Source organism: Apodemus sylvaticus, chromosome 6 (assembly GCF_947179515.1).
Source record: "Apodemus sylvaticus chromosome 6, mApoSyl1.1, whole genome shotgun sequence".
NCBI classification, from domain to species: Eukaryota; Metazoa; Chordata; class Mammalia; order Rodentia; family Muridae; genus Apodemus; species Apodemus sylvaticus.
The window spans coordinates 101749019-101821107 of record NC_067477.1 but is presented as its reverse complement, the minus strand read 5'-3'; the positions used below and the strand labels follow the sequence as shown (position 1 = coordinate 101821107).

The following is a 72089-nucleotide window of genomic DNA, read 5'->3' as shown; positions in this document are numbered from 1 at the left end:
TCAAAGATTAACTCCAGGGGCATCTAACAGATCCAGCATGGCGACATCCAGCAGCAAAACTTGCAACTACAGAGTGATCAGGGAAGAAAGTGATGCTTAGGAAAGGCAGCATGGACCAGACTCAATAGGACTTCTGTTGGATTCAAGTACTATGCTTTTTCTTTTTTTATAACCTACTCTCATATTAGAGCTGCCCAAATAAGTATGGATGTAGGGCCATCCACTGGAGCATTGGTAACCTACCGAAAGTCACATTTTTTTTTAAGTAATGAGAAAATGCCATTAAAATAATAGGCAGTGATGCCCCATGGGGATAAATGGATCGTACTTGATAAAGACAAAGCAAGGATGCCAGATAGGAATACAAGAACAGTGACAAGGGCTTGAATTTTATATATGGTGGTGGTAACCTTAAGGTGAAAACCAACCTCCCAAAATAATGGCAGAACTGATGATTGAACCAAATTCCAAACTCAGCACACCATCTCCACTATTTTATAGATAGGCTATTTAAAAACATTTCTGGATGGGCTGCTCAGATGTATGAGAAGATGGTAGTAGACTATGGAATGGAAATTCTAGCACAGCTCACTGGGATAAGGCATGTTGACAATGATCTGCCTATATCTCAAAACCCTCCTAGAAAAAGGCTTGCTCTTGACAGTCAGAAGAAGCAAGTATGGTGTTCTCCTGCCTTTCTTCTCCCTCTCTGAAAAAATGATACTACCACTGATAGCAACTCAAAATGTCTTCTTACTCTAAGATGTGCTGCCATGAATACATTTGAAGACCCAAGTGCAAGAGAATTCATCTGTGGTGGTAGAGGTATGGGGGTCCAAGAGGCATTGGGGCATCTGGGGGCCATGCTAGGGAGCCTTGATCTGGTGATATCCTTCTTGTTTGTTCAATACATTCTGTAAGGCAATAGATGGGCTTCTTTCCAACACAGGTGTCCTTTACTCTTATGTGCATAGTTCTCTTGATTTCCAGGCTTTGATCCTTTTACTGTGATGGAAATTCTCATGTTAAGCACAACATGCCTTGATACACTGTCACTGAGCCATTATCTAAAGTTTTATGAAAGAACAGTGCTTTTTAAGCTAGCTTGTACAATATTGTAGATTTAATCCACACATCAAATGAGGTACAAGAAGAACGGAGGAGTGGCCCCTTGTTCTGGAAAGACACAGTGAAGCAGTATAGGGCAAAACCAAAACAGGGAAGTGGGAAGGGTTGGGTGGGAAAATAGGGGAAGGGAAAGGGGCTCATGGGACTTTCGGGGAGTGGGGGTCTAGAAAAGGGGAAATCATTTGAAATGTAAATAAAAAATATATTGAATAAAAAAAATTTAAAGAAAAAGAAAAACAGTGATTAAAAAAAAGGAAACAGAAGGCAAATAGGCTTCAATGATAGACAGAGTCCAGAGACAAAACAAACAAAGGGTTTGTCAGTCAAGTTTCCAAGCACAGTTGAGACAGCACTATTTGGGAAGAAATCTACTATCTTACATACATATACACATATATGAACATTGTTATGGGTTTGAATGTGAAATGGCCCCTGCAGAGTTGTATGTTTGAATACTTGTCTGAGATTGGAGCAGGTACTAGAAGTGGTTCACTGGGTGCAAGCCTTGAGGTTTCTTAGTCTGGTACTACTTCATGCCCTCAGACAGCTTCCTAAACATAGATGTATCTTGAATAGCTGCTATACATTCCTGCTAACATGCTGTCCCTGTTGTGATAAACTGTATGGACTGTCTACCATTGAAGTGTGAGCCAAAACAAAGCTTTTTATCTTATGCTCTTCTTGTCAGGTATTTGATTATTATGGTATGGAAAATAACTAATGCACATGTTACACACACACACACACACACACACACACACACACACCACTAATTAAACAAAAAAAGACCTGAAACTTTCCCACACTAAACACTGATATGTCCTCATAACTTTGTATCATAAAGAACATTAGCCTGGGACAACATTTTTTCCATGAGGACTTAAATTCTTGCTCTAAGGCATGCCTCAGAGGCTGCTCACAATGCCCAGATGAGCAATGATTTCTGTCTCCTTAGTTCTCTCCTTCTCACCATCTGAGGACTTGCCTCGTATTTCCTCACATGATCTCATGATCACAGCTCTTCGGTTCAACTGTCCTTCCTCCCCATCTTCCAGAACATGTTTCCATATTATGCTATCTTCTTTATAGCACAATTAAATAAAAATAGTCTCCAGAAATTGGATCTTAAGAGAGCTGGATCTTAACAGAGTTCCAGCTATGCACAATCTGAAACTTAGAACAATTTCTTTCCCACTTTCTGAGCTTTGTGTCTTTGTGCTGTAAACTGGAATCCACAGTTTGAGTACACAACAAGTGTTCAACACTCACTTCCATTTCTTCCCTTTGCACTTCATCCTCAAGAAGGCAGAGGCCTTCATAGTGCTGCTCTGTTGTGATACCCAAGACTGTGGCTGCCCTTTAGCTGCTTACTTTCAAAGCTATTTGCCCAAACCACATGAAGCCACAATTTCTCTGGGATTACATTTCTGTGGATGTCCTGTTCATGCTCCTTTCTAGAAGAAGATACAGTAATAGAATATGTGACTCTTAAATGTTAATCATCAACCAGACAGGAACTAGAACCAGAATGCAAACTTCTTGGCACACCCATGAAGAGTTATCTCACCTAGCTTGGCCTCTGACCCTGCCTGTGAGGGATTATCTTGATCAGGTTGATGGAGGTACAAAGACCTACCCTAAAAACTATAGGATTATTATTATCTGGGCTTATTTGGGGCTCCACAAAAAAGGGATGATATCTAAGTACTAGCTATCATTATTCCCCAGTTTCTGACAGAAGATGCAACATGACCAGATAACTCATACTCCTTCCGCCATGACCTCTTCACCAGGGTGACAGCAGCCCTTCCAACAATAAGCTGACACCAAACTCTTCTCCTCCAACTTTGCTTATTTTGTCACAGCTACAGAGGAAGTGGCTAATATAGAATTCTATCCATGAGCAATTTCACATTAAAATATAACACTTTATGGGAGGCAAGAGTTTAATGAGTTTTGTTATATTGTTGGGTTTTTTTTCATTATTTAATCTCAGTATTTCCACATGCCTGTAATTTCTCTGGACTCACTAAAGCAAAGCTATAGTTCCCTGGCACTCATTTTGAACCATGTAGACGAAAGATGAGTTTATTAATTTAATAGGTTAAAATAGTCACAGTAGGGAGGGCAGAACTGGTTTTCTCTTTCTGCATTTTGAAGCAGTGGCCTGGAATGCTAATGCTTTGGGAAGGGCACTTATCAACAAGGCAGCATGAAAGGGAATTAGCTGAAGAGCTCCCTTCTTGGCTCTCAGCCCTGTGCACCCTACAAATGCAGAGCAGTGTGCTTTCATCTTAAAGGGAACTCAGTCCAGACTCACTAACAATAAGACGAAATTGTTGGCACACTGCTAATTGGAAAATGTGTATAGCTGGAGAGATGACTCTGAGGTTAAGAGATGATGTGTATATTTCTTCTTTCCTTGGCTATATCTTTATATTCCTCCAAGCCTACTTCACCATAAACCCTTGTGGTAGTATTTCCCTGATGTCTGCAGCTAGGTTACATGCTGCTGCCATCACCCAGAAGACCCTGAGCTGGGCACTACACAAGGGTGTATTGAACATAGCTGTCCACCACTTCCTATGTGTCCCTGTCACTGAGACTCATGAGTATAAAGGCCACCAATTTTATCCCTGAGATCTCAGAATGTCGCATGCATCTAGTTATGTGCACAATCACCAAATACCTGTTAGACAAATCAGTAAATAGATGAGTCAGCAGACAGATCCAGAAACTGAAAGGTTTACTTAATGAAGCATTTGGGGGGAAGACTCCAGGCAGCCTTTAGAGAACCAGTGAAAGCAAATGAGTCACTGGCTAAGTGACTGAGTGTGTATTCTACAGGGAGAGAGAAATCATTAGGGTCATTTTAAGAATTGTAAGCTAATCATGTTTCCACCAGCACCTTGTAGAGCGTGCAACCTGACATTTCAAATGAGCTAATCCCCACACCATATAGTCCCATGATAATCCCCATACCATTCAGTTCCATGAGAACCACATACCATGTAGTCTAGTGAGAATCCCACACAATGCAGCAGGGCCATGAGAATCCTACAATGCAGGAGTCCAGTGAGAATCCTACACCTTATGGTCCTGTGAAAATTCCACGTCTTACAGTCCCATGATAAGCCCACACTGTACAGTCCTGTGAGGATCCCACATTGTGCAGTTCTGTACGAAGGCCACATGGTTTAGTCCTGTCACATTCCCATGCCATGCAGCCCTGTGATAGTTTTTCACAAGATAAAGCTTCTACTCTGAAAGACTTTGTCAAGAAATAGGGTGGGAAGACAAAGAGATGGGTGAATTGTTGGAAACACTATGCAGATGGCAGCCATCTTGGCTGCTGACTAACCTCACCAAGATGGAGATGGCCCACATGGCTGTTCTCAACCGTCCATAACTCCAGGTCCAGGAGATCTGAACCTCTTCTGGCTTCTGTAGGCATTGAACACATGTGGTTCATATACATGTACTCAGACTAAACACTAACAAACACAAAACAGAAAACAAATGAGTCTTTTTAAAAAACATAAAAAAAAAATGGAGGAACGTCCTTTTTCTCTCTGTAACACTTAATACTGTCAGCTTGACAGTCTAAAATCTCCTTTGAGACAAAGCACTGGGTTCAGCTGTGAGGAAGTTTCCAGATGAAATTAACAGAGGGAAGAGGACCCAACCTAACTGTGGTGACAACATTCCATGGGCTGCTGTTGTGGACTGAATACAAGACAGGAAGTGAGCAGAACACCAGCATTCATCTCTCTGCACTTCCCGACTACAAGTACAATGTGACCAGGACCCTCACCCTGCAGTATGCACACCTCTTCCACTGTGATGGATCAGACCCCAAAACTGTGGGACAAAATGAACCCTTAGTTCCTCAAGTTGCTTTTGTCAAGTTTTTCATCATAGTAATGAGAAAAGTAACTAATACACTGTGAGAGACCAAGGATGATTGTGAATGACACTGAGGGAAGACAGTAACCAGGCCGTGTTTGCATAATGTAAAGCGAAGTTAATGAAGATGCGCGCTAGAATACCTGTAAGGCTACTGAGGGAAGACTGAGAACCCAGATGGAAGCGCTCACAGCCACACAAGTTTCCAGGATACTGCTTTCTTCCTGTGCTGAACACTAAGCCACTGAGAGCAGCACCACAGGAGCACTCAATATCTCACACAGCAGGCAACTCTGTAGTTGTACTTAGTGTGGAGGAATAGCCAGGCAATTGCAGATGCCCCGCTAGTGGACAAGGCAAATACTGGACCATGCAAAAGCAGCAGCAGTGACAGAGGAGGGCTCCTTGAAGGACTTACATGTTTTCATATGTCCCCTCATAAAAACAAAATAGCCAAGGCTACTTCCATAAATGTATTCAGAACATGTTGGGTAGAATTAAACAAAGAGGGATTGGCACGGATACTCCAGGCCAAGGGGAAAAACAGATGCTAGGGTGGGACCCGGGTAACTTAATTTTTAAAGTCAACATACACTTATTTAACACCCAAAATAAACAAGTCTTCTTTTTATATTTTTAGCACAGGTTTAGGCATTTCCTTTTATCTTGCAGTAGGCTAGAAATGCAAGAACTAATGATATGTGGTGTCCAGAATGGATGTTGGATTAAACAGGACAAATCTCTACTTTAGATGTAGTAGTAGGAGGCTGAGGAGATGGCTCAGGCAGTAAAGTACTTGTGAGGCATTCATAAGGACCTGAGTTCAGACCCTCTGATCCTACATAAACATCTATGGCAGCTCATTTCTATAACTGCAGCAGGGAGAGCAGAGATGGCCCTGGAGCTCATTGATGAGCTGAGCTAGATGAATCACTATGCTTCATGTTCAGTGAGTCAGACTGCCTCAAAAAATAAAAGTGGGGAGCAATCAAAGACAGATATCCAGCTTGAACTCTGGCTTCCACATGTCCATGTTTATACACACTCACACTAACAAGTACATGTAGCATGCATATAACCCTCAAAGAGACAGATCTAAGATCTAACAACTTCCCTAATCCCCTTGTCCATGAGATAGGTATAATAAAAGTAATTTTAATAAACATGAGTTCAAAAGAATAAAATAAATGGTCATGAAAGATTTTTTAAAATCATTTAGCAGTTTAAATAATGAGTGTTAAAGGAAGTTTATTCCACTGGTTGCTCATATAAAGAACCGTGGGTGACAGTGTGACAGGATGATTCATAAAGATATAAGTAAAATACATTTCATAGCTTAAGTAGTAATAATAGTGGTCATAATAAGATCTAGACTGTCTACCACACAGTAATTGCTTCATTCTTGACATCAATCATATGACATAGATACTGTGGCCTTCTCCATTTCACAAATGAACTACGAGGTCTGGTCACTGACATGTGCGCAGTAACAGCATAAGGCAGAAGAAAGAAGCTCTGAAGACAGAGACAGATGATGTCACTCTTCAGTGAATACACTTTTATATTAGAGTCCTGTGGGCTTAAATTCACCCATGTGACTTTGTAGAGGTTATAATAAAATGATATTTGTTCTCCTTTTGTTCCTCCAAGACCTCCCATGTACCCTTTCCTGCTCTCCTTCAAATCCACAGCCTCTTTTTTCACTAGTTATTATTGTATGTACATATGTGTGCATATGTATGTATACATGTATACATACATGTATGTTTTAGGGCTTGTGTGTATGCATGTTTGTATGTATGTAAATATGTGTCCACATATATGTTTGGAATATTTGTGAATTCATGTATATATGTATGGTGTATATATGTATGTTTGGTACTTGATAACCATTTGGTGTGCTCTTCACTGAGGAAGGCCACATCTCCTGCTCCCATCATTACTTAATTGCCTACAGTTCTATGTATAGGCTTGAGCATAATTATTTTCAATAAAAGTGGAGTTATACATGTTAATCTGAGTATAACCACAGTTTAAGATTTATTTTTATTATTTTTAGTGTATGTACATGCATGAGTGTAAGTGCACAAGCATGCAGGTGCCCATGGAGGCTAGCAGAAGATGTCTGATCCCCTGAACCTGAAGTTACAGGTGGTTGGGAGCTACAAGACATGGGTGCTGGGAACTGATCTTGAGTCTTTTGGAAGAGCAATACATACTTTTCACCATTGAGCCGTCTCTCCTGCCCCATAAACAAAGTTATTAATATGGTAATTTATTAGGACATCTGAAGCAAGATAGCAGGCTGCAAGCCACTCCTGTGTGATGTGACCCATGGGAAAAAATCAGGGTGAAAACAAGCCTCTCCACAAAGGAAAGAAGAGAAAAAGAACATTCAAAATGACAACAGAGGCCACAGGGCACAGGGAAGCACAGAGGACTAGAAAGCTATGCAGCAAAACTGAGGAAGCAGCCCACAGATCCATGTTAGAATAGATGACAAAGCCTCATTCACATAGTTAGCCAGTCATCCTCAAAGGTAAGAAGGGCAGCAACACAGGCTGGCAAAGATCCTGCAGGAAAGTAGCCTTCCCACTACCAATGGAGGTACAGATACGCTTGACTACTTTGAAATCTGTATAGGATCTCCCAAAAGAGACTCCCACAGTGTGGATATAGAACTCCTATGGCTGTCTGCATACCACAATGACTGTGTACCCTTGTTATTGTGAGATTGCTCATATTAAACAAGATATTAAACCTGCCTGGCATATATGCATAACTGGGTTTTATTCAGCCATTAAGAAGAATGAAATCCTGTCATTTTCAGGCAAATGGATGGACCTGGAAATGATTATGTTAAGCAAAACAAGCCAGGCTCAAAAAGGTAAATACAGCATGCTCTCTCTTCCACGGGGATTCTAGATTTAAGTATGTGTGTATATGTGTAATGAGAGAGAGAGGTGATCATAAAAATAGAGAGGTGAACTCAGGAAAAGAGGGAGACTATGGGAATGATGCTACAAGGGAGTAGCAAAGGGTAGGGTGTGAGTGTGAGCCAAGGACATAGTCTAGTGAAATCCAAGGTTTTGTACACTCATTTGAAAATTTTAAGTGGAAATAGCAAATCACAAAAATACTTTCACCATTCACATTATGCTCATATCACACCTAAATCTATAGCAAGGTGCATAAGTTCATCTGCCTTTCCATTTTAGTTTATACCTACAATTTTATAATATCTCGCTATGCTATAATTCCCCCATCTTTAGTTGCCATGATATGTGTTGTTACTTATGCAGTAATGTATTATAACTCAACACATGTATGCAGTGTGTAGCGATCAAGTCAAGGTAACTAGCATTTCTAACTCCTCAAATATTACCTTTTCCATTTGCTGTGGCCTTCAAACCCTTATCTCATTATTTTGAAGTGTATAATTAATTCCCATAGACTAGAGTAAAAAAATATTCAACTTTCATCATCAGAGCATCTAGATTCCCTTCTCTAGTCACCTCTGTGACAGTCCTTCATGCTTCCAATCTTTGAAGCATTTTGTTTCAAATTCAAAACTTAATACAATTCTGTCTATCTTTTTATATGTCCCACTTGAAAAGATAAAGTAATTAAATACAGGAGGAAAAAAGATCAGCCATGGATATAAATGTGAGTAAAAGGTTTCCCTGAAAGCCACACAGAATGAGATAGTCAGTGAAGAGTTATAATTGTGATTGTCCAGGTGGACCGTGACAGACACCTGAGGCTCAACATTACAATGAATTGTCTCTGGGAGAAAGATGAGCCTGGCATAAGGAGGATCCACCACTGCTGGAAAAGGGGATACAGAATCATTGAAAAGATAAAAGGTAACACGAAACACTCAGTAGAATTTCCCATCTGTTGAAAGAACTTCATTCATACAGTGGAGTCTCTTACTCATCACTCAAATAAGCAGCTGCCTGAACCATTATTTCCAGGAAAGACCTGTCTCGCCCCAGGCAAGGCTGCTGCTCGTCTGTGGCCATGTCTGCATCCCAGCGCCATCTTGGCCCTTAGCTTCCTTTTACCTCTCTCCCCCTGCCTTCCTCTAGAAAAATGTCACCTCAAGCCCTTCTGCTTTGTGCCTTGCCCTGCAATTATCACCTCACTCTGCTACATTTTCTGTGGCACCCAAAAGACTCCCCATCTTCTTTCTTCTATCTGTAGAGCTATGATGAAGACAGATGAAGATAGTTAGACAATTAGAGTGTCCATCAATCTAAGTGTGATCATGGTGTACTTGAGTAAATAGTAAAAACTTGTCCATGGGTACTAGAGTGATGGCCCAGTCCGTAGATTCCTTTCTAGACAAGTATGAGGACCTGAATTTGGATCCCCAGTACCTATGTCAAAAACATAGCATAGTGGTATGTGCCTCTAATGCCAACACTTGGGAAGATCCAACAGAGGAAGATCCATGGAGCTCATTAACAAGCCAGCATAATTTAACCAGTAAGCTCCAGGCTCAGAGAGAGAGACCCTGTCTTGGAAAACAAGGCAGGCATCAATAGATGGAGACACTGACGTTGATCTCTGTTTTATGTCTGTTTGCACTTTAGCAGATTGTTTAGATGCTATTTGGAGAAAGGATGAGCAGTAGAGAACTGGGAGAAGCAGGGAAAATCGTGGTCCATGATGGTAGTAGCTTTGCTGGTGTACATTTAGCAAACAAGACTGTCATTTAGATTGCACACTGTCACTGTGGCCCTCACAGTAATGTGACCTCACTGTACGCATTCCTGAATCACTAAAATGAGAGTCCAAGTGACTTGTCCAAGTGCCAGCTGGCAAAGAAAGGATGGAAGTTTGCTTTGGATGAGGTCAGCTGAGCTCCAAACCCAAGAAGCTTTCCTCAATGCCAGGATGCTTCTCATGCAAGAGCTTGGTGCCAGGATGCTTCTCATGCAAGACGTGATGGCTCCACATCATCTTCCCCTAATGGTTCTCCTTTGACTGATAACATTAATGAAGAAGGACTAGTAAAAACATTCTCTCTCTCAGACACACACTGTTAACTTATTACCTCACTTTCTGATACTAGAGTTCTAAAACTCATTTCATAGAAAGAAAAAAATAAATGTAATAACCAAGAAATTCCCCCCAAAATAGCTAAAACAATAGCTAATAGATTTAGTAAAGGAAGACTGAATTCCTAACTGTTAATAGGAAAGCCTTAGACTTAATATTTAGAAGTCACTTAATGATGTGCTCCTACTGCTACGTGTTCATAGGTGGTACAGATAATAGAGAATAGGAGACCTGGTGCTCATATCACTTCCACCAATTTGTTGGGAATAGACATTAATGGAATGAGCTAGACTCAAAGGACAAATATACTATTTTTCCTTTCCCATATGTAACCTACGGTTTGTATATGTAATATGTTTATATGTTATAAATATTATATATGGCCTGGGAATAAAAAGAAAGAATATTTGTGAAGGAAGATATTAATGTGATTGGGGAACTAGAGAGAAAAGGCATCTGAGATGAATTCAAAGAACACAGCATATGTGAATGAAAATGTCATTATAGAAACCCACCAATTTGCACAATGACTACACACTAATAACTATTTTGAGATTTGACAGAGAGTGACCTGGTCATCTTCAACTGTCAACTTTAGACAGCCTAGAATCATTTGAGAAGAGTCTTCATTGCAGAATTGCCTGGATCAGATTAGCCTGTGGTCATGTCTATGGAAGGACTGTCTTGACTGGCCTATGGTCATGCCTGTGGAAGGATTGTCCTGATTGGGTGCTGATATAGAAGGCCCAGGCCTTGGGGTGCATCCCTACAGCAAGTGAACCAGCAAGAAGCCTTCTTCCATGGTTTCTGCTTTCAAGTTCCTGTTTGAATTCTTGCCAACTTCCCTCAATGGTAGACTATAAGCTGAAATAGACCCTCTCCTCCCCTAAGGTCAGAGTGTTTTATCACAGCAACGAAAAGGAAACTAGAACACAGAGTTGAAGTATGTGGTAAACATCCCGACTGTAATGCGTGTAATGCATCTCTGTCACCCACCCACTCACACTGTAGGTGAAAGTTTAGCTGATTTGAGTTCTATACTGTTTCCCTGATTTAAGAAATACTATTGTGATTAGAGAGATAAGTCAAACATGGAGAGCACAATCCTTTGTGTTCTGCTTCCTAACAAGGTTCCACACTAGGCTGCAGCAGCATATTTGTGAAAAGAAATAAAAAAGAAAGAAAGAAGGATAGATCAAATGGTAAAGTACTGGTCATGCAATCATAAATACCTGAGTTTAATCACTAACATCCAAACAACCTAGCCTAGCTTAACTAGCAAATCCTAAGTCTTGTTTGAGTCTCAGATGAGATGGGGAGCTTATGAGGATGCTCATCTGAGATACACACATACACACACACACACACACACACACAGAGAGAGAGAGAGAGAGAGAGAGAGAGAGAGAGAGAGAAGATGGATTTAAATAGGATAGGTGAGGAGTGTGTGTTGGAGCAATTGTAAATAGTTTTTATTCTCACAATGCTTTGTCATTGACAAGAATAGAACTCTGAAGAAGATGGGTATGTGTGCATGTTTGTTTATGTGTGTGTGTTGTTCATGTTGCTATGTTAATGATTCACCTTTCTAAGTTCCCCCTTTCCTCTGTTGTACTCCTGTTAAAATAACTTTGTTTTCTGAACTAGTATTTCTACTCTCTTTGTCTTGATCTATTCCTGTGACTAAGAGATGGGTGGCAGTGTCTGGACTCTCGTAACTTATTAGTTGGAAAGGATCTTTTTTATTCTTTTCATCAATTGATTGTGGTTCACAAAGCCAGGTGCTTTCGTATGTGAAGAATAATAACTGAAGAAACAAACAAGAAAGTCATGTTAGTATTCTGAGGGAATCCCAGCTTCCTACCCTCTGTCAAAAATACTGGCAGAGTCATTCTGGTACACAAGCATCGGCAAACAAATTAATACTTTTATTTCAATTGCTTGAGAGTACACAGTGAACTAGCAGATTTGTTTAACTTAATATAAAAGGCCTTTATATTTCTTAAGGGGATGGGAATATGAAGACTTTGATCAGCTGGAACCTTTCAGAGCCTGGCATGGTGTCTACTATATGGAGGTAATCAGAAGGCTCTCCTTCCTACAAGTTGGCTTCAAAATAGTGAGCTAGTTAAGGACATGCATGTAGAGCTATGTATCCTTTCACAGACTGATTAACTCTACATGAAACACGGATGACGGAGCTGTTAGCCCTTCAGAGGCTACAGGGCACAGCACAGAACTGCCCATGAGCTAGCAACCCATAGCCAAGGAATCTCCATCAAGGACAGACTACAATTCCTCACACACTTAAGGGTTTCTACACCCTGGGGTTAGTGGCCAGCATCCATACACTGCGTGGATGGTCATACCTTCCATCGGTCTGGCCCTGACTCTAGCTCTGGATTGGTCTGATTTGTATTTGGTACCCCAGATCCCCAGAAGACCCACTCAGTTATAAAACTGTTCTGAATGAAGAAGGGAGTCCTCACACCAGAAATACCCCCTAACCAAGAGTCCATAGACCAACATTGTTCGTATCCATGTTTTCCCATCCATGTCTGTTGCTGCCTGTCTTGACCTTCTTGAGACACTGCTGTGCATCTATCCTCCTGGGATGTGTTTCCTCCTGGGATTCTTATCTTCACAGCTTGTTGCTTGGCACTGACTGGCACAGAACTTCCTCACATCTCAAAGCTTAGATCTCACTGAATCTGGCCTCCCAGCGTGCTTGACACAGATGATTCTGGTGTCTTCTTTTGAGCATGCCTTGTTCCCGGTTCATTCAGTTGTTCTTCCTAGGGTTGGAGAAGCTTAAACACCCAGTACTGAGGAGAGAAACTACCAGGGTGTGAGATCTCACAGAGGACCACAGGATGGCTCCTGAATAATGTTATACCCACTTTGGACACTTCCTTTCCATTATCTTTAATGTCAATTTCTTGTTTTGATTTTATTTATTAATGTTTATCTATTGATTTTTGAGACATGGTCTTCTGTAGCCCAGGCTGACCTAGAACTCACTCAGCAGCCAAGGATGATCTTGAATATCTGATTCTCCTATCTCTACCTCTCTGGATTTCAAGTCTATACTACCATATCTGGCTTGTGTGATTGGGGGATCAAAGCCAGGGGTTTGTGCATATAAGACAAGTACTCCAACTGAGTTATGGCACCCCCATTTCTTGTTTTCAAATCTGTAGGGGGTATGTTGTTCTTTTAATCTAATTGACTGTGTTTTGAGGCCAACATGGTTTAACAGGACACATGTGTAACATTGGGGGCTCCAAAGTTACATATTACATGTTAATGTCATTATCTTCATTCCTCACTATAAAGTTAAGTTCATTATATTATTGAGCATCATGTGCTGTTTGAGCTTGTTTCCTTCCAAACTTTGCTTTCTTGGGGCAGTCTGCCACTTTCACTCTCTAACAAGGAAGAAGGAGCCCAGAAAACAGTTAAGGTTATTAAGAAAGCTGTGCCCTTGAGATCCGCTGGAAGGCAAAGCATTTCCAAGCAAGGTTATTATTGTCTGTTCTCATGATATAAAATGTCTGGGGCGGGATCACAAGGCTCATCCACGGAGCAAAGGCTCAGCTGAAAACTCCAGCTAACTCCCTCAGCTTCCCCAGGTAGTTTCCACTGGGTGACGTGATGGTGTTGTCTATGTGATACTTGTTTATTCTCCTTCCTGGGAGCCTCAACCAACAGGCTGCTTCACTCCACCAGAAACTCAGTCTGTATCTCTGGCTGGCTGCTTCCCCTGGGCTTCCTTGGGAGATGTTTGCAGGATTTCTGTAAGCCCCCATATGATGCTGTTACCTATTGCTTCCTCTCTTACTTGGGTACCTCCAGGTGTCTCTGCTTGAGATCATGAGTGCCGAGTTGATGAAAAATGGCCATCTATCTTCACCTTCTCTCTATCTGCAACTCAATTTTATTTTCTTAACTTTTGCTTGCAGTATATTTAATAAACTCACACATTCAAAACAAAAGCATGGTTATCATAGAGCATTCTCTGAACCATACAGACTATGTACCTGACTCCTGAGACTCAGTGTCTCCATTGGAAATATAATAGGGTCTGTGATTCTGGCAGGACTCCACATAAGGATGTGCACCTTCAATTGTTTAGTAAACTGTGTAAAACATTCGCAAAAATGTTAGCCCTTTGGATCTTTATCCACATTCCCTGAACCTGTCTAGAGGCCACCAGAGCCTCTTGTTCTCAGATTCAAAGTGTCTCATTAATTGAGTCTAAGTGCAAAGAAGGAAGGCTTCTGGTCAGGGAAAGAGATTTGAGCTCAATCTTAACAACACACCTGCCTCTCTAAGTGTCCAGGCATAGGTGAATTAAAATGATGTAAAAAGTAGGATCTCTGATCTTTTTTAACAGAATAGTGGAGTGACCCGAATTTGACCAGACATGTAAGACTGCTTTGTAAGATGTTACGTGTACTAGAGACATCAGCTAACAGAGCAGTTGCTGTCTGGACCTCAGTCATCCATCACAAATGAGGAAATTACTCACTGACTCTTAGAGCTCTTGCTCGGACAGTGATGTCCATCAGTCTCACTCACCATTTGTGGACTGAAGCATGGGATGGGGCCAAGAGTAAGTTCTGAGAGTGCAGGGAGGGGTCCCCCACGAGAAGCAGGTACACAGAAGCTGGTCTGCAATCTGCTGTGTCAGCATTTTAAAGTGTCCTCTTGGATGTCATTATTCTTAAATACCTTAGCCTGACCATAAGGGGCTTAGTATCCCACATCTCTCTACTGCTTCTCTTCCCACTACTCTCCAATATCAATACAGCTTTTCCTCTTGTCTCATTCGAAGCTCTTTGATTTTTAGCTATCATTGATACACAAATTCAGGGCACCCAGTATACACATCAAAATAGTTCTTTTGAAAAAGAAATGTTATTGTCCATTGTTAAGATAGAAATGTTTTCTCTGGAGCTGGAGAGATAAATCAGCAGATAAGAGCACTGGCTGCTCTTGCAGAGGACCCAGGTTCACTTCCCAATACCAACATGGCAGCTAATAACCATCCATAACTCCAGTTCCAGAAGATTTGGCCCTGTCTTCTAAAGGATCCTCTGATGGCACCAAGAATTTGTGTGGTGTGCTTCTCTACATCTAGACAAACAAAATATTCATATACATAAATTGAAAAATAAACATTATAAAATATTTTCTCTGGACAGCTTGCAAGAAATCCTATGTAGTAGAGAGGGAAAAGCAGAATCTTGAATGATGAAAATGGAAATTTTGCATCAAAGTCAACAGAATTCCAAACACTAGAGTAGGTATTAAAAGAAGTTTCATCTTTGGAAGGGCAGAGAAGTGCCAAGTGAGAACATTCTAGATGATAGACTTAGGTTCAGGCTTGCTTATATTCATCTACTATTCAGCTATGCCTATAGCTCAAAGAGAGTTCTATTCATGTTCAGATAAACAGGCAGCAAAAGCAAGAGCAACAAACCATTGGAGAGTAAGGATGTAAGAGCCATCTTCATTTTGATTTTGAAATGAATAGCAAAAAAGAGATCCTTCCTATTGAGTTACTGGTTTATACAATTTTTTATGAAGTATTCAATCAATAGTAGGAAGTAACATAACCCTGTTTTTAAGAGTTACTTTGTTTATGCACATATGTATGTCAGGGGTGAGGTATGTGCAGGTACATTTGGAGTTCAGAAGAGGGTGCTAGACCCTCGGCAACTGGAAGTATGGATCATGGAGAGTCATGCATGTATCATCTGATATGGATGCTACACACTGAACTCAAGTCCTTTGATTTCTTTTGTTTGTTTGTTTGTTTGTTTGTTTGGTGTAGTGTGATGTGTGTACATGTGCATGTTTTGTGTGTGTGTGTGTGAGAGAGAGACAGAGACAGAGACAGAGACAGAGACAGAGACAGAGAGAGAAAGAGAGAGAGAGAGAGAGAGAGAGAGAGAGAGAGAGAGAGAGAGAGAACTTTAAACAAACTAGAGTGATCTAAAAAGAGGAAACCACAGAATAGAAAATGCTTCCATAAGATTGGCCAATAGGCAAGGCTGTAGGGCATTTTCTTAATTAGTTATTATGTGGAAAGACCCGACTCACTATAGGCAGTGCAACCCCTGGACAGGTGTCTTTGGCTGCTATGACAAAGCATGCTGAGCAAGCCATGAGGAGCAAACTAGAAAGCAGCACCCCTCTATTGCCTCTGCTACAGTTCCTGCCTTCAGGCTCCTGCCTTAAGTTCCTGGCCTGACTTCTTTCAGTGATGATTGGGATCTGACTGCTTTAAGAGGAAATGAATTCTTCCTTCCCCAAGTTGCTTTCTGTCATGGTGTTTTATTCACAGCAATAGAAACCCAAACTAAGACAAATAGTATTCTTTTTTTTTATTTACATTGCAAATGATTTCCCCTTTTCTGGGTCTCCACTCCCCGCAAGTCCCATAAGCCCTCTTCCGTCCCCCTATTCTTCCATCCACCCCTTCCCACTTCCCTGTTCTGGAATTCCCCTATACTCTTGCACTGAATCTTTCCAGAACCAGGGGCCACTCCTCCATTCTTTTTGGACATCATTTAATTTGTGGATTATGTCCTGGGTATTCAAAGTTTCTAGGCTAATATCCACTTATCAGTGAGTGCATACCATGATTGATCTTTTGAGACTGGGTTACCTCACTTAGTATGATGTTCTCCAGCTCCATCCATTTGTCTAAGAATTTCATGAATTCATTGTTTCTAATGGCTGAATAGTACTCCATTATGTAAATATACCACATTTTTTGTATCCATTCCTCCGTTGAAGGACACCTAGGTTCTTTCCAGCTTCTGGCTACTACAAATAGGGCTGCTATGAACATAGTGGAGCATGTGTCCTTATTGCATGCTGAAGAATCCTCTGGGTATATGCCCAGTAGTGGTATAACAGGGTCCTCAGGAAGCGACATACCCAGTTTTCTGAGGAACTGCCAGACTGATTTCCATAGTGGTTGCACCATCTTGCAATCCCACCAGCAGTGGAGGAGTGTTCCTCTTTCTCCACATCCTCACCAACACCTGCTGTCTCCTGAGTTTTTGACCTTAGCCATTCTGAATGGTGTAAATAGTATTCTTAACTCTTAACTGTGGAGCCATCTCTGCACCCCATTACTCTAGTTCTTAAAAGGCAGGAGTTACAGTCCCATCTGTGTACTTCGCTGTTGTTGTCTGTTTCCAGAGTTTTACCAAGAAACATTGCTCAGACCAAAGCTATGGCACTTGCTTTGCATTTTCTTCTAGACCAGCAGTTCTCAATCTGTGTATCATCACACATCAGATATCCTGCATATCAAACATTTACATTACATTTCATAACAGCAGCAAAGTTACAGTTATAAAGTAGCAATGAAAATAATTTTATGGTTGGGGTCACCATAACATGAGAAACTGTATTACAGGGTCATAGCATTAGGAAGGTTGAGAACCACTGCTCTAGAGATTTGTGTTTCATGCTTTTAACCATTGTAAAGTGTGAAATGCAGTACCAATTTCATTCTTTTAAATGTAGAGAATCAGTTTCTAAACACCTTGAAGAGAATCTTCCCCTCCTCCATTCATCCTACCCCCATGGTATGTTCTTATCACCTTTATCAAAAAGTAACTAACTGTAAGTAAATACTTGTGTTCGTTTCTAGACTTCCTGCCCTGCTCATTTGGTTGATGTGTCTGTTTTGTCACCAGGACTGTGCTGCTCTCATTACAGTGAGACTGTAATAACATTTAGAAGTCGGGAGTATGATATCTCCCACTTCACTCATGTTTCTCACAATTGCTTTGGCCATCCAGGATCTCTGTGCGATTAACAAACTTCTGTGCAACAAAGAAAGAAAGAGTAAAGGGAATCCTCAGCTTGGAAGAAAATGTTTGCAAGCCACATCTTTGGCAAGGGGTTAACATCCCAAATATATATGAAACTCAAACAATACTCAAAAAGCAGTCATCTAACACCCAGTGACAGCTTAAATGTGGAACCCTAGCTACATGGCAAGCAAGTACAAGAGAACCAGGACTTCAAGAATGACCTCAGCTACACAGTAGGTTCAAGAGTTTAAGACCTGGGTTTTGTGGATAGCCCTGGTGCTGTTGTATTTTGATGTTAATTCTACTACCCCCCCCCCCCACCAGGGGCTGTCTGGAATAAGGAATGAATCATACTCACATGACTCCTTGTGAACCATCCCTTAGTGAGGCATCAATCACTGGGTGAGTAGGCAGGACTTCCAGGTTGGACAAAGGAAGAGAGGAAGCAGGAGAGAGTTAGAGGCTTTTTGGACAGGGATAGCGAGAGGGAAAGATGTAGCTACTAGTGTCTCCTGGCTTATATGGCAAAAAAAAAAAAAAATCTGCTAGGATTTGCTACCAGAGTATTTATATTTAATATGGCTTAAAGTATTAGGATTCTAGTTGTTGCACACAGTGATTGAGTTACCATTGTCTCTGAACTAAGTCTGTGTGGCATTTTTCCTTCATGTGGTGGCTCAAGTAGGTTCCAGAGAGAAAGGTATTGTAGCAAAGTGTGGGTTTGCCAGATGTGCACCACAAACACCATGGGGGTTTTAACGCATGGGACTGGCGTGGTAACAAGCTGCCAGTAGGAACTTATCAAGCTGGGTGGAGAGATTTTGGAGCTCTGAGTCAGAGAGTCTCCACAAGATAAGAACTGGCTAGGAAGCCGCCCAGCCCCCCCCCCACCCCCCCCACCCCCACCTGGAGCTGAGAGTAACTGGGAGAAGCACGGGACCTTGGAGCTCTTTAAAATATTTCCCACAATACCTGGGCCACCAAATAGATTGAATCAACGTTTTTTTCAAATAAAGGGGTAGATGAAAATGTGCTCAGCATCCCGTGTCATGAGAGACACACAGATTAAAATCACTATGAGATCATCAGCACATTCACTGCAGAGGCTAATATCAAAAAGACAGGTGATGGCAAGTATGGGGACTATGGAAAAGAGGGACCTTCGCACACTGCTGATGGAAAGGTAGAGCAGTAAAGCCGGTTTTTAACATAGTATTCATCCAAAAGATGCCTATAGACCAAAACCACAAGTAGTATGTGGTACAGAAACTCAACTTCTGGGTAGAAGGTGGGTGGTGACAGACAGATAGATGATAGATAGATAGATAGATAGATAGATAGATAGATAGATAGATAGATGATACATACATACATACATACATGCATACATACATAAATAGATACATAGATACATAGATGATAGATAGGTAGATAGTAGATAGATATTCAAATGAAGGTAAAAACATGTCAAACAGTTATTTACATTTCCATGTTCATGTCAGTACAATTAACAAAAGCTGACATTTGGATGCAAACTTTGTGTCCATCAGGAGAAGAATGGATAAAAAAATAATGTAATATAATACAAAATGAAATTATGCAATCTTTAAAACAAAGGAGAAACCATGCCATTTACAATATGCAGAGAACTTAGAGACATTCTGCTAAGTGAAAGAAGTCAGGTGCATAAAGACATTCTGAGATCTTATATATGGACTGTAAAAAAGTAGTGGTGGTAATAATAATAATAATAACAACAACAACATCAACACCTAGGGACGCTAGATAGAAAAAGGAAACCAGAGACTAGAGTGGAGCTGGAGAGTTAAGGAAGGGGGAGAATAGCACAAAGTCTAAGCGACATTGGAGAAGTAAATTCTAGAATGCTACCACTCTGCACAATGATCACAGCTGGTAAAACTGCCTACTATATTTCCAAATTTCAGGTAAATACAAGATATTGCTAACATAATAAACATGTTAATTAGTATCCATTTTCTATGATATGCATAAATAAGCATCCCATTTTACCCTCAAATGTATATACATGTATAATCAGTACATATTCATAAAAAGCATATTTTTTTAAAAAGGCAAATGCATTCAAATATGCACTAGGTAAATGAAAAAACAATCACTCAGCTGAAGAAACAGACTAAAGCTTTCCTAAACTACTATTGTAACAGTAAGTTTAATGGGGATCTAGTACAATATATTTTAGTACTTGAGATATGAGTTCTAGCAGTCAAATTAGATAGCTATTTGATTGTACATACTAAAATCAAATATGGCCCCAAACTACAAGCTTGTATTCTCACTCATCAGAATATAGAGGAAAAGCAAGTAGTTCCCCAATGAGAGAGTTGGCTGGGCAGGCATATCCAAGGCATGTTTGTTGGAATGGATCAAATGCTGAGGACAGCTGCAATCACTGTCCACAAAGTAATGAGCATGTACACAGTATCACCAAATAATGGCAACTCGGAAAGAAAGGCATCCATCAATGCATACATGATGTGGATAAATCTAGAAAATTGGATTTTTAAAAGAAGGGGCTAGGCTCAAAAATTATATGTTGCAGTTATATACAGCTCAAAAGTAGGAAAATCTAGGGTGGGGAGATGGTTCAGTGGGCAAAGCACTTGTTAAACACATAAGATGATGGTAGTTTTGGTCTCAAGTAAACTTGGACATGATAGTGTGAGCATTTGCAGGGAGTTGGGAAGTGAGGACTGGAGAGTTCCTGAAAATGTGTGGGCAGGTCTGGGGTATACAGCTGTGGTCAAGTAAAGTAGAAAATGAGGACTGGTGAAGGAGCTCTCCCTCTCTCTCTCTCTCTCTCTCTCTCTCTTTCTCTCATACACACATGTATGTACACATGTACTCACATGTGCAAATGCACATATCATACTGTGGTACATGTATACCCCACATACACAGAGACACAAGAAAAGTCTAATTAAAGTTGATAGAAATCAAAATGAGGTCATTCTGTGATAAAATATGATAAAGTAACAGAAAAGACTCAGGGGTCCTGAAAAAATATTTTTATTGTAATAACTTTAAACATCTATAAATTTTAACAGGTTGACAAATATAAGTGATCTTTAAGTACTTAGTGTATCTATGCTATGCACCAATTCAAAAATTAAAATTTGTTTTTCTTACAAGGTTGGAAGCAATGACAACTCACAAGAAAAATAAATTCCCACATTTCTAACATGATCTTGGATTTCGGAAGTTCAAAATAAAAGCCCTCGTGGTATATGTTCAATGATTGGTGAGATCAAGGGAAAAGGACAGTTGGATCTTGACCTCAAAGAAGCAAGGCATGATAGGCATTCTGAGGGTTGTTCTAGAACCCTGAAGAGCAGTGTATACACTGGAGCCCCGGCATGGAGAATTTCATGATTAGCCTCTTCAGAGCATGCTAATAGATTTCCAGGAAATGGGAATCATTTTTTGAAATGTGAAGTTGCCTAACAGGCTCAATTCAGTGAATCATTTACATAATTAATGTTTTACTCTGGAAATACACAGAGAAACTTGTGCTCTGTTCTTTCTGAAAATGGGATCTAGTGGGTTCCAAAGGAAGGCAGAAAAAAATCTGGCTTGAGTGTACACATCAATATCTAGTCCCAGATGCAAGGGCAGAGGATTAGCAAATCCTTCCCTGCAAGCGGTATTGTTTGTAGAAATGTAGGCCTGGCTTCCCTTGTTACCCTCCTTCACACCATCTTCAATTGTGCCCCGACAGAATGCCTGTGGGACATAGACTAGTGATTAAAAATGTCTTATTCATCACTGTGAATGTCAGCCTTTCAGCTGAGACCAAGGAGCCCTGAATACACAGGGGAAAGTCAACATTGACATGCTCAGCTGGTATCAGGCTATTATGTCAATTCATTATTGTGGTACCTTGACCTCTGGGTGATGACTGACAGTACAGCTTTGGGATACTTATCTGGTGGGAACAAACTAGATACTATTAGACTCTGCTTTAAATCATCTCTATGAAATAGCTCACTCCATTTGATGGCCACAGAAGAAGAGCAGGATGGAGCACTTGGGCAAGCCACAGAGACAGGTGATACCTTACATATACAGTGTCATCAATTTAGTGATGTCAGAGTGCCTGGCTCTAGTTTGGCTTGTTCTATCACTGGTTGTACTGGTGGGGCCTCTTGCAACAACCTGTATCAGGAAGGAAGGATTGACCATTTCAACTGCTTCTCTGAGTTAAAGATATTATGGATCCCAATCTCAAAACTATAAAACCCTGATAAGAATCCAGGGTTGGTAGGAGAATATTTAACTGTTGATAGGAAACTTACTTAGCTAAGCAAATGAAGAAAGTCTGTACACTGATTAATTCTATTGATGTATCTCTATTCCATCAGGTTTGGGATTTGGTCATAAAAAGAAAAAATATCTTCTATATCCTGAGTTTGGAAATCATGATCAGGACTGAGCAGCTAGAGAAACCAGTTCCTGTGGATGGCATGCGCTGATGTCAGCAAGGATGAACATGTGTTAAGGAAAGAGCTGAAAGATCACTGCCAGATATCTGGCCCTGCCATGCTCGTGCTAGGAAACAGGGGTGGCCAGAAGGCAGAACCAAAGGATAGACTGAGATTCCTCTCTGAAATGCTACAGAGGATGGCAGTTCTATCTGATAGAGGGACCTAGAGGGGAGTCAGATTAGGGTGATGCAATATGAGTTAGTGCTTAGATGTGTTGAGTTTCAGAAGCCCAGACAAGAAGACACTCAAAAACAAAGCAACCCTCATCAAATGAGACCTTCAGAGTCCTGGACAACAGGAATCCTGCAACCATATGCACCCTAGAAAGGACAGGAAAAAGAAAAAAAAAAAGTCAAAGATTAAAATCAAGTGAGACCAGAAGTGGCCATAGACAATATCAGGATAGAGTAGATTTTTAACACTGTAGCAAACTTATTTTATAGTTTAAAAATGTACCAAAGAAAGTGGGTGGGCACACGTGGGGGCATGGTGGATGTGTACAGCCTGCAAGTCCAGCTTTGCCATTAGACTAACAACTCCTGAATTCTCCAGCCATTTATTCTTTGCAAAGTGTTTCCCTCTCTCAGGTCTTGCTAAAGCATGTAAAACCACCACCACCTCCTTTACAGTAAGACTAAGCTGAGACTAAATCCAGCATGCCTCTTGGTCCAGAGCCTACCACACCACACCCCCAGGTGTTACTGAGTGACAACTGGTAGTGTCCCTTCACCCAGTTCACCCACATCATGCCACTGATGAACAGAGCAACCAGGGAGGTTTTCTCCATTACCTCTGTTTCAAACAATGCAAAAGAATGTGCACATGGTCAAATCAACATCATTCTGGTATTAAATAATTAACTGGAGACTAAATCTGTTCTGAATCTCTGTATCTTCCATGTATTTTCTTTTTTTCTTTTTTATATTTTTTTTATATTTTCTATATTCTTTGTTTACAATCCAAAAGCTTTCCCCTTTCCCAGTTCCCCCCTCCCCATATGTCCCATAAGTCCTCTTCTCTCCATCCATTCTCCTATCTATCCCCCTCCCTTTTCTCTGTCCTGGTACTCCCCTACAATGTTGGATCAAGCCTTTCCAGGATTAGGACCCTCTTCTTCCTTCTTCATGGGAATCATTTGATATGCTATTTGTATCTTCAGTATTCAGAGCTTCAGGGCTAATTACTATCCACTTATCAATGATTGCATTCCATGTGTATTCTTTTGTGATTGTGTTACCTCGCTTAGGATGATATTTTCCAGTTCCATCCATTTGCCTAAAAAATTCATGAATTCATTGTTTTTAATTGCTGAATAGTACTCCATTGTGTATATATACCACATTTACTGTATCCATTCCTCCATTGAGGGACATCTGGGTTCTTTCCAGCTTCTGGCTATTATAAATAAGGCTGCTATGAACATAGTGGAGCATGTGTCCTTATTCCATGCTGGGGAATCCTCTAGGTATATGCCCAGAAGAGGTGTAGCAGGGTCCTCCGAAATGTCATGTCCAGTTTTCTTAGGAACCACCAGACTGATTTCCATAGTGGTTGTACCATCTTACAATCCCACCAGCAGTGAAGGAGTGTTCTTCTTTCTCCACATCCTCACCAACACCTGCTGTCTCCTGAGTTTTTAACCTTAGCCATTCTGACTGGTGTGAGGTGAACTCTCAGGGTTGTTTTGATTTGCATTTCCCTAATGGCTAATGATGTTGAGCATTTCTTAAGGTGATTCTCAGCCATCCAAATTTCTTCAGGTGAAAATCCTTTGTTTAGGTCTGTACCCCATTTTTTATTCGATATATTTTTTATTTACATTTCAAATGATTTCTCCTTTTCTGGTCCCCCACTCCCCGAAAGACCCATAAGCCCCCTTCCCTCCCCCTGTTCTCCCACCCATCCCTTCCCACTTCCCTGTTCTGGTTTTGCCCTATACTGCTACACTGAGTCTTTCAAGAACAAGTGTTCCCCATTTTTTAATAGGGTTATTTGGTTCGCTGGGGTCTAAATTCTTGAGTTCTTTGTATATATTGGATATTAGCCCTCTGTCGGATGTAGGATTGGTGAAGATCTTTTCTCAATTTGTTGATTGCCGTTTTGTCCTTTTGACTGTGTCCTTTGCCCTGCAGAAACTTTGTAATTTTATGAGGTCCCATTAGTCAATTCTTGATCTTAGAGCATAAGCTATTGGTGTTCTGTTCAGGAACTTTCCCCCTGTGCCTATGTCCTCAAGGGGTTTCCCCAGTTTCTTTTCTATTAGTTTCAGTGTGACTGGTTTTATGTGGAGGTCCTTCATCCACTTGGAGTTTTAGTACAAGGAGATAAAAATGGATCAATTCGCATTCTCCTGCATGCTGACCTCCAGTTGAACCAGCACCATTTGTTGAAAAGGCTATCTTTTTTCCACTGGATGTTTTCAGCTCCTTTGTCGAAGATCAAGTGACCATAGGTGTGTGGATTCATTTCTGGGTCTTCAATTCTATTCCATTGGTCCACTTGCCTGTCCCTGTGCCAATACCATGCAGTTTTTAACACTATTGCTCTGTAGATCTTGAGGTCTGGGATACTAATTGCCCCAGAAGTTCTTTTACTGTGGAGAATAGTTTTAGCTATCCTGGGTTTTTTCTTATTCCAGATAAATTTGAGAATTGCTTTTTCTAACTCTGTGAAGAACTGAGTTGGGATTTTGATGGGGATTGCATTGAATCTGTATATTGCTTTTGGCAAGATGGCCATTTTAACTATATTAATCCTGCCAATCCACGAGATTTTTCCATTTTCTGAGGTCTTCTTCAATTTTTTTCTTCAGAGACCTGAAGTTCTTGTTGTATAGATCTTTCACTTGTTTGGTTAGAGTCACACCAAGATACTTCATATTGTTTGTGGCTATTGTGAAGGGGGTCATTTCCCTAACTTCTTTCTCAGCCTGCTTATCCTTTAAGTATAGGAAGGCAACTGATTTGCTTGAGTTGATTTTATGACCAGCCACTTTGTTGAAGTTGTTTATCAGCTGTAGGAGTTCTCTGGTGGAGTTTTTTTTTGTGTGTGTGTGTGTGTGTGTGTCACTTAAATATACTATCATGTCATCTGCAAATAATGATAATTTTACTTCTTCCTTTCCAATTTGTATCCCCTTGACCTCCTTATGTTGTCTAATTGCTCTAGCTAGAACTTCAAGTACTATATTGAAAAGATATGGAGAGACAGGGCAGCCTTGTCTGGTCCCTGATTTTAGTGGGATTGCTTCAAGTTTCTCTCCATTTAGTTTGATATTGGCTACTGGTTTGCTATATATTGCTTTAACTATGTTTAGGTATGGGCCTTGAATTCCTGTTTTTTCCAAGACTTTTAGCATGAAAGGATGCTGAATTTTGTCAAATGCTTTTTCAGCATCTAATGAAATGATCATATGGGTTTTTTTCTTTGAGTTTGTTTATGTAGTGGATTGTATTGATGGATTTCTGTATATTGAACCATCCCTGCATCCCTGGGATGAAGCCCACTTGATCATGGTGGATGATCGTTTTGATGTGTTCTTGGATTCGGTTGGCAAGAATTTTATTGAGTATTTTTGCATCGATGTTCATAAGGGAAATTGGTCTGAAGTTCTCTTTCTTTGTTGGATCTTTGTGTGGTTTAGGTATCAGTGTAATTGTGGCTTCATAGAACAAGTTGGGTAGTGTTCCTTCTGTTTCTATTTTGTGGAACAGTTTGAAGAGTATTGGTGTTAGGTCTTCTTTGAAGGTCTGATAAAATTCTGCACTGAAGCCATCTGGTCCCATGCTTTTATTGGTTGAGAGACTTTCTATGACCCCTTTCATTTCCTTAGGGGTTATGGACCTGTTTAGATGATCTATTTGATCCTGATTTAATTTTGGTGTTTGGTATCTGTCTAGGCAATTGTCCATTTCCTCCAGATTCTCCAGTTGTGTTGAGTATAGGCTTTGGTAGTAAGATCTGATGATTTTTTGAATTTCCTCAGTTTCTGTTGTTATATCTCCCTTTTCATTTCTAATTTTGTTAATCTGGATACTGTCTCTGTGCCCTTTGGTTAGTCTGGCTAAGGGTTTATCTATCTTGTTAATTTTCTCAAAGAACCAGATCCTGGTTTTGTTGATTCTTTGTATGGTTCTCTTAGTTTCTACTTGATTGATTTCAGCCCTGAGTTTGATGATTTCCTGCCTTCTACTCCTCCTGAGTGAATTCGGTTCTTTTTGCTCCAGGGCTTTCAGGTGTGTCATTAAGCTGCTAATGTATGCTCTCTCCATTTTCTTTTTGGAGGCACTCAGGGCTATGAGTTTTCCTCTTAGCACTGCTTTCATTGTGTCCCATAGATTTGGCTATGTTGTGTCTTCATTTTCATTGTGTTCTAAAAAATCTTTGATTTCTTTCTTTATTTCTTCCTTGACCAAGGTATCATTGAGTATTGTTAAGTTTCCATGTGTATATGGGCTTTCTGTTGTTTTTGTTGCTATTGAAGACCACTTTTACTCCATAGTGATCTGATAGGAGGCATGGGATTATTTCGATCTTATATTTTGTTGAGGTCTGTCTTGTGACCAATTATATGGTCGATTTTGGAGAAGGTACCATGTGGTGCTGAGAAAAGGTATATTTTTTTGCTTTAGGGTGAAATGTTTTATATATATATATATATATATATAAATGTTTTATATATATATATGTTAAATCTAATTGGTCCAAAGCTCCAATTAGTTTCACTGTGTCCCTGTTTAGTTTCTGTTTTCCATGTATTTTCTTAAGATAAGGATCTGATGAGAATAAAAATTTCTTCAAGATAGATTGATCTTCATGATTTCAAGTTTAGTAGGGTCTCTGCCTAGCTGTGGGGCTTTGCAAAGGTTCCATAACTTCTCTGCACCTGGGCTTCCTCTCTTGTGAACTGGGACAGTAAGGCATCTTCCACCTCAAGTTTTCATGTACATGAAATTTCTACAAAGACGCTGAAATTTGGCAGGCTGTCTTGTCATCCTAGCATTCCCCAGAGGATGCTGCTTCTTCAGAAGTGATTATAACTCTCACAGAAATGAGATCACTGCACTGTGAAGCAAGCATAGTAATTATTTTCTTATTTATTCAATCATATTTGTCTTTAAAATATGTAAGACTTTAGTACAAGAAAAATTTAACAGGATAAGGGAGGGAAAGATGGAGAGATAAAAGGGAGGAGAGAGGAGGAAGGAAGACAGGAAGAAGGGAAGAAAGAGAGGGAGGAAGAAAGGAAGAAAAAATCAAGAAAGGAAGGAGGGAAGGAAGAAAGAGAGGAAGGAAGGGAGAAAAGCGGGAAGGACAGGATGAAAGAAGAAAAAAGGAAGGAGGGAAGGAACAAACTCAAAGCTAGATTAAAATGAAGCAAGACCTAATGGGCTGTTGTGTTTTGAAGAATGTCCCCCATAGCCTCAAATACTTGAGGCTATATTGAATGCTTGAATATTATAACTATTTGGGAAGGATTAAGAGGTGTGGCCTTATTGGAAGAGATACGTAGTGACAAATTTTGGTAATTTGGGACTTTTCCTTTCTTTTCTTCTTATTTTTAATTTTGGTTTCATTTAAAAACACAAAAATATTATCAAACTGTGCTTTTATTTTAATCCCAGGTATAGGAAAGTGGGGCTGCTTCATATTGTCCACAGCAGCTGACTGTTATTTGCCTACTGCTCTAGCAGAGGCATGGTTGTGCAAGCTGCTGATAGTTTCTACAACTGTTTGACATTTGGAATTCTGGTAACTTTTCATAGGGTACGCAAATACCAGAAACCCAATAGGTATTGTGAAGAGGTTTCTGGTTATTTAGGGAGGTTGATTGCAGTTGGTAAGTAGTTGTGGTCAAAGAAGAAACAAAAGGAAAGAAATTACATTCAGAGATTTCCCTAATCCCTCTATCCTTCTTTCTCTACTATCTAAGATTAAGGAATAAAGCCAGGGAATAAAGTGTGGGAAAAGGAAGAACTCACAAAGTAGCACAGAGATGTGCTTTGCCAGTTTCTCTCTCTCTCTCTCTCTCTCTCTCTCTCTCTCTCTCTCTCTCTCTCTCAGTATGTGTGTGGGGGGTTTTCAGATCATGTGAGTCCTCAGCTCCTCCTCCAGTACCATACTTGCTTTCCTGCCATCATGCTCCCCAATGTGGTGATCATGACCTGAAACTTTAAACAAACCCCAATTAAAAATTTGCCTTGGTCATAGTGATTCCTCACAGCAATAGAAAAGTAACTAAGCCATGTCTATAGACCATTACATTCATGAAATGAAGTCTAGTATATTTGTAACACTGAAGGTGAAAATTCAACTTGGAATTTCTCATAGTCAATATTGGCTTGGGTGGGGTGGGGTGGAGAATAATTCAAAAATCCCAAGCAAAAAAGAGCTGTGGGGAAGCCCAAGTCTTTAAGATAAAATAGAGGAGAATGTTCCAATGCTCTCAGCCCAGTGACCATAACCGTACACTGGTGACTCCCCCCAATGTGGAGCCCAATCTGGTCAACAGTTGACATGTCTTTAGAAGTCATGGCCTACGAGAGGCACTTTAAGAAGTGTTCAACATCATTAGTCATTAGGGAAATGCAAATCAAAACAACCCTGAGATTTCACCTCACACCAGTCAGAATGGCTAAGGTTAAAAACTCAGGAGACAGCAGGTGTTGGCAAGGATGTGGAGAAAGAAGAACACTCCTCCACTGCTGGTGGGACTGTAAGATGGTACAACCACTTTGGAAATCAGTCTGGTGGTTCCTCAGAAAACTGGACCTGACACTTCCGGAAGCAATACCTCTTCTGGGCATATACCCAAAGGATTCCCCGGCATGCAATAAAGACACATGCTCCATTATGTTCATAGCAGCCTTATTTATAATAGCCAGAAGCTGGAAAGAACCTCAAAGGAGGAATGGATACAGAAAATGTGGTATATTTACACAATGGAATACTACTCAGCAATTAGAAACAATGAATTCACAAAATTTTTAGGCAAATGGTTTGATCTGGAAAATATCATCCTAAGTGAGGTAACCCAATCACAAAAGAATACACATGGAATGCAATCTCTGATAAGTGGATATTAATTAGCCCAAAAGCTCTGAATACAGGAGGCACAAATCGCATAACAAATGACTCCCATGAAGAAGTATGAAGAGGGTCCTGATCCTGGAAAGGATTGATCTAGCGTTGGAGGGAAATATAAGGACAGAGAAAAAGGAGGGAGGTGATTGGAGAATGGATGGAGAGAAGAAGGTTTATGGGGCATATGGGGAGGGGGGATCTGGGAAAGGGGAAATCATTTGGAATGTAAACAAAGAATATAGAAAATAAAAATATTAAAATGAAAAAAAGAGTAGTTAAACATAGTTAAGTACAAACTACTGAAAAAGCGAACATGTATGTATTCATTTCTCTCTGCTCTTAACTGTGAATGTGATATGATTAGCTGTTTGAAATTCTTCCCTTAATTTCCCCAAGTTATAAATGGTAACGTAGAATTGCCACCGGAAATAAACTCCTTCTCCCTGAAGAAAAAAAAAAAAAAAAAAAAAAAAGAAGTCATGGCCTAGAGTACTCAACAGAAATCATCCAAGATGGAGCAACAGCATCTACAATGACCATGTTTTCATTTCCTCCAACTCTAGACCCCTTTGCCCAAAAGATGCCATTCTCTCATTTCTCTGCTTGCTTGGTTTAGGGTTTGAATGCTAAGAACTACCAATGTCGTGATGTTATTCTAACAGGCTGTTAGTTGGGTAGGATGTTCAATGCCAGGATTCTCAGAGCCATCTATGCCATCAGCAGTTTTCTTAAAAGCACATAGGAAGTGTAGATTACTAAAACCTCAGACATTTCATTGTTCTGAGTTCTCCAAAGCTCTGGACCCTGAAGATCAGTCAGCTTGCCACATTCTCACTGTGATGCCTACAAGGCCACAACCCATCTTGGTATGACACCTAGAATGTCTAGGAATGTTTCACAGATCAAATGGCCTAAAATGAAAGCCAATGTCTTCATTTCTATCAATTCAAACCATACTTTTTTTTAGGACTTGGCTCAGGCTGAGACATGTGGGGCTTGCCCTATCCCCAGTTGGTCCTTCCCAGACCTCTCCTCAGCTCCGCCATTATCCACAGGCATAGTTCCCGAGGACCCCAAACATTTACCTGCCCATTCCATTAGTCACAATTTACCAAGTCCTAGGAAGCTTTACATAGTGGAGGCTGAAGAAGTTGCTTTTAAAAAACAAATCATAAAACAATGTAAGTCTCCTTTATTTCCTATGTGGACAAGACAGCTCCCCATCTAACTCCCTAGACATTCAAATTATTTATCACTCTTTGCCTGGATTGTATCCATTCACAAATACAACTCAACTGCCTACTTAAACCAGGACATTTTTGAGACAAAAGCCACATAATGTGCATGCAAATGATCTTCAAGCATCTGATAAAAGACTAAATATGCCAAAGACCTCTTTGGGGAGCAGAGCAGTGGGAGAGGGGTGATAATCTCAAGGAGTTCCTCACGGGGTAGATGACCTGAGTCCCTGACACAAGCATAATTATAGTTTAGATCTGGGAGTGCAATGGTCATTTAAGCTAAGAGGCCACTACATCAAAGAAAAGGCTGTCAATGACAATTTTAGCAAATAAATTACTTAAATCAAGCATTGTCTTAAAAAAGACATGAACCAGCCATGAAAAAGACTAATGGTAAATATTGACAATTATCATAATTCTTAGCACTGAACATCTCAGCAGCCAAATTGCTAAATAAAATGAAATGCTCTGTAGGGAGAACCAAATCAAACACACTGATTTGCAAAGAACAGAATCACTTGTTGTCCACTGTTCTGAATTCTAGCAGTACTTGAGCAAGAACTGCATTACATGGAGAAGAAGAGAGCAAAAACAATCATTTCAAATTGTACAGATGGCAAATTCAAGGCCACAGTGTTTCTCTCTCTGGAGAAAGTAAATCCCCATGAGACAACGAATAAATAACAAACTGATGAGGATTTGGAGAAGTGGGATCATGCATAGGTACTTAAAAAGACCAAGTATGTGCCTATCAATTACATCCTTGGGATAGCTAATAATATCAACTTATAGGATCTAGAATCATTCAGGAGACAAGATTCTGAACACACTTGTCTGGAAGGATCTTGCTTAGGTTAACTAAAATGGCAGAGCTAACTTAACGGAATGGCAGCTTTCTGTGGGACAAAGTCCTGGACTGAATGGCAAGGAGAAAGTGAGCTGAGTCCCACTCATCCCTCTCAGCTTCCTGGCTGTAGCTATGAGTGGTCAGCTGCTTAGAGCTTCTGCTTCTTTAATTTGCTGCCAAAGTAGAAAGTGCCCTGGAATTGCAAGCTGAAATAAACTCTTTCTCCCTTGCATTGCTTTGGTCAGGGTATTTCATCAAAGAAACTAAGACAAATTTGGATGCATTTACTCAAGAGAAATGCATTTTATGTACACAAAAAAAATAGCTGTAACTTGATTTGTAATTACCAACAATGTCAAAGAACCTAAATGGTTTTAAATGGAATACAGCACCCAACAAAAAGAAAACCAGTATGTCCATGATATGACATACAGCACATAACAAAAAGAATGAATGTCTGTAAAAAAAAAAAATCAACCTTAACAAATCTATAAAGAATGAGAATGAGTGGAAAAGCCAATTTTAAATGGTTATATACCATATAATCACATTAATCTAACACTCTTAAAGTAGCAAGAATTTAAGAAATAAAGAGAAAATAATTGGTTGGCAGAGAGGCATCCTTTGTTACAGGACATTTTAACCTGTTTCTAGTTGTCATGAGGCTCAACCCTTACTTTAATCCCTCTGGCTGCAATACAGACATGACCTTAGTACTCAACTTTAATCCCTATGAAGGTAAATTTACTTGGTAGAGGGAAGCATCAGTGTTTGAAAGTGATATCTAATTGAGTGACAGAAAAGTGATAAATCAGAGAAAGATTTGACAGAACAGGATATGCTCAGAAGAAGAGAAAATAAAGCAAAGCTACTTAAGAAGAAGAGTACAGTACAAGAATATAGTAGAGTTCATGGAGAGCAGGACAGTAGAGTTGAGAGGGAGAGTAGAGCAACACAGAAAGGGGAAAGTAAGCAGTTTTACTGGGAGAGTTTTACAGAGCCTGTCAAGTCCTACCATGTGAAAGAGATGGTGTGGCACAGTTTCTGCCCCTGTAGCTAAGCTAGTAACACTTGGGCCTCCACACTGGGAGAGTTTTACAGAGTCTGTCAAGTCCTACCATGTGGAAGAGATAGTGTGGCACATTTTCTGCCCCTGTAGCTAAGCTAGTAACACTTGGGCCTCCACAAGTGTTGAGGGCTACTAAGGATAAGACTTGTTTGTATAATAATGTACTAAATTTAATCTTCCTCCTTCAGAGAATGTTCTCCTTGTTAAGGTTAATGACTCTGTGATAATTAGAAGCAGCACAAGTCCAGGAGGAGAAAATGTATTTATCAGCAAGGTGGTGAATGCTCTGGCCTTCAAGACAACCCTTAAGGCTGTAGGAAAGAACTATGAAAACATGAGTTCAAAATATATTATGTCTCATATATTTTGCATAGCCAAATATATATGATTTCTCAATTATGCAACATATAAGGATGCAATATGAATTGTATGAGGCACTTCTTGGACCTAAAAGAAAAGAGGCAGCTGCATTAATGAGGCAGTAAAAAGAAAAAAACAGTTAAAAAGCAAGACTCATGGTTCAAAAGGAGCACCAAGAAGTGAGAGATTGGTGATCTCAGAGTCAGATCCCACACAGCTGCTTATTATCTCTGCTTACAAAGGCAGGGAGATCCCTGAGTTCAAGGTCAGCCTGGGATGGAGCAAGTTTAGGGGCAGGCATGGTGGAAATGGTGATCTCAGAATCATATCTCCCACACTGCTGGCTTATTATCTGTTTTTACAAAGGCAGGCAGATCTCTGAGTTCATTTGCTATGTTTAAAAAATGCACTTGCTGTTTTTTCTAAGAATCAAGGGACTAAAGTCATAAAATGCTGATTCATGAAATAATCAAAAAGGAACTTGGGGTAATGATTGAATTGATATGTAAATTTAAAAACTGGACTTTGGTCTACAAGAGCTTAGCTAACTACACAGCAGTTTAGAAAGCCTGCTAAAGCAGAACACAGAGCTGTCAGCTTCTACCCACAATTGACTTTGAGTCATTTCTTTTGCCACTTTCTCAGGATTCCTGACTAAGCTGAGGTTGGTTTTCTGTAAGAGTCAAATTGAAGAAAGAGCAAGCTAGACACAGGTAAAGACAGAACAAGCAAGAGAATGAGAAAGAGCCAGAAGATTAGAATATTTTGCCAAAGTTAGAATGAGACCAAGCAGAACCAGTTAGGAGAGGTCAAGAGAGAGAAGCCAGACTCTCACTCAGTTTAGAGAAGAGTTAGAACCAGAATAGCTAAGTTGGATCAACCAGTCAGAACTCAGAAAGAATTAGAAAGGGTGAGCTTATTCAGAAGCAAGTCTTGGCTGAAAACATTCTAGGCCTAGATTAGATTGTACAGAGGCTAGAAGCTTCCAGGACTAAGCCTAGGTTATCAGACTGAGGCAATAAACCTCCAAGACAATGGTTGCTTCAGAAGAATAAAAGTTACTTTTACAGTACTTGGAAGGTAAAATAACATAAAGAAGTCTCTGGTGACTGAATGTTCCTCTCTCAATTATATAGATGATATCAACACTCTGGTTGTGATATTCTATTTCCATTGTTGGAAACTGAGTAAAGAGACATGGAATCTTGTATACTCTTATTATGTCTTAAAATTACATTTCATTCTATCATTTTAATCAAAAAATGAAATTAATTTTTATAATACTGAATCCTTAAATGTAACAACTGTTCTGAAAAATACTTCAGAAAGTTTTTTTTGTTTTGCTTTGCTTTGTTTTACTTTGTTTTAACTTCAGCATAAATGTCAGACCCAGCAACTCAATGATCAGGTATTTTTTTAATGAAACACATCCCATACAAATATGTAGAGTGACTTTTTTTATAATTTCTAAAAAAACTCAAGCAACACAAATGGCCCTTACTGGGGAATGGGTGGACAAGGTATGGCCTGTCCTCCCATGGAATTGTCCTCAACAATAAGAAAGAACTAGTAACCCATGAACCAACAAGGATGAGTGCCAAGCACATCTGGCCCTGTAAAAGAAGCAATACTCAAGTCACTACCCACTGTATAATTTCATTTATATGGCATCCTTTTAAAAAACACAGAAATAAATTGACAGTTGATAGGAGCTGTGAGTTGGGGTAAGATATGGACCACACTGGAAATACCCTGGAGCATTTGAGAATAGTGGGAATGTTCTGTATCTTGACCACAATAATAGTTAAGGAACCATATGTAATGTTTTCAGAATCCATAAAGCTGTCAAATGAAGAAAATAAAATTTATAAATTATGTTTCAATAAATAGCTTTTTAAAGGTGGGATGAGGCCTCATATAGCATAGCTAATGTTAAATCCACTATATACCCAAGCCCCAGAGAACCTGGAATATCTAATCCTCTGGCCTCCAATTCCAAAGAGCTAGAATTACAAGTGTACACTGGATCTATGCAGTGCTGGGGGGGTGACCCCCAGGGTGCTGTCCATGTTAAGCAAGTACTCTATCAACTGAGTTACATCCCAAACACTAAATTTGACTTTAAATAAGTAAGTGAATCACTAATTCTCTATTGTGATAAACTATAACCCAGAGATCCAAAGGGGCCATCATACACACCTTCTTTTGCTTAGTAACTGTGCTATCCTGGTGTATAAACCACTGCACTTCCACTCCCTGGCCTACATCATGAGAAACTTATACCAAGTGAAAATAGAGTCAGTTAGGTGCAGGGAATAATGCCCAGCATAGAGAAGTCAATGAGTATCACTGGCATGGAACATGATTGGAATTCAGTGCCTTTGCATCATATCATGAATTAGGTACCATTAGCATACAGCATTGCTAATTATGGGCTAGAGGATAAGAATTGCAGATTGCCAACTCATTGAGCAATGGGTGAGTTCACAGTGATGTGTGATTTCGTTCTAAAAACAAAAACAAAAGAAAACGAAAAATGCTGACTTGGACTCCTTATAAAGACTCCTTCCTGTGTAGACAGGAAATGCCTATAGCCACTAGAGCGGGGCTCAAATCTGCCCATGGATTTAGCTTATAGATGATGCCCAGTTTCCTATCTAATTGCTGCCTGATGAGATGTATCTCTCAGGAATCCAGGGATCCACAATTAAGTAATAAAACACAGATAGGAAACACTGAAGCAAAGGCCTGTCCTGCCTATCACCACGTCCTGGCCTTCTCCAGAGGCCCAGGAGGAGTCCCTAAGGGAGTTTCCACACACAAAACTAGAGCTCACTAACAAGGGAGCCAGATCGAGTAGCCTGTGATGCCAATTTTGGCCTCTATAAGAGTATCATCCCCATGTATACCTCAACTCAGGGTATATTTACAGAGGGACCAGAGCCATCAGCTGTGAGATCCAGTGGATGCCACAGTGGATTCACCTTCCTTTTTCAAGTGATGTGTAATGATTCTGAGCTTATTTTTCACACCAGGGTCAATAAAATCCATCCCTCCTAGACACACCCATTGGATACCTCCTTTACCTGCCCCATCCAGAGTAGATGTTCTCCTTGATGCCCAAGACTGCTACTGCCACCTTCTCAGGAACCAAGATCTTTAGCTTATTACCACTACTCCAACCACGATGCCTGAAATATAGCAGAATTTTAGTATATATTTTCAAGAGAATGAAGAAAATGAGGAGAAAAGAAATATGGGAGGAATTACTCTTGGCTGTGACAAAGGTCAGCATAGTTAGGGGCACTCAGGTCTATCACCTTTTAAATCAGTTCAGGGGACCACAGTAGACTGACATTCTCCAGGGATATCGAACACTAGGAAATAATCTACACACAACTGAGAAATACTGCTCTGGCTCTGAGTGAACCAGAGGACTCAAGAATATTCTTTTTGGAGACCCAGGACAGGGAAAACTCCTGGTAGTCGATGGGTAAGACCCTAGCTGAGATACCTACACTTGGGGAGCTATGGAGACTAAAGTGGCCACCTCCTATAGCCAGGTGGAACTTTCAGTTGAGGGAGAGAAACATCAATCCATCCACAAAACTTTCAACTCAAAATGTGTCCTGCCTACAAGATGCACAGGGATAAAAATGGATCAGAGTTTGAGGGAACAGACAGTCAGTGACTGGCCCAACTTGAGACCCATCGCATGAGAGAGAGTTAACTCCTGAGACTATCAATGATACTTTGCTATGCTTGCAGACAGGAGCCTAGCATAACTGTCTCCCCAAAAGCTTCATCCAGCTGTGGTTGCAAACAGATGCAGAGACCCATAACAGGTGGAGCTCAGGGAGTGTGGACAAGTAGGGAATAGGATGGAGTAAGCCAGAGGAGTCAAGAATACCACAAGAAGCCACTAACCTGGGCTTATGAGGCCTCACAGAGACTGAAACATCAAGCAATGAGCATATGTGACCTAGGCCTCCCCACACATTTGTATCAGATGTGCATCCTGGTCTTCATAATGGATTCCCTAACAATTAGAGCAGGTGCTGTCTCTGACTCTGTTCCCTAACATTGGATTCCCTTCCCCTAGCTGGACTGACTTGTCAGACCTCAGTGGGAGAAGATGCACATAGTCCTGCTGCAACTTGATGTCCCAGAGTAGGTGGGTATCCAAGGGGAGGGTCACCTTCTCTGAGAAGGGCAGGAGATAATGGGGAAGGGATTTATGAGCATGGGACTGGGAGGAGAGGAGGGCCAAAACTGGGATGTAAAGTGAATGAATACATATATTAAGGGGGGGAGGAGTACTCTTTCGTTTGTTTAATAAATATTTACTGGGGGACTTTCTGCAACAGGCAGAGTTTACATTATGGTCTTTAACCTTCCCTGCCCAAATAATAAGCCCAGATATCCATTCACATAAGGAGGAAACAGGCTCAGAGAAGTTGAATGAGCTAGCTAACGGCACTCAGCTAGCATATTCAGAACCAAAGTTTAAATCCCTGCCCCTCTGACTCCAAATCTGTACTGACTGGCTTCAATTGATCTTCTTGTCCACACTGCCTTTGCTTTTTCCCTTCCCCCATCCCTTCCACTTTCTGCCTCTTTAAAAACTAATCTGAGGGCATAATATATTCAAACACAGAGGAGAACAAAGGCCCCTTCTTGGAAGGCTAAGGCATGGCATCTTAATTGAAACAAGATAATCCAAACATTTGCTTCACTCAACGTTTACAAATTCCATTTCATTGACTTATATTTTCACAACTGACTGTCATGTCAAAGTTATTTTATTTTCACAGAAGTTAGGAAAATACAAAGAGGGAAAGTTTTAGAACAAAGTAGCTTACAACACAGTTCAACCCTCTCTTCTTGATGTTGTAAGATTTGGGATGTTTCTAAGACACAATGCTCAGGCCATTTGACACCATTCCCCATGAGATGCTGGTCCCTGGGTTGGACCCTTCAGATGTCCTGGATTGCTGGGAACCATGACTCTGGTTTCCAAAACCCCATTCCTTTGTCCAGCCCTGACATCACCTCCTAGAAGGACTCTTCTTGAAAGATCAGAAAGAAACACCAGCAGGGACTATATTCATCATCCAGCCACAGCACCAGAAAAGAAGCTGAGAACACCCACTACCAAAGCTAGATTTTTCTCCCATAGATATGACTCCAATTCTTAGTAAATATAGCACTTCAGGGCCCTTTGTACATAGAACAAAGGCAGCATTTTTGAAAGGGGAGAAAAAGCACAGGGCTATAGTATGCACCTCCAGCCTACGGCTCATCATCCTCTGATTGTAGGATGATATGGAGGAAGCAAAGAACTCTGGAATCAGTGGAGTGGGCTTCTGCCACAAGCTCTACCCCTTGAACTGAAAATCCTGTAGTTGATATTTGTTATCCAAAAACTGGGTATCACTTCTTCTATACTTTGTACCTTATAGGATTGGCTATGACTCTTGTGACTTCATATATATGTAACTGAGAGACTGATTGGAACTTATGTTAGTTTAATGCTGAGAACAGACACCATGACCAAAATAAATAAATAAATAAATAAATAAATAAATAAATAAATAAATAAAATAAAAAGTAAAAAAAAAAAATAAAAAAAAATTAAAAAAAACTCTTAAAAAGAACATTTAATTGGAGCTGGCTTACAGGTTTAGAGATTCAGTCAATTATCAACAAGGCAGGAACATGGCAACATCCAGGCAGGCATGGTGCAGGAGGAGCTGAGAGTTTTACATCTTCATCTAGAGGCTACTAGCAAAATACTGACTTCCAGGCAGCTAGAATGAAAGTCTTATAAGCCACAGCCACAGTGATACTTCTATTCCAACAGGGCCAAACCTTCTAATCCTGCCACTTCCTGGGCCAAGCATATACAAACCATCACAGAGTTTCTGGGAAGGCTGTCCCTATATCGTCGTCTGCAGGTGTGGTCACAGCAAACAGAACCCTCCAAGTCTTCTGCATCTCCTCCAGCTGAAGAATATGAAGTCTCACACCTGCCCTCCCAAGTGAGGCTGTTCAAGCCACTCTTAGCATAGCCACCCACCAATCCCAAAACACTCATTAGCTCCCCCTCACCAAGAACAGGAATACAACAACCAGACTCCAGGCATAAGAGTATGGACACTATATTCTTTACTTGTCTGTGGCTGTGAAAAAAAAAATATCCTGACTTAGGCAGAATAGAGGTTTCTTTCAGCTTACAGTTCCAGAGAGGATACAGCTGCACATGATTGGGAAGGCATGGTAGCAGGAGTGTGAGGCTAGCCTGGCAATCAGGAAGCATATTGAATACTGGAAAGAGAGGGGGGGGAGGAAAGGGGGAGGGGAGGGGGTATGGGGGAGGTGGAAGAGGAGAAGGAGGAATAGAACCAGTGACACATTGACACACTTCTTCCAGGAAAAAATCCACCCCCTAAAGGTTCTATAATGTTCCCAAACAGCACCACCTGCTGGAGACCAAATGGCCAAACACATAAGCTTGTGGAGAACATTCCCTAATCAAATCACAACAGACACCTTTGTGAGGAAATTTTTCTGCCACTGAAATACTAACATTAGCCAAATTTGGGAGCAGTGTGGCAGCTACAGAAATCTGCTTGATATTACACTGTTTCTATACCAGCATTTTTCTAAGTGAACTATATATGCAGCTCGCTTAGAGGGAAAGAACTCTGTGGACACTCATATTTCCCCTCACCCTAACCTGAGAGGCATTTCACTGTCAGCTTGAGCCCTGGTTCTAATGTGGCCAATGACACTAATGTGGCCATATGCCTAGATCCTATGGAAGGAGTTTTTAAATAAAATCATTATTTCAGAAATATACTGTTAATATTTTTAACTTACCATCAACACAAAGAACTTCTCAAAGATTTTTCAATTTTTTTTTCAAATAATTCTTATAATGCTCACCTCTAAGACTTTGGGGTTTCTTCAGCTCTCACATGGGTTGTCCAATCCCAAAGAATCAACCTTGGACACATGTACATATGAGCAACATTAAATGGACTTAGTAGGTTGTAAATACTGTAGATACACAGACAGGCACACTCTGTGTGTGTGTGTGTGTGTGTGTGTGTGTGTGTGTGTGTGTGTGTGTGCAAAACAAAACAATAATAATTAAAGAAGAAGAGGTCATAAATTTGGGAAAGGGCCAAGGAAAGGGTTGTAGGGAAAAGGGGGAGGCAAGGGAAATGATGTATGAAGTTCTTAAAAATAAAGAAAATTTGAAGTTCCTTGATAATAGTAGATCCCAGTGTGAAAAAAATGTCAGACCAGTGCTTAATCAGTCTGATCATTTCTATATCTCTAATACTTCAGATATTACTTGGCATGTGGAAAGCATACAAGAAATACTGATAACTGAATAAACAGAGTATATGATAGAAAGTTGAGGGTAGCTAGCATTGGGGGTGATAGAAGTCCCAAGGACCATGAGTGTTAGGTGGCATGGATCTGCACTTTGCTGAGTCATTTGAGAGTCCTTATGTGTATTTACCTCCCTCAAGGATTATGTCCTAATGTTTTTCTATGGTTTTCATTAATGGAAAGGAGAGGAAGGTACCAGATCTTAGAAATAGGACCAGTACATTGTCAAGAAAAGGTTAAAAAGAGATGGTGCTGGAAACACACTAAAAGCCTTCTTTCTGTAACCATGGTTCTTTGGTCATCCTGCATACCTGGGAAGGGCTGGTATACGCTATGCATAAGATAAAAAAAAAAAAAGACATTTGGTGGGCCAGAAAAATGGTCTATGAGAAGCAATTCAAATTTCTATGAAGATAGATTGACTGGCAAGTGGATAAATCAAAGCTAGGGGCCTGTTTGATTAAAGTGTCTCATTGACAATGGTACAAAGGGAGGGAGGGATTTGGGCCCATATTTTATAGGAAACAAATCCCTTAAACCTAACTGCTATGTTCTAGTGTCAATGGTCTCACTGTAATGAATTCAGCAAAAACAGGCTTTGGTCTCCAGAGGCATGCCTGAGATTTCTATGAAGCAAAGACTGTTCATTCTTGAAATGTAAATATAGGACTTTTCACTTTACTCTTTATAAATATCATTTGGCCCCCAAAGCTAATCTGTCTATTACAAGGAAAGTTTGCCCCAGGCTAAAAGCCAGAGTCATACAACTGAGAACACACCCAACAAATAGGCACTGCTTCCTACTTATGTAAACATCGCTTTCATCCAACCTTTGAAAATCTTCAGAATGGGCATGTGTCCATGTGTTTCAAGAGGACTGTCAACAGGAATAAAGACATGGTTATTTTTAAAAGACAGAAATGCAAGAAATTCCCTTTTTTTTTGTAAAGAAACTTGTGTTAATATTTGAATCCAAATGAAGAAGTCTCAAAGAAATACTCTTTGCAAGTTGGTAGTTTCAGAGAAATTCAAGACTCTTGCCCATGTTTCTAGACTCGATCTTTAGAGAAAGCTCAAGAAGTGAGCCATCCACACAGTTTAACTGGGAGTCCCCAGGAAACTCCCATCATCCCAGCGTAGCCCGCCTAGAGACAGTCATGTCTCATCTCTGGGTCTCAACTTCTCTCTACCTGTTGGAAGATGATAGCCAAAGTTCTTGGAGAGTTTTTGGTAAGTTAAAGAACTCAAATACCTCCCCTAACCCTGAAAATATGTCTAATTTCCAAAATAAACAAGTCTCTCTCCTTCCAAAATACACACTTTCTTTGGAAAAATAAATTTCTCATATGAAAGTATGAAAGCCATTCTCTTTTATAGACCATTTTACTGTGATGGCATTAAGTGTTTCCACCTGGACCTAGCATGAACTTGGCCACTGAATCAAGACACAATTATCAACGCTCCAAGTTTAGCCAGAGTACGTGTTTGAAAGACACAAGGAACTGAGCTATGCACTTAATGGCTGACTCTCCATCTCCAGAGACTCCCAAAAGGAAAAAAGGAAAGCACCTGTTTATTGGCAGTAAGTACTCTTGAAGGTCACACACTTTCAGGGACAAATATTTCCAAGCCCACAGTTAGAAACATTCGACAGCCCCACCCCCTCTTCATGCTCCACAAGTGCTCCTGTGTCCCTGGCCTAAAATAGCTCATCCCTCTCAGTAGAACCCCTCCTTTGGTTGCTGCCTTTGTTTAGTACTCTGCTCCCTAATTTTTAATTAATGCATTTGCCTCTATTTCTATAACCTCATGCATGAAGTCAGTGTACAATTATCACTTTTCATTACTAAGTCAAAATGCCTATGCAAGTCAACTTAAACAAAAGAAAGGTTTATTTCACTCATTTTCAGAGGTCACAGTTCACAACTCCATTGCTGTCAGGCCATGAAGTGTGGCAGTAAGCATGTGATAGCACAGGGTAGCATGTGGTAACATACAGTAGTGAGTGGTAGGATGTAGCGAGTGGTGCCCAACCTTTGAGATTGCAAGACAACATAGTCTTCTCTAGAGTTCAAGTTTAAGCTACAGAACAAGCCATTAAATAAATCTCAAAATGTTTCAGTGAGTTTATGATGCTATGTCAGGCTGTATTCGCAGCTGGCCTTGGCACTGCTCCAACTGAGAGCTGTGGGAAGGCTGCTGGTCAGCTAAAGCATCTCACTTCAGAGCAGCTAGAAAGCAAATGAGAAAAAGCAAAAGACCAGAGCAAGATACACTCTTGAAGATGCCCAGTGACCCACTTCTTCCCATTAGGCCACTCCTCCCAAGAGCTATGACTTGACCAGTCCACATCATTGTTACCACGATCCAATGGCCTCACAATGTTGTCATCGACATTGCTTCAGCATCTGACCCATGGCTGCATCATGATTCCAGGGAGCATCCATGTCCCATTAAGTGTCAGCAAGAGCAAAAGCAAGGATCAATGAGCATCACATGGTCCATGAAAGAGAAAAGAACAGACTCAGAACCCATGATGAAAAAGGATGTGCTTCACTCTGCTAGGAGAAGATGTGTTTTCTACTAAAGTGAGCAGAAATGATGAAACCCTGATACACCATTCTCTGAAGCCCACCCTGGGTACCTCACATGTTGGGGTAGCTCACATGTGAGGTGAGAGTCATTTCCTGATGAAGGACCGGAGTTACCCATTATTTATTTTGTATATTGTGATCTGCATTTAGAAAATATTATGGCAAGAAAGCATGGGATGCAGGCACAAAGGAAATATCTGTGATATGACATTTGGCCCTCCTGAGGTTCTAAAGGTAAGTGTGGGAGTGAAGATGGAAGAAGGAGTGTTGGCATGCTGGAGCCCTGGGTAGTAAGTACAATGCTGGTCCTTGATGCCTATTCTTTCATTTAAATCTAAGACCCGCCTTGAAAACAGACATTAATTCTCACCCTCCCATCCTTAGGAGAGCACAGCTCGGAGGACATATGGATTAGCAAGAGTCCCATGGCTCATGAGAAACCTGGTCTAAGGCAAAACTGAACAGTGTCTCCCCAAGCTGGATCTTTTCTGTTCCCAAAGCCTTCTTCTGCAACTGGATTCACATTAGGATCAGTTCATCACAACCAGTTTAAAACTCAGGAGAAGATGTATGTTGAAAGCTTCTAAATAAGTTGTAACTCAATACTAACTGAATATTCTAGAACCATGAACTCAAGCACCAACCCTCCACCAACAAGCCCCTGAACAAATACCCTATCCCAACTGAATTCTGCTTTTCTTGTGTCCATTTGTGGTGACAACAGGTTCTCTACACCCTCACACTGCTTGAATAACCATAGGATGAACCAACTCGAGGTCATATTTTTGTGAAGTGTCAAATGCTGCAGACATTTGAAGAAAGAATTTGTATCCATAGTATGTCTTAAAGGAAGATGGGGCTTCTGTGGGCAGAAAATGGAATGTGACTCTGGACTTGAAGAGACCTCTTTTGTCAATATCCCCATCTTTCAGTGAGCCACAGTGGCAGACAGAGGAAGCAGAGTCATGGCTGTTCCCCAAGATCCCACAGTTATGAGACAAACACCTGTGTCTTCTATCAGAAATAGAAAGCCAAATCCTGTAGCCTTCATGACCCCTCCTGAGCCCTAACCCTTGTGGTTAGCTAAGGTTCCCCACAAGGACATGTGGCTCCCTGTTGAGGCTTGGTGACAGAAACAACTATGGTAGTGAACTCTCACCTCAGGTCCAGCATTCATCTCTTAAAAGTCCACTGTAGTTAGAGAGAGATGCTCGGTGGTTAAGAACACTGACTCCTTTTCCAAAGGACCTGGTTTCAATTCCCAGCACCCACATGGCAACTCATAACCATCTGTAACTCCAGTCCTAGAAGATCTGACACCCTCCTCTGTGGGTACTACACAAATATGGCACAGACATACAGGCAAATAAAACATCCATATGTATAAATAAATAAAAGTTACAATGGTTCTGGCATACTCATTTAATCCCAGGACTTAGAAGGCAGAGGCAGGTGGATCTCTTTGAGTTTGAGGCCAGTCTGGTTGACATAGTGAATTCCAGGACACCCAGGGATATATAGAGAAACTCTGGCCTGAAAAACCAAAGTAAAATAAAATAAAAATTCCACAGTAGGGAGTCAGAGAGCAAGAGGCTCAAAGCCATAAGCCTAGCAGATGAGTTCTCTCTTCTTCTAGAACCTATTAAAACCTTGAGGTCCTAATAACAATGAGGATACCATAGCAGTGGCAGAGAGCTGACTCCAGGAGATCTGGAAAAGACACTCTGCCAGTCATTGTGAAAAACCAGGAATCTTTGTCAGCTTTAAATACCAGAAGCCTATTCTTGATTCTTGGTTCTGGCCCAGGCAGCCAGTGACTCAGACCCTAGAGCCCAGGCACCAGTCAAAGGGATGTGTGCTCCTGCACCCACAGCCTCTCATCCACCAGCCTCATCTCCAGGATTAAGGAGCAGGGAGGCGAGGATCAGGTAAGATGATGGTTTATTTAGATGTCAACAGGAACAGGCATCAAGTGTTTCCTGGAGCCCTCGCCTTTGTCTAAATAGGAGCAAGTAGACAGAAGATACAGCTGTGGACTCAGGTGCAAACAAACATCATGGGCTCTCGTGCAAGGCAGTATAGACTCTTATGCTTCTGTTCATTTTAATGTTCTAAGAAGGTGATCTAGACCAAAGCCTCAACATCCCCTCATTCTGCCCTTCATAAATGTCAGCCCTTATGCTCCTGCAAATATCCTTCCATGCTCCTGTGAGCAACACTAATGAAACTCATAATGAGATCACACACACATACACACACACACACACACACACACACACACACAAAGATACAAAGACATAAAGGTAGAAAGGTATCTAGTATAAAGTAGTAGTAGAAAAAAGAGGAAGTGGGAGGAGACTAAGAAAGGTAGATAATATGATCAAAATACATTGTATATATGTACAAAAACATCATAAATGAAATGCATTACTATGCATTAACATATGCAAATAAAGCATGAAATATAGTAGTCACCTTTAGTGATTATGTAGGACTTTAGCATTATCTGAATATAATTTTTTTGCTAGAAATTGATGGCTTTCCATGAGCTTTACCTCTGAAAGCAAACATGTGATGTATGTTTTTCAAGGAGAGATATTTAAAAAAATTAAAAAGTCACATGGCAGAGTGGTAGATGTGATCATATTTCATTATAAAAATGTCTGAACTTTTCAAAACTGGAATGTTAAAAATTGATGCAGTTGATAGAATCATATCTATTAAGTTCTCAACCAGAGAGCCAAATGAACACAGCTGTTGATATCACGCACCCTCAGCAGCAGGAGATCAGTCTTGATGTGAGCTGACATAAATTATAATGCAAGAGATCAGATGATGCCAGTGCCAAACCTAGAAAGCATCTGTCTCGAGTGTCAGGGCACAGTGGAGTCCTGCAGGCAAGGACAGACTCCAGCCTTCTTGGGAGAATGTTAGAGTCCAGTTTAGCAAGCATGATCTCCAGTGCCAATTGGTAAGCAGTGTTCTAGCATATCGGAGGCATAATTTCTGCAGAAGTCCCTTAAGAGGCACTGATGGCCCTCTAGGTAAAGGTTCTCTTCCACCTTCTTGCCTCCTGAACTAAGGACCACAGAAAACTCCAGCCACATGTGTATGTATCTATTGAGTGATCATTGCAATGCCTGTCTGAAAGTCCCATAAACCAGCTCCCATCTACCCTTGTCTGACAGGTTGAGTCATGTTCCCACAAAATGAGATAAGGTGAAGTCTTAATACTCAGTACAATGGAATGTGTGCTTGTTTGGAAATAGGGTTTCACCAGATTGACCAAATTATATAAGGCTCTTATGTGGGCCCTAAGCATAAAATCACTGGCTTCTTTATATACAGGAAAAGTTTGGACACAGATACAGAGAGGCATGAAAGACAAATCAGGAAACTTTGGCAACCTACTAGAAGCTCCAATGAGCACAAAAGGATCTTTCCCAGAATCCTCAGGGAACAAGACCTTATCCAAACCAATCTTGCATATACAGACTCAGAGACAGTAGACTCTTCACACTTTACTCTGAGCTACCTACTTTGCAGTGATCTACTATGGCAGCCCTAGTGAATGTACACTTGGAACTTTTGTTTTATTTCAGTTCATTGAACTCAGTATCATGGCTAGCAACAGAGACATAAACAGAGTTAGGATACCCATGAGAAGTATGGTAGCAGGCACCTGTTCTGTAGAACAACCCATTATCAGGGAGAAGAGTCCAATAACCCATGTTAGAAGGACTGATGACTAAACTACAACTTCCTCATAAGGGAAAACTCATAAGGGAATGGGAGTCTGCCTGGTATGAGGCTCACAGGAGCACAGATGCAGCTTTGGCTATGAATGGCACAGCAGAAAGATTTGATAGGGGAGGTAGATGATGATGATGATGATGATGGTGGTGGTGGTGGTGGTGATGTAGTCTATCTGAAAAACTAAAGTCAGAGCTGGAGAGAGGTATTATTAGTTAAGAACACTTGCTGATTTTTTTGTTTGTTTTGTTTTGTGTTGTGTTTTTACAGAGGACAAGAGTTCAATTTCCAGCACCCACATCAGGCAGCTCACAATTGCCTATAACTCCAGGGAATCTAATGATTCTTCTGGTCTCTACTTGTCCTGCACAGACACAGATAAATAAAAATAAAGTAATTTAAAAAAAATGTGAAAGGCAAGAAAATGTGTTCCAAGCTGAAAAAAAAATGTTAAGTAGCTTGAGAGTTAGAAAACAAGGACCTTGTCCAGAAAGCCTACTGTGACACCTCCTCTCTCCTTGTTCCCATAAATCACTTGGTTTCCTGGACTAATGAAACACAGGAACACCTGCAGGATACTCTATTGATTCCTTCACACCAGGGCCAGAGCAGATTTCCAAGAAAAGAAAACAGCTCTGAAAAAGCATCTGAGTGCCTACAGGATGCCAGAATCTGTTGGGTCCTCTGCAGTATGGTAGCATTTAGTCCTTCAAATACCTCCAACAAGTGGGCCCCTTCCTCATTGTATAGAGCAGAAAAGAGGCTTGCTCAGAGGGCAGCCGGTGAGCCAAGCTTGAACCCCTAAAAACGCAGAGAAATCTATTTGAATCCAGAACAGCCAGAAGCCCAAGCCAAGACTCCCTGAGACCCCCATGCTGACCCATAGCCCATATACGAATGCCAAGAAGTTTCTGTCCTACAAATGACAGTGAAGTGAGAAAGTCACTCAACATCTGAAGACTCAGTGGGACAAGTCAATGTAAATAAAGTAGAGTCATGAAGCTAAATTAGACAGTGTGGCAATTAGCAGAAATTATATGGAGTTTATGTAGCCAAGCTTGAATTCTTCCTGCGAGATTTTAAGCACATAGTAGAAATGCTTCACAGATTATTCTCAGTTCCAAGAGGAAGTCTTGCAAGACTCAGGAGGTCTTGATTAAGTCTACATCTACCACGTCACACAAAGGCAATAATGACGTTCATCCGGAGAGCTTTGAACGTGGATGTGAGCATTGTTAAATATTTACACAGACACATTGATTACCTACATTTGTAAGCCTATGGGAGCACCAGTCTGTTCTGTAACACAATGTTGTGGGGAGATAAGGTTCTTCTCAAGTAATCAGTCGTATTCAATGCTCATTAGACTAACACTCAAATCACTCTTCAGTTTGTTTGCAAAGATGATTCACATCTGTACTGGCACATCTGTGGGTGTGTTCAGAGAGAGGAGTACTTTGGGCTAAAAATCCGGAGGTGGGGGGACTTTCAACACTTATGGGTTTGTAAACAAACTCCACAGTTGCAACAATAAAAACAAGGGAGGCAGCAGCCATGAAATTTGTTTCTACAGATGTGCTCAGCTTCTGTCTGATGTAAGGCTGAGAGTGTTGCTCACGTTAAAAGCCTTTGCACATTTTAGAACCCTTGAATACTAACAATTGCAATGAATATTAAACAAGATGTGCATGTGTGCTTCTGTGCACATGTACATGTATGTGTGTATATGTATATGTGTGAGTTTCTATGCACAGCTGTGTGTGTGTGTGTGTGTGTGTGTGTGTGTGTGTACAAAGAACAAAGAACCCAGAAGTCTTTTTCAACTTGTGTAGATGCTGAGGACCAAAGCCCAGGTCCTTGGGCTTAGGTAGCAAGCACATTACTGACTGATTCGTCTTCCCAGCTGTCTTCTCACCTTTTATCCTCACCTTTACTTTGTTTGGATTCTGGTGGCAAAATGTATTGGAAGTCATTGGGCTCCCAAATTGTGACTGGTAGGGCTGTCACTAATGGGTAAACACAACATTCAGCCTGTATTTACAAGTTCACATGGCATAGAAATGTGTTATTCGCTTGCTGGCTGATGTCAATCTAGAGATGCTACAATTTACAAGACACCCCTGCCAGTGAGTAGACAAGAGAAAGGGGAGAAATGTACAACTGTGGGTGAGTTTGATAGAGTGCAGTAGGTGGTGTGAATCCATCAGTACCCCATTTTGCTTATTTAGAAGCACTGCAGGAAAAACTTGTAACCCTTTCCTCTCCCCTCCTTCTGTAAACATCTTAAAAATGAATCAAAAAAAAAAAAGAACTCCCAAATGATAATAAAAATCCTAATGTCAAATACTAATGTTATCCAGAAACACAAGTGTGGGGTGGCTCATGCTCTGTAGAGGCTAGTTATGTTGGTATTGCTAAAGAAAAAGTAAGGTTGTGTGTGTGTTTGTGTGTGTGTGTGTGTGTGTGTGTGTGTGTGTGTGTGTGTGTGTGTGTTTAAGGAGAAGAGCAGATCAAGTATCCAATATGAATGGGGAATGGGGAATTTAAGTGATAAGGTTGTCTGATTTTGACAGTGAATGATAGAAATCTCTGGTACAAACATATTCTTAAAGTCAATGACTTGGTTCTAAACCAGAATGTCCTAGAAATTATGAGTAGGCATAGGCATTGAGAATACAGCGAAGCTTGGGCCAGATAACACACTGGCAACTATCTATCCTGGACTCTAGATCAGACTCACATGGTAGAGTTGCCCCACCGGGGAGGGAACAGTTTGGGTGATCCTTCTGAAGGCAATGAGAAAGGTGGGCTATGGGATGAGAGTTAAAGCAATGGGAACTCCTACTAAGAATTCTGAATCCACAGTAGCAGTTAATAGTCCCAGAAGCTCAAGAGTTGTCATGTGGACCACGAAGAACACCCCACTGTGGAGTGCACGGGGAAAGTGTCCATTATTCTTACTACACGCGATTGCCCAGTGTGATCAGATGATGGCTATGTCTTAAAGCTCAATAGGATCCTGAAGGTGATTACCAGAGAACACGGTCCCTTTAGAGACTTTTATTCTCCTTGAGCCACAGAATCTAGAGATTTGGTGATGGAAACACAAATTCTAGAAAATGGGTATCAAGGGTTTATGGAAACTCAAGTCATCCCCAACTCTACATGTTAATTTCCAGACTTCTGTATTCATCTAACTGGAGATGCTAGATTAGCAGCTCCAGAGATAGGGTGCAAGACTTCACCCTGGAGGACAGTGCTCCTGAACAAGAGGCATCATCTCTAAGCTGCTACCCTGGATGTACCTATATGGAACTGTTTCACCTTGCAATTAGGCTGGTGGCTTCTGAGAAGTATGTGTAGGCTGAGAGATCAGATACCATGAGAGTAAGGTCAAATACTGAATCCTCTTTGCCATGAAGAATGGTCTTAAAGTCAGTTACATTAAATCCTATGTCAGTAGATCAGATTTGCCTGTGATTTTAAGTTAATTCTAAGTGCTAAGAACTTGTGAGCCAAAGAAAAGCAACCCCATGTCTCAAACAGATGTGAATTTTACACAAAATCAATTGTGTACCTATCCAGGAAGGAAGAAATAATCCAATATTGAAATAGCTTTCTTTTGTTCTTAGCTGTTTTAGGTCTTTTATCATGAAGAACTTTTTCTAAGGCCTTTCTTGTGTCTATTAAGAAGAGCATGTGGTTTCTATCCTTAAATCTACTTCATCAATCTATATCTTTATTGAATTGCATACATTGAACCATATTGTACATCCATAAGATGAACATAACTTATTTATGACACATAACCCTCTCCGTGTGGTCAGAGAAATTAGACTTGTCTATTTTTCACATTTGAAAAATGTGTGTGCAGATGCTTGCATGTCCATCCATGCCCCAACATGACTGAGATGCCAAGGGAGACCAGAGGATAACGTACAATAGTTGGCTTTAACCTTTTACAGTGTGGTCCTTAATCTTGTGGCCTCCAGGAACCCTGTGGTTACAGGGATCAGAGTCTCTACCCTTGTCTGTGTGGGAGGCAAAAATCGAAAGGGCCTGGGAAGGCCATCCTGAGTGTCAGGCAACATACCACTCGCAAACTGTGAATCAGATGGGTGCCAGGCAAGGCATCATTCACAAACAGCGAACCAAACTCTGAATGGCTTGTACCTTTCATCCAGACCTCCATATTCAAATTTGATTGTCACTGGGATAGTTTCAGACAATGGAACCTTTAAAAGGTATTTGGGCCATAAGGTTTCCCCTCCTAAATATATTAATTTTGTGACCACAGGAGTGAATTCACTCCTCTCATGCTAATTTGCTTGCTGTCTCCCTTCCCCTCCCTTCATCTTCCCCCTCCCCAACTCCTTTCTCCCTCCTTCCCCCTCCACCACCTGTCTCCCTCCTTCCCCCTTCCCTTCTTCTCTCCCTCCTTTTCCCCTCCTTCTCTTTCTCCCCTCATCCTCCCTCTCCCTCTCCCTCTCGCTTTTCTTGTCTCTCCTTTTTTCCTGTGCCCTCCTTACTCCTCTCCTGCTCTACCTCTCTCCCTATCCCTCTCTCCCTCACCACATGACACCCTGTACTAACTCCATCATGAGAAAGAACATAAATCCTAACAAAGATGCCAGCCCCCATAGCTGTGAATCAATAAATTCCTGCCCCTGGTCCATCTAAGACAAAGACTGCGAATGCAGCTTGAGGCAGACACAGGTGAGAAGGAATGGGTGGGACTCAGGGCTCTGTGATTTACAGCCAATCTGACTTCACCTCTAGAGGCAAAGCTCATCAATGACCTGCTTCTCTCCAGATTTCTGTGGCTCATCAGTAGTGACACTACCTACCCACAGTCACCTACGTACCAGTCTTAGCAGCCATTTGCAGCTCTCTTTCCTATCAGCCTTCTCATGTAAGTAGGTACCAAACCCTTGTGATTATTGTGACTACGTATTTTCCAGATCATTCTTGGCCTCCCTTCTGCCTATGACTGCCATAACTTGGTATCACCAAGACCACAGAGAAGAAAGCAGGAAGGTCAATTGCATGATAGGAAAAGCGGGGAAAGGTTTGTTGGAAGCCAAAACCAACAGATGCCAGCAGCACTAATAATAGTCAAGGTACCAAGCTTGTAAATGTTACTTTTCTCATAAATTATAGAACATTAAAGCTTATCCCTAACATAATGTCACTTGCATACTAATACATGACACAAAGTTGGAGAAGTAAGAGGGAATAACAGTGAGTAGCTAGAAATGGCATCTGGGCATGGTACTGAGCCAGTAATCACACAGCCCAGATCCTTCACCTTTGTATTGGGTACTGAGTATGGAAGGAGCCTGATACCTGTACATCAACTGCTCTGTGTCACCTCAGAGCAAGAAAAAAAAAACCCAAAGCAGACCAAGCTCTGTAGCCACCAAGACCTTAAATAGTCTAGAAGTAAGATCTTTAGAAGTAAAATCTCATTCCATTCATTCATACATGTGTGCACACCCATGTTTGCAGGTCTGAATGGTGTGTGTGTGTGTGTGTGTGTGTGTGTGTGTGTGTGTGTGTAGGCTACTGTATTGAAAGTATGCCTATAGAGTCAAGAGACAGCCCTCAGGTACCTTCCATTTTGTGTTTGAGACATATCCTCTTATCATCTGAACTTTATACCAGGTGGGATAGCCTAGTCAGCCAGTGAGCTCTAGAGCTCTGTCTGTCTGCCTTCTAATTCTCCAATGGCATGCTACAAGTGCAGACCACCATGTCTCACTTTTTTAATGGGTCCTGGAAATCCAACTCAGGTCCTCATAACCAAGAGGCAAATGCTTTACCAAATTAAGCCTCCCTCCAACCTTCCCATCCCATTCTGAAAGGCTGCCCGTTGATTTCACTCTTGGTTGACATCCAAACCTGAAAAAAGACCTTTAATTCCACATTGTGACTATCCAAGTGTGTCGCTCCAACCCACACTCCCCCTACCCAGAATAAAGACCCCTTGCAAACCCTTACTGTGGCCTTGGTGACATTTTTACATTTGTATCTGAGAGTGCGCTATGGTCTCAACTGGGAAAACAATTAAGTTGCTGGTACTGCAACTGCTGCTGTTTTTAAGTGTTCCTGTTTAATTTTGGGGGCTGTTCCAGGAATATCTGTTTCAACATACACAGCTTCTATGTGAGATGGCATGCACACTTGTGGAGATGGGACTGTATGCCAGATTGTGTGGAGAAAATATTCAGTTGAGTTCCACCTGGCCAGAAATCCAACTGCCTTGCTCACATGAACATAAGGTCAGTTCCAGGGTTGGCCTTGGAAACCACTGGTCAAGAGCCACTCTGCCAGAAGAGATCCCAGTCAAGAAATGGTAAGTGTAGAAGAGTGGAGAAATTGATATCATTTGAAAGGAATAATGATTTTAATACTTCTTTTTCTTCCTGGAACAGTGACAATGAAAAATTCGGGGAAATGGCAAGTGATATTCAGCATTTCATTGAGACTCGTCCACTCTAAGTGGTGTGAGGAGTAAATACAGACACAAAAATGTGTTTCTCTTCTCTAAAATAGAACCTAAAATGGTGAGGAGAAACATTACCACTGTCCTCTACTTCATATTCAGACTGCCAATACAGTGCCTGAAAGATGCTGGCCATCTATTAGTGGTAACTGTACCATGACCTTATAAGTATTGGAAACAGTATATGACTCAGACCTTTGATATTAATAAGACCTGATGAATGTTTTCTAATTAGGGGAACACTAGCAGATTCCATTGGTCAGGGTTCTCCAGAGGGACAGAACCAACAAAGTGAACATGTATCATGAAAAGGGATTTAGGGATTTGATATGTTTGTTGGCTTGCACAATAGGGCTGAATAGTTCAGCAGTTGCTACCTGTACATTGCAGAAGATGAGAATTCATTTACTACTCAGTCCACAAAGCTAGATGCCTCCATATGGCAATCCGGTACTGACACTCTGGAAGATTCCACAAGAGCTGCTGGTCTAGAGTGCACATCAGAAGGCACATCAGAGTCTGTGCTATGATATAAATGAAGGGTGACCATACAACAACAAAACAGATACAACCAATCACCTGAGCATCAGCAAGAAGCAAAGACAGGCAGGCAAACAGTACTGCTCTTCCAGTGGATCTTCTCACATCTCAGCTGCTACTATCACAGTGAAGAGGGTCTTCTCCTGTAAGCTACAGCTTCCTGGACATGTCCTCACAGACCTGTGTCTCCTGGTTGACTTTGGGTCCAATCAAGTTGACAGCCAAGATCACCCATCACATAGAGCAGAACTTGGATCCCAGCTCCTCACCAACAGGAATACACAGTCACCTCATGTGACAACTTAGCGTGTTATGACCTCACCTGCTCATCCAAGGCAGAACCTTGTTACAAAAAGGGGGGGGTCTCTTTTTCATCATTCAATATCTTGTGTATCTAGGTATGGATCCATTTTTCTGTCTTTTGTTGTGTATGTTGGGACACAAAGACTCACCATTTCAGAGACCTTGTCTCCAAGAAATTCTCCAACCGACTCCTGAGCTCCCATTAAATAATTTGCTTCTGCTGCAAGCATAATTTGGAGTCCCTCAAACCTGACTCACAGGCTACAAGTGTGTCTAAACTATGATTCCTTGTTGTCCAGTCTGTAACCTCTTGTGACAAGTCATAAACACTTAAAATTACTCTTTCTTGTCACACTGAAACCACTAATCAGAGTAGACATTGCAAAATATTGTTACCATGAACCAAGCCAGTGGGGGTAAATCAGGCCCTAGCCCCATTCTTTCTTCTGGATGCTGTGGGATTCTCTTATTTTGTTCTACAGTCAAGGTCCACTGAACTTGCTAAAGCACTTGAATTATCTGACTAGGTCATACTCTCCCATCCACCTTGGCACTGGGCAGGTTAAATGTTAGTAAGGGAGTATTTCTATAGATTCATATCTGGCCGGTCAGATCTCATCATTTCTAACTGCCCTGTAGCAAGCTCTGTTTGCTCTTCTTCTCTGGCTTAATTTGATGGCCTGTATCCAGACCCAAAGTCTTGTGTGTAGGTTGCCTTGTCAGGATAGTTCCATTAGTGCAAAGATTTATTAGTGAAGACATTGCTCCTGGCTCACAGGGAGAAATTACTTTGATGCAATAAAAAGATGTTAGCCCATAAGACCTGTGTTCAGCACATGGCTCCCTGGTTCTCGCTGGCTATGGGGTGTGAAAGAGTCCCTTGAGCCTAGTGACTGAGCTCAGGCCTCCCTCCTGTACAAGTGCCTGCCAGTGTCTGTCTCAAAAGATGAGTAGGATATGTGCATGTGAGTAGTTTATAAAAGATTAGCATTTTTCAGTTAAATCTATTGGATGTGGGGCCAGGCTGGGGAGACGACTCAGTGCAAGCACAAAGACCTGAGTTTGATTCCCCAGATCCCGTTCAAAAGACCTACAGTGGCGCACAGTTGCAATCCCAGTGCTGGTATGGTGGCACATGGTTGTAATCCCAATGCTGGTGAGGCATAAACAGGATGTCTGGGGCTTGTTGGCTAGACAACACAGACAAATCAAGGAGTTGTAAGCCAGTGAGAAACTCTGTCTTTGAAAACAAAGACAAGCAGCACATGTAAAGAATGACATATGAGATTGTTGACCTCCACATGCATGCATATACACATACTACCACATTTCATGAATTTGTACACACATGAACATATACCACACAGACACACAAACACACACACACACACATATACAAGAAATTGGTTTTTATTCGGTAAAACCCTGACCACATCCCAAACAGGGTAATAAGAAGTAGAGACTCTAATGATGTAAATACTCTGATTGCAGGGTTGGTACTGGCAATGGTGGTATTTGGTTGTGATGGGTTTATCCTCATAGGAAATAAGCCTGTCTGCTCATTCATCTTCTACCCAGATCCTCAACAGTTCTACCCAAAGCCAGCTGGCTTCGACTCAGACCTCCAACTGGTCTACCCAGAGCCAGCTGGCAGCTTCTCTCCTCCTATCCTTTAGATGTGACCCTCACTATGTCTATGTATGCCACTAGAGGCCACTGTTTTTGCCACTCCATGGGCATATACTTCCTCCTAATACCCCTGTCAGTAAAATAACAGTCATAGCTATAAGTGGCAGCCACCAACCTACGTACAAATCTTCCAAGAGGCTCAAATACTTAATCTGGGTACTCCTCATGCATGCCATTCTTCTGAGGCACTGGACCTGATTTTTCATTTATAATTTGACATCCTTTTATGAGGTAATCCATGTCCCCTTCCCCTGAAAATAGTACTCAGCATCTCAGAATGTGACTGTTTTGGATGCAGGGTCATTAAAGAGGTCTAAGTAGAAATGATGTCACTAGGATAGGTCCTGATCCAATCTGCCTGGTATCCTTAGAGATATCGATAAGACAGACTAAGACCAAGAGACATGGACAGAAGATTCCTAGCTTCAAGCTTGGGAGACAGCTCCCAAAAGAACCTAGCCATGCCAATATCTGGATCTTGGGGTTCCAGCCTGAAGGACTATTATTTAAGCCCTTGGCCTATAGTACTCAGCCTATAGTAAGCCATCTGAATCCCTGCCTCAATTCTTGTGTGTGTGTGTGTGTGTGTGTGTGTGTGTGTGTGTATGTGTGTGTACAATACTGGGTCATCTTATCTAAGAGATTTGAGCATCTTAAGGTTTTGGTACTACAGTAATCTTTGAACCCTATCTGCTGCTTCTCTATCCAAGAGGAACCTAGAAATCTTGCTGCCAAGATCTCTAGGGAAGGAATGCTAGCCCCTTCCCAGCTCTTCTGTAGAAGCCTGGCCTGGGCTCACAAACCCGGACAAACCAAGAATGAATCATACCTTGCCTTCCAAGTGTGGATCCTGAAGCTGAGCCAATGTCTGTTTTGAGTTTTGACTGATGGAGTTGTAGGGCCACACCCCGGGAGTTTGGCTCACTCATTCACAGAGCCAGGTCTTGGAAACCATCCCTGTTTGTGACTCTTCCCACTTGATGAGCTGTGACAGTGTTTGCCTGCACAGCCCCTCCTGCGCTTCAGGAAGGGCACCGCTCACACACCAGTGGTACAGACACAATGTAAACAGAGAAACCATCTGCCCTGAGGGTCTGAGAGCTTTGTTATTGTGATGTACTTTGTCTTTCTTTATTTTTTCTTTAAATAAAACCCACAAAATTGTCCTTTCCCCTTTCTAACAATAATACTGTACTGTTGTGAATCTCTGAGCCAGGATTCAGAAATGAGTACACAGAAATGAGCCCAGTTCTAGGTTTAAAGGTTTTGTGGCTAAAAAGAAACCAATAGCACTGAGTCCAGTTTCCACACTTGTGCCATGAGGCTGAAGGTGCTTATGTCATGGACTGTCGCCTGCCCTTATATGCTTCCCAGGAAGATTTAAGAGTATTGACCAAAAGATCCCAGAAAGTAAGATGTGAATTCTAAAGAATTACATCAATGCAACATATATTGCTTTTCTCAAACTGATTCCGGTGAGATCTTTCACCAATACGCACAGTTTTTTAGTTAGATATAGTCTTTATTTACATTTCAAATGTCCCCTTTCCTGGTTCCTCCCCAACCCCCAAAAAATCCCATAACCCACCTCCCCTACCCCTGTTCCCCAATTAACTCTTTCCCACTTCCCTGTCCTGGCATTCCCCTATACTGTGGCATTGAACCTTCCTAGGACCAGGGGCCTCTCCTCCCTTTGATGTCCAACAAGGCCATCCTCTGCTGCCTATGTGTCTGGAGCCATGGGTAACTCCATATGTACTCTTTGGTTGATGATTTTGTCCCTGGGAGCTCTGGGAGTACTGGGTGGCTCACACTGTTGTTCCTCCAATGGCACTGCAAACCCCTTCAGTTCCTTTGGTCCTTTCTCTAGCTCCTCCATTGGGGACCCTGTGCTCAATTCAATGGCTGGCTGAGAGTGACCCCCTCTGTATTTGTCATGTACTGGCAGAGCCTCCCAGGTGACAGCTATGTCCAGCTGCAGTCAGTAAGTACTTGCAGGCATTCACGCTAGTATCTGGGTTTTGTAGCTGTATATGGGATGGATCCCTAGGTGGGGCAGTCTCTGAAAGGTCTTTCCCTCAGACTCTGCTCTGCACTTTGTCTCTATTTCTCCTTCTGTGGGTATTTTGCTTCCCCTTCTAAAAAGGATCAGAGTATCCATACTTTGTTCTTCCATCTTTTTTGAGTTTCATTTGATCTGTGAATTGTGTCTTGGGTATTCCAAGCTTCTGGGCTAATATCCACTTATCAGTGAGTGCATGCCATGTGTATTCTTTTGTGATTGGGTTACCTCACTCAGGATGATATTTTCCAGTTCCACCCATTTGCCTAAGAATTTCATGAATTCATTGTTTTTAATAGCTGAGTAGTATTCTGTTGTGTAAATATACCACTTTTTCTGTATCCATTCCTCCATTGAGGGACATCTGGGTTCTTTCCAGCTTCTGGCTATTATAAATAAGGCTGCTCTGAACATAGTGGAGCATGTGCCCTTATTGCATGCTGGGGAACCCTCTGGGTATATGCCCAGGAGTGGTATGACAGGGTCCTCAGAAAGTGTCATGCCCAATTTTCTAAGGAACTGCCAGACTCATTTCCAGAGTGGTTGTACCAACTTGCAATCCCACCAGCAATGAGGAGTGTTCCTCTTTCTCTACATCCTCCCTAACACCTGCTGTCTCCTGAGTTTTTAATCTTAGTCATTCTGAGTGGTGTGAGGTGAGATCTCAGGGTTATTTTGATTTGACTTTCCCTGATGACTAAGGATGCTGAATATTTCTTTAGGTGTTTCTCTGCCATTCAATATTCCTCAGTTGAAAATTATTTGTTTAGCTCTGTACCCTATTTTTAATAGGGTTATTTGGTTCTCTGGAGTCTAACTTCTTGAGTTCTTTATATATATTGGATATTAGCCCTCACAATCTTAAGAGGCTCTGGTGACCCAGCTAAAACACACAGTATCTGTATGCAACCTATTCACCTCTCCCAACCCCTTGAATCTAAAAATCAATGCTAATGACATCAGACACGTGCCAAGTGAGTCCTTGTTACATTATTTTGCTTAGGGAAGAACAGTCAGATTAGAGTCTACAGGCAGGGGAGACTGCATAAGCAGCTGACAGCACTTGATGCTCTTTGTAGAGGGCCTGCATGTGGCCCACATAGAAGCTTGCAGTCATCCAAAACTACACTTCCAAAGGATCTAATGCCCTCTTCTGACAGGTATATGGAATGTATATACACACACATAGGTGAGACATTCATAAATATAAAATATAGCAAGTACAACAAGACAGCCCCATAAACAATGTGGACATTAAAAATAATTACCGTTATTTTTAACTCTGGGGGTTGGGAGTGGGTGTGTGCACATAAATACAGATGCCTGTGGAGGCCAAAGGCACCAGGTCCTCTGGAATTGTAGTTACAAGTGGAATAGGGAAGGCATGCCCAGAGGCTAATTTAATACATCAAAGATGTATCTGTAGCGGTGGTTCTCTGGGGGGCCAAATGACCTTTTTCATAGGAGTCACATTACCAGATATCCTACACATCAGATATTCACGTTATGGCACATAATTTTGTGATTGGAGATCAGCACAGAATTAGGAACTGTTATTAAAGGATCGCAGCACTAGGAAGGTTGAGAACCCCTGGCCTGGAGGGTCAGTCTCCTGGATGACTCCAGATCCTGTTAAATTATTAACAGTATCCATTAATTTACAAGAGAGGAAGTCGGGGGGGGGGGGGGGTGAAAGGTTAACTGTAGAAAATGGGAAGAAAAAGAGAGAGATGACTGAGGTTTACCCCATTTAGGAATAGAAAGTTTGATGCAAATTCCCACTTGGGAATCCTTCTCTGTGTCCCAGACCCTTGGTAATGGCAAGTCACCCTACTTTGAAGGGTCTTTGTCTCTTCAAATGATAAAGTGGACCTGCCCAAACCTTTCAGTGTCATGCAACTGTGACTGGCTGGGCAGTGGAGAGTCCCTGTCAGTGTCCCCCATGTGACATAATCCAAAGGAAAATGTGGGTTTCAGCATGGCACAGTCACTGAACCCTTCAGCTTCTGCACCCTAATTGGCGGCTTTCTGAGCGACTTCTTCCGGCTCTCATTTTCTCCCGGCAGTAGAGTATACTTTGGCATGAGAATGGGAGGTTTGGGGCGTTTGCCGGGTTTCTTTCCCTCCGGTGGATGGGGCATCATGGACCTAAACCAGAACCATCTGTGCAAAATGACTGGGAGGCACAGAAAGTGCCGGAACCACAAAATTCCAGCCTTGCTTTTGGCTTTCTGGCAAGAAGAGACTGAAAAGTCGGCTCTCGTTTCTCCAAATATTTCCCGCCACTCGGTCTGCTCAATCTGGCTCCAGTTCTCCATCAGCAAACCTGGGTGGTTTGGGGAGCTTTTTGTTGTTGCTTTTTGTGTGCTTGTTTGTTTGTTCGTTTAGTTGGTTGATTGGTTGGTTTTTTGTGGCCTGCTCTCAAATGGTTTTAGAGGAATTGGCAAAATGCACATTAAGGCCATGGTATTGGCTGGGAATCAAATGATTTCTTGTTAAAAAAGGAGAAACTTCAGAAAGCCTACCTTGTGCACACACAGGTGTATAGAAGGGGGGGAAATGTGGTTTTTCTTCTTGCATTCAGAACTTACTCACCTAGGCCCAAATTTGAAAAACAGGTTGGGTTTTAGGGGTGTTGCTTTTTTTTTTTTTTTTTAATGTTGCTTTTGGTTGTTTGATTTAGTTTGGCTTGGTTTGGTTTGGTTTGGGATTTTTCCCCCACTGAAGTTGTCTGTTAAACACTTGTGGTAAAACCCAGAGACCTGAAGTCTCTCGCCCACTGTCTGCACCATCTGTGTGTCGCACCTGCATGGTGACACTCAAGAGTCATGTGTGACAACTGATGGGGAACCACAGTTTGGTTGGCTCACTGGAGTGGTACGAAGAGAGTTACAAAACAGTAAGAGCTTCGGGGGCCTTCACTCTCCTCTACACCGCAGAAAGGCTTAAAGATCCAAAGCAAACCAGAGCTTGCTCAAGTTTCGGGGATGTCAAGTCATGTGGTCTAAGGAGCACAAATGTTTCTGGCTATAAATACTCAACAGAGTGTTCCAGCTCACTCAGCCAAAACCTAAACGCTGTGAGGTTTCACCCAAACGAATGGTTCTTTAAATAAATACAATGTCAGGGCAAAAGTGAATAGCAAAACTTGAAATCAAGGACTGACAGGAGAGGCATAGTCTCATGGAAGAGAGAGGCTGCACCTGGATGTCTGGTAACAAAAGTTAACTTTAGCAGGCTAGGCACTAGCCAAGTTCAAATCCCTCCGTGTGTTAAAACCTTCTTCAGGTGTGCCAGGAAGAGGACATTACCATTGATGTAGGGAAGCCAAGTCTCCAGACAGATGAGGAAACCTAACATAGCTTGGAAGTCAAAGGCGTCTGATGGCAAAGCTACCGGCCCTCTGTGCCAGGACCCAGTGTGCCCAGCAAGGGTGTTGGTTTTACTCACCCTGGATTCTGCATCACTAGGAGACATCCATATCTCGGGAGCCATTTGAGTTTTCTAGGGCTGCAGAGACAAAATGCCACACACCAGGTAATTTAACACAACAGACACATTCTCTCACCATACCAAGAGCTATATAAAATACACACTCTCTCACACACACACACACATACACATACACACTCACATACACACCACACTCACATACACCCCCATACACATATACACTCACATGCATACCACACTCACAAACATACATACACACATCTGCACATCCCACAGACATACTCTACGCATTCTAAACACACACCACACACTCTACACACAAACACTACACAATCACACATATGCCACATTTTCACATGCACATTCACACACACACACATACACACTTCACATATACACACACATGCACATGCACATTCACACACACATACACACACACACACACACACACACACACAAAAGAATTTTCAAAATTTATAACTGGTAAATAAAACTCAAAGCAAGGAAGCTGTAAAAAGTACATAGGAAAATGGAAGCCCGTTTGGGCAAGAGGTATTTGCATATTCTGTTAAATATACTTCCTGCCAGGTGTGTGTAGCACATGGCCAATTGCAAATTTGAGTGGAAAAAATAAGATAACCTTTTTTGGTATAGACACAACCTCCTTTGAGTATTGGAGACATTTTGAAGAGTTAGGTGCCTGCTGAAGCTACGGCTTATTTTCTCTGTCTCCCACGGCTCTCTGATGCAGTATTGAATGGCAGTGTTTTATCCTCCATTTTCTGTCATCTTCCTAGAAATACATGGTGTACCTAAGTCTGGAGTGTGTTGGATATCCTCCAAAGCATCCTGAGTGGAAACGCCAAGCCCTAAGAAGGCCTAACTCCCTCAGCTTGCAAGAAGAATACTAAACTAAGTAGGAGTTGTTTGGTGGTAGTGGTGTGTGTGTGTGTGTGTGTGTGTGTGTGTGTGTGTGTTATGATCAGTCTTGATTAGCATATACAGTACTGGCTTTCATTATAGCATTTTCAAGTGAAATTTGTTTTTGTTGATTTTACTTCTCTTCCTTAGCACCCCCCCACACACACACACACCTGTCCACCCCAGTAGACTCTTTTCTGTTTTTAGATCATATTAGTTTTGTTGCCCTCTTCTTGTTCTTTGCCACCTTTTATTGCCAGTGTGTGATCTACTTTGTGGCTTCAATGCCTCTACATAATTACACTTGAGCACGCACGCGCGCATATGCGTGCACACATACACACACACCCACACACTCTCACCTATATATACATATACATGTGTGTGTGTATCTGTGTATATATGGACCCATATACAATAGAAAAATGTGATATTTGTGTTTCCGAGTTAATAAAATATATATTAATATATTTAATATAATATCAGGGGTCACCCATGTTTCTGAAAATGTCTTAGTTTTATTATTTTGTTTTAATTAAACTGCACTGCATGTGAATAGCACATTCTCATTACCCTAAATAGGGATTCTACAACTTTACAACGTAGTCTACAAAGCTTCAACAGGTGTTCTCGGAAGGAGCAGGGCTAAGAGAGGGCATGGCCAGGAGGTCCTATCAGTGTCCCCCAGTTCTGTGTTTGTCCATATGATAGCATTCTTCGTTTGCATGTCACGTCGGCTGTCAGATAGACCTTTTCTCTAGAGCAGTGGTTCTCAACCTTTCGAATGCTGAGCCCCTTTAATATAGTTCCTCATGTTGTTGTGGCTCCCAATCATAAAATTATTTTTATTGCTACTTCATAACTGTAGTTTTGCAACTGTTAAGGGGTTGTGACCCACAGGTTGAGAATCAGGGCTCCAGACACTGCTCTGCCTTGGACTTGCCTGTGAAAGCAGTAACTGTTTAATACTCAAATGAGAAATTGCAGGTCAAAGCTATAGAGTGGAGAGGAAGCCACTGGGGGTAGAAGAGTGTGAGGGCTGAAGAGAACAGAAAATCCGAGGGCAAAGACAACGACAACAATGACAAATTTTGTTTGAAGGTTCTATACTGAGACCATGGGCAGATGACTCGGCGGGTGAAGTGCTCACTGTGTAGATATGAGAATCACAGTTTGAATCCCCAGTATCCACATAATATTGGCTTGATCTTATGGCCCACCTATAAATTCTGTGCCAGGACGTGGATGCCAGAACCCCTGGGGTAAGCTGACTATAGCTAGTTAGACTAGCAAAATGACAAGCTCCAGGACTAGCAAGAGGGCCTTGCCTCAGTGAACCAAGTGAGGCAAGACTTAGGAAGCACCCAGTGTTCACTTCTGGTCTACACACACACACACACACACACACACACACACACACACACGCCCCTGCTGCAATCAAACTTAATACTTGCCACATTCATTGGGATGGCAGGTATACAAAATATATACTTAAGTGCATATGCATAAAAATTCTGTAATAAGTGTGAGAATCTGATGACAAGCAGTGCAATGGTGCCTCAAATATTAACACAGGAGGTAAAGAGATGGCTCGGTGGTTAAGAGCACTGGTTGCTTTCCCAGGTGACCAAGGTTCAATTCCCACCACCCACCACTCACAATTGTCTGTAACTCCAGTTCCAGGGGTTCCAGTGCCCTCTTCTGGCCTCCCGGGGCACTGGATCCACATGGTGCACAGACATGCAGGTAAAACACAAATACAAATAAAAATACATTTTAAAATACAATAAAAAAAAAATAAGCCTAGGATCCAGAAAGTCCTCCCCTGGGCATCTGAACATCCCAAGCAGCAAAAGCAGAACCAACAGCTGTGCAGGTTCAAAGCTGCATTACGTACATTCGCCAGCTTTCCCAGCATTGTGTGAATGGACAGGCAGAGTGTGGTCTGGACATACAGTGAGATATTAGTCAGTCTTAAAAAGGGTGACTATCTGATCGCAAGCTACAACCCAGATGATGCATAAAACATCCCATATGAAACAGGTGAACACCAAAGACCAGAAGAGCTGGGCACCCAGACTAAAAAGGAAGGACCCCAGTGACCAGAGCTGAGAGTATGGGAGAGGCACTAACTTCAGACGCTGGGGTGCCAATGGTTGCATAGACATCCTCGGTGCCACTAACAAGACATGCTGACTTGACCTCAGTGGTAAACCTTTGGTGATGCATGTCACCAAACACAAAAGGAAGTGAGCAGGTAGGTGTGAGCACATGGCATCCTTCTCTGGTAGGCTGCATGCACCCCAGCACCCCAGCACCCCAGCACCCCAGCACCCCAGCACCCCAGCACCCCAACACCCCAACACCCCAGCATCCCAGCACCCCAGCACCCCAGAACACCATCACCTCCTAGAACTCAGCAGACTGAGAGCACACTCAGTAACTGCACCCAGGGGGGTGCAGTTATGCATGCTTGAAAGATACACACTTTTTATGCAAACAGATATTTATAAGTCTATGTGCATTTTATAGAGACATATTGGGGGAGGGAGAGAGAACAGAGGCAACGTATCTTAGTCCATATGTAGCCTTCTTCACATGCAATTTGCAATGGGCCACAGTTTTAAAAATAACTAAATTGTGCAAAACCCCCTATCATAGAGCCCACTGCCACAAAACGAAACCCCCCATGATTCACCCCTTCTTGGTCCCTCTTCCCAAATGGCTCACAACTAGAAGTTGCTTAGCATATTCTTTAAATAACAGCAGGACACACTTAAAACCAATATGGTGATGTACTTGTGTGTACCTATATTTTTAGTGTTTCACATAGCATATTTACCTTTACACTTTATTTTACATGTTTAGATTTTATATTTACAAAGTGTCTGCATCTCGGTACATATGCTGGGTAATTTTCAGTCTTTGATAGAGTCCCTTTGAAGATATTCTGGGGCTTTCCTATGTTGGGACATACAAGCTGTCTGGTGATGGTTGGGTGTTCTGGATTAGACATGTAGGCATTTCCAAGTTTGTTTTCTGGCTTTTGCTTTTATTTTTCAGGGGGAGGCAGTCTAGCAGGAGCTCCAAACAGTGGAACTGATGTGTCAGAATCTAAGCAGGTTGATTTTTAATGGGCACCAGCAAGGCGCTGCTCATAATGATCACCATAATGGTCATAACAGTTCACCCTTTCTATGCCTAAGCACACCTGCCCCACAGCATCACCAGATCTTAGCAGCACTGTCCCAGTAAGTTCATATTTACCTATTTATGTCTCATTGGAATCTAACTTAAAAGCCCCAACAGAAGACCTGGGAGATGGCTCAGTAAAGTAGAGTCTGCCCAAACCTAAAGCTCAGAGTTCAGATCCCTAGGACCGGCAGAGAAGCCAAGCTCAGCTGATAGCCCATCCGTAATCCCAGCATGCCTGAAGCACATACAAGGATTCCTCGGAGCCAGCAGGCGAGCCAGATAAATTGAATCCATACATTCCGGGCTCTGAGAGTCCATCCTCAGAGACGAAGGTGAACCGTGACCTATGAAGACACCTGGCCTCTGACCTCCATGTGCACGTGTATCTGTGCGCACCCACACATATGTGAATACACACACAGAGAGAGGGGGGAGGGAGGCAGAGAGAGAGAAGAGCTACACAAAAAGCTGTAAATACATTTCACGTCTACTCTCCTTTCCTTCCCAAAGACATTTTCAAAATCCCCGAGACTTCTCTGTGTCATCAGTGATTGTGGCTATCAGCTCCCCACCCGTCACACGCCCTGAAGACTCCTCTCTCTCCCCAGATTTATTTGTTTTGCTTTGTTTAAGCTGCTCACTGCCAAACAGTTCTGAAAAACGGTACAAACTCATATGCTTCCATCTTTTTCCCTTTACAGATTCTAAATTTTCTCTCGTGCTTGGAAAACCCTTTTCGATTCCAAGTTCAAAAATAAACACATGCAATCTTGTAGGCAGGCTATCTCTGCTCTGTTTGAGCAGTAGCATGCCCAGCGCTTTTACCCATGTGGTTGCCCACAACGAATTAAAAGTGAGATAGTGAATGAGAATGTTCGATCAAAGGGAAACAGTACTCACATCCGGCCCATTTATGCAAGGATGCTGACTTGAGTCTATTGGAGGAAGGAATGGTGTCTTCTGTAAGTGACAGAAAGACAACTAGATACAAAGGTGGTATTCACTGGCATATAAAACCTACTCAAAATGGATCTGAAGACTCTAAAATCCCCTAGAAGAAAGCATAAGATAAAGAGGGCTTTGGGGGTCAAGGGATTTTTTTCTTACACAGACACCTAGACAGAAGAGAAGACTGTGGTATGCCACTTGACCAACATGTACAAGACACAGGGATGGGTGACTAACACTGAGAGAAAAAGAGGCAGGGAGGGAAAGGATGGGGGAGAGGACAGGGACAGAGCTATCAAAAGAAAATGAATAGACAGCTAAAAGATGGAAACATCCCAACAAACCCTAAGGATAGATAACTATATAAGCAAAATATGCTATATTCATAAATGGAATACTACTTAGGCACTAGAAGGAATGGAATGCTGGTTAATGCTACAACATGGATGAACTCTGAGAACATCATGCCTTATAAAAATATAATAATAATGAAAGACCACCAAGTTGCCCATAACTAAATGCTATCGACCACTAGATGTTTTCCATCCTTTTTGCCACAAATATTGACTGCCCAGGTGGCCCTACACACACACACACACACACACACACACACACACTGAAGCAGAATATGTTTTCAAGTGGACCAAGGGCTACAAGGCTGATGCTTTGGGCAGTGGGGATCAGTCTGCTATGGCAACTAGGTTGACCTACTACTCATCAAACCAGATGCAGGTAATGGGGACAGTGCCCTGACCATGTAATTACCCACACAAGCAGGCCTTTAAAGAACATATTAGGCTCCTTTTCCAGCAATTAGGAGTCTAGAGAAATCTGAAGCGCTAGGATTTCCACCAAGACGATCACCTTTGATGGAGACATGCAGTCTCCCTCTGGAATATGTTCTAGAAGAGGCACAGCTGATGTCCTGGCAACAAGAATCTTCAGAAGATAAAGAGTGGGGACAACTTAATTGGCGACCTAATCAGGAGTGTGTCTCCAAGGAAGGACGAATGAGAGTGTGCAAGGGGTAAACAACTATTGAAGATCTATACCCAATACATTGTCAAACTAAAACTGCATCTTCTTACGCTACAAAAGGCTTCAACTAATGCCTAATGAAATCTTGTTGAGCAGAGGACCATGAACTATGTAGATGACAGTCATGGGTCTGTATGCCCAGCATGTTACTTAAAGGAGCACAAGTATGTGGTAGCCCATGCTTTCCCAGCTAAAGCTGGTAGTAAGGCAGCCACATGCCATATGAATATATCCTGTTACTTTTGGAAAAGAATATTCTGATGCCCTCTTTTTACTACCATAAATACCAGATACACAAGTGCACACATACCTCATACACAGAAAATAAAGATGAATATATCTTTTAATATGTATGGATAGATAGCAAGAGAAAGAGAATTTTAAAAAATGAAGGCAAGGCTTGGCGGTGGTGGTACACACCTGTAATCCCAGCACTTTGGTGGCAGAGGCAGACAATTTCTGAGTTCAAGGCCAACTTGGTCTACAGAGTGAGTTCCAGGACAGCTAGAGATACACAGAGAAAGGCTGTCTCAAAAAACCAAGAAGAAAGAAAGAAAGAAAGAAAGAAAGAAAGAGAGAGAGAGAGAGAGAGAGAGAGAGAGAGAGAGAGAGAGAGAAGAAAGAAAGAAAGAAAGAAAGAAAGAAAGAAAGAAAGAAAGAAAGAAAGAAAGAAAGAAAGAAAGAAAGAAAGAAAAGAAAAATGAAGGCAAGAAGAGGTAACATGAATCTAATTCCCATACTTATATGAGGAGATGCTTGGCAGAAGCAGAAAATATGAGCAAAGCTAGCAGGCTTCCTAGCCTGGCGCATGTGATGAATGACAAGACAGCCTGCATCAAACAAGGTATAAGATGAGAACTGACACCTGAGGTTGTCCCCTGGCCTCCACATGGACGTCACGGCACACACACACACACACTCACACTTACACTCACACTTACATACACATAAACATACACACATTAACATGCACATATACACACATCTCACACACACACTCCCACACTCACACTTACATACACATAAACATACACACATTAACATGCACATATACACACATCTCACACACACACACACTCACACTTACACTCACACTTACATACACATAAACATACAGACATTAACACGCACATATACACACATCACACACACACAGACACTCATACACAGGAATATGTATGTATATACAGAGAGAGCACAAGCGAGTGCTCCTCTGAGCCTCCTATCTCATATATAATAAAGATCTGCTCAGAGATAAGCTCTCTAGGACTCTGTTCTCCACTGGCTGCGCTCCAACTTGAATTTGGCATTTCCCATGGTGTTAACAACCATGTCTGTATTTTGGTTCTGTACTTATTAGGAGTTCTCCAAAAATAGCTTCCAGCAACTTCTGATCTGTAGCGCTGAATGTGGAGCCGCAAACGCTTACAGCTGATTCTAATTTTCAACACTTTGGTCCTCCCGAGGAGAAGCAGAGCTGGGATTCGCAGGCTCCCACATTGCCTAGAAGGCAGCACCCGGCTTATCTCAGGGAACTCACACCCCCACTGAGCGACAGGGTCTGATGGCAATTGGTTTCAACAGACTGCAGAGTTTTGTGTGGCTATGCCCATTTGTTCTACTTTGATTTTCAGTAACTTTGAAAAACATAATGACCAAAAGCAACTTGGGGGGAGAAAAGGTTTATTTGACAGTCTTTGAGGGAAGGCAAGACAAGAACTCAATCAAGGAAGGAGCTTGAATGAAAACTACTGAAGAATGCAACTTCCCGGCTTACTTCCTGGCTCACAGGTAGCTAGCTTTCCTACATAGTGCAGACCCGCCTACCTAGGAATAGTACATCCACAGTGCGCGGAACTGTTCCTACATCCCTTAGAGGCCAGTCTTGAGGCCATTCTACAAATGAAGTTCCCTCGGCCAAGATGGGATAAGTTGACAGCCACAATTAGCTACCACTCCATTCTTTAGAGAAAATTCAGGAAGATAATCAGGGAATCTGGGAGAGGAAAAGGGAGATTGATTCCAAATTGTGATAATTAATATTGATTGTCATCTTGACAGGACATAGAGTTACCTAAAGGAAAAAAAAATACCTCTGGTCAGATCTGTGACCTATTCTCTAGGTTAGATTATTTGAGAGGTGAAGATCCACCCTAACTATGCATGCTGGGAACTTGGAGTGCGCAAGAAGGCAGGCCGAGAACCAGAAATTCATCTTTCCCTATCTGCTAACACATGTGACCAGACACCTTGTGCTCCTGTGGGCACATTTTTCCCAGTCATAATGGAGTGTATCTCTCCCTAAACTGTGTGTCAACATAAGCCACGCCTCCCTTGAGTCACTTCTTGTTGGGTACTGAGTCATTACAACCAACCTTTCGATGTGAATGCAAATATCCCTAAATGTAATGTCAAAAAAACAAAGATTCATAGAGGAACAAACTTAATGTGGGAGAGAGACACATAAAAATGTAACATCCAAATACATAAGGACCAAGCAAAATGTTGACAGGGCAGCACAGTCACTCTTCCTTTAATCAAAGATTTCTGGGTGCATCCTAGACAATTTTGCAGGAGTTTTCATTTTTCTTTTTTTCTTTCTCGTTTTTTAAGACTTATCTATTACAGACAGGAGCGTTGAATGGCTGTCCTCCGAGAAGCCCAGCAACCAGATGACTGAGATAGACACAGATACTTACACCCAACCAATGGGCTGAAGTCAGGGACCCCTGTGGTTGAATTAGAGAAAGGCTGGAAGAAGCTGAGGAGGAGGGTGACCCCATAGGAAGACCAGCAGTCTCAACTAACCTAGATCCCTGAGATCTCTCAGACACTGAGCCACCAACCAAGTAGCATACATGAGCTGGTCTGAGGCCCCGGACACATATACAACAGAGGACTGCCTGGTCTGACCTCAGTGGGAGAAAACACCCCTAACCCTTTCCAGACTTGAGGCTTCAGAGAGTGGGGAGGTCGGGGAGGAGGAAGGAGGGTACATCCTCTTAGAGACAGGGAGGAGGAGGAATGGGATGAGGAACTGTGGGAGGGTGGACCAGGAGGGGGCTAACTACTGGACTGTAAAAAAATAAAGGTAATTTTTTAAAAGGACTTATTTTAATGAAGTCACTCTCTTTAGACACTACAGAACAGAGCATCAAATTCCCTTACAGATGGCTGTGAGCCACCATGTAGTTGCAGGGAATTGAACTCAGGACCTCTGGAAGTATAGTCAGTGCTCTCAACCGCTGAGCCATCATCTCTCCAGGCCCTGCAGGTGTTTTTCTTACCATTCACTACATCAAAAGGAAGTCTTTGGCACCACTGTGCGAGGAAGCTGCAGCTCACAGAAAGTTAGCAATCCCAGTCAGATCACACAACTTAGGGTAGGGACTCATGTCAAGTTCTCCCTGCCTCAAGTGCCCATCTTTGCTGGACTCTCCATGCCACTACACTGGCACTGCCAAAGTGAAAGGCTTTGCTCTAGGTTCATTCTCAGGGTTATCCACCAGGCAAGGCAAATAGATTTGGGAAATCTTGACCAAAGGGACTTCCTCACCCACTGACAGCTGAGAGAGTGAGATGCTCCAGGATCATAGAAATCACAATGGAAAAAGTCTGTACAGTTGGTGGGCCATACGCACACTCACCAGATTCTAGTCTCCCATACATCAGCTCACTCCACACAAACATCTACTGAGTACCTAGAGGGTACCCAGAGCATCCGTACAGCCATAACCACATAGATAACACAGGATTAATACTGCCAACCTCACACGGTTACTGTGCAAGCTGAACAATACGTGTAAAGTGGTTAACCTGGGACCTGGCCCATGATGACATATCTTAGATCATCCCTTCTCATGTCAGTTTGTACGTTTGGCCTCACCACTGTTTCATCACACTGACTCTTCCCTCCTTCTGCCATGTTTTTGTTGTTGTTGTTGTTGTTGTTGTTTGTGTTTTGGTTTTTTGGGGGGTTTGTGTGTGTGTGTGTGTGTGTGTGTGTGTGTGTGTGTGTGTGTGAGGTCAGCCACCATCTGATCACACAACAGGGGAAGTTAACTATTCAGTATCGATGAAATTCAGGCAAGCCCTGCTAATGCTGCCTAGAGAAACAGAAAGGATTGTAAGTACTCCTGGGCAGGGCCACTGTGCCTGAGCAGCTCCAAGCAGTGTGAGCAGCATGTGGATGCTAAACCAGCAGCCCTGGGAGCATACAGGGTGGGACACACCACATGTGGACCAGTCGCGTCCATGTGAAAAGGAACCTGGGCATCGTCCATGATGTAGATCATGCCTGAGTGTGGGGTCATCCCAGTTGAGACTCCGTTAAAGCTACTGCAGGCCAGTGCGCAGGGTTTTCCACCCGCCCTGATAAATGACTAGGGAAGTGAATAATATTCTGGCTCACCCACCTCTAAGGCATCTGTTCTCAAGATTAATTGGAAGGTTGGCCTGCCTAAGCCTCCCATATTTCTTTGGTAAGGAAAAAAACTCATAAAATCATGTGACCTTCATATTTGGTTCATAGTGGAAACAAATCTTCTTTAGCTGCCATTTCTAGGGGGCCTGTGGGGAACTAAACCAGGAGCCATGTTTACAGCGCAGTAAATTGTGCA

At 41.7% G+C, this 72089-nt stretch overlaps 1 long non-coding RNA gene across 1 annotated transcript; it reads right to left on the bottom strand.

The window, feature by feature from the left end:
- Window positions 1-21037: 21037 nt before the first annotated feature.
- Window positions 21038-64002, bottom strand: LOC127687458 (uncharacterized). Its single transcript, XR_007978389.1, has 4 exons — window positions 63949-64002; window positions 61366-61425; window positions 36152-36256; window positions 21038-22785 (listed from the first exon to the last, which is right to left on the bottom strand). It is a non-coding gene; the product is annotated as an uncharacterized LOC127687458 (long non-coding RNA).
- Window positions 64003-72089: the final 8087 nt, after the last annotated feature.